At 48.2% G+C, this 70,847-nt stretch overlaps 1 protein-coding gene and 1 long non-coding RNA gene across 4 annotated transcripts; one reads left to right on the top strand and one right to left on the bottom strand.

The window, feature by feature from the left end:
• Positions 1-29,783: 29,783 nt before the first annotated feature.
• Positions 29,784-53,047, bottom strand: TFAP2A (transcription factor AP-2 alpha). Of its 3 annotated transcripts, none has more exons than XM_060614822.3 (7): positions 52,714-53,047; positions 43,051-43,485; positions 39,874-39,925; positions 37,559-37,790; positions 35,520-35,638; positions 33,405-33,546; positions 29,784-31,572 (listed from the first exon to the last, which is right to left on the bottom strand). In XM_060614822.3, exons 1-7 carry the CDS (start codon positions 52,744-52,746, stop codon positions 31,284-31,286), a joined length of 1,302 nt encoding a protein of 433 aa, XP_060470805.1. In that variant the 5' UTR covers positions 52,747-53,047; the 3' UTR covers positions 29,784-31,283. The 3 variants fall into 3 exon arrangements, with proteins under 3 accessions (XP_060470805.1, XP_060470804.1, XP_060470806.1); XM_060614821.3 differs by lacking the exon at positions 52,714-53,047 and adding an exon at positions 48,179-48,290; XM_060614823.3 differs by lacking the exon at positions 52,714-53,047 and adding an exon at positions 44,745-45,602.
• Positions 31,118-34,325, top strand: LOC132666755 (uncharacterized). The gene is made up of 3 exons (XR_009604820.3): positions 31,118-31,215; positions 33,270-33,386; positions 34,097-34,325. It is a non-coding gene; the product is annotated as an uncharacterized LOC132666755 (long non-coding RNA).
• Positions 53,048-70,847: the final 17,800 nt, after the last annotated feature.

Genomic DNA, 70,847 nt, shown 5'->3' with positions numbered 1-70,847 from the left:
GTTTTGCGAGCATAACACATTCCAAAAACATGCTTGTAATCCAAAGCACTTGTAGATCAAAGCAGATTTCCCCACAAGAAATGATGGAAACTCAGATGATTCATCCCACAACCCAAAAATATTCATATAAAAATGATTACAATACTGTAATATGATCAAAATAATAAAGGAAATACAAAATATAAAGAAACATAAACAAACTAACCCGTATTTACCTTTGAAAACCATCATGGCTGGTGTGAGGGAGATGAGAGAGAGGAGGGTTATTGCGTAGGACGACTTTCACTATCACTAACAGAATCACTGTTACCTATTGTCTCTATGGAATCTTTCTGCAGGGGGGCCATTGTATACGCTCGCACGGATGTTGACTACAGTACAGTATTAACAAATTCTTCTCATCTACTGTATTTAATGTCACTGGCAATAAGGCAGCAAAGGAAAGGGTCTCAATCTGCAGGCAGCCTGACCTAGAATGAAGCAAAGCGTTCCTAAGCTTCCTCTTGTCGGGAACAGCAAAGGACTGTCCAGAGGTGCTTTGAAGTGACAAAAATACACTAGTGGGCACCTTCCAACGTTCTGAAAAATCCCCCATTTCTGCCAAATACTGTGGCCTGAGACCAAGCGTCCGAGCATGGGAGACGATCACCCACAATCCCACAGCAAGAGAGAGAACCATTTGCTCAGTTGTGATCATGTGACGTTCAGTGTCATGTACCACATCGCTCGTTTGTCAAGTTAAAATTTATTAGAAACGTTCGCTCGTCTTGCGGGACCCTCGCAGAACAAGTTACTCACAATCCGGGGTTTTACTGTATTATATTTCTCAAAGATGCCAGTAGCTTTTCCCTCCTCTAAATAACCATCATTCTTTTGTAATGTTTGTTTATTTTTGAGAGAGAGAGAGAGAGAGAGAGCATGAGTGGGGGAAGGAGAGAGAGAGGGGGAGACAGAGAATCCCAAGCAGTCTCCGTGCCGTGCTGAGAACAGAGAGCCCAATGCGGGACTCGAACCCATGAGCCATGAGATCATGACCTGAGCTGAAGTCGGACACTTAACCGACTGAGCCACCCAGGTGCCACTAGATAGCTCTCATTCTTAAGGAGCTTGGCATCTATGAACTACTCAATGAACGGGTGTTGAATGCACAGACGAATGGTGTTGCCTGGACTATCATAGTTTTTTCCTTGAATGGATTTTTCCAAATAGGTGAATTAAGAGAACTCTTGGGGCGCCTGGGTGGCTCTGTTGATTAAGTGTCTGATTTTGGCTCAGGTCATGATCTCGCAGTTTGTGAGTTCAAGGCCCACATGGGGCTCTGTGTGGACAATGTGGAGCCTGCTTGGGATTCTCTCTCTCTCTCTCTCTCTCTCTCTCTCTCTCTCTCCCCTCCCCTGCTTGTGTTCACACACACTCTCTCTCTCTCTCAAAATAAACTAATTAATTAAAAAGAGAGAGAGAGAGAGAACTCCTATCCTAAAAGAGATCTAAGGGACCCTTGCTGTACAAGGATTTCTGAGGGTTTGAACTCCACTTACATTGATCTTTAACAGAAATTGTGCATTGAAACCCCAAAGATGCTTTGAAAACCTCTACGGGGACACAATGTGAATTTGGTACCTCCCCAGTCACTCCGCTGGTGATGTTCAAAGGGAACATTTTTATGACCTTATGAAGTGCTTGCTATATTACCAATTCGAGGCAATAAGGAAGTATAAAGGGCAGTCCAAATCTGAACAAAGAATAAATATGAAAATAGTCCCTGCAGTTGGCTAAGACGTCAGCGGAAGGTGGGTATAGCTGGGTTCCAGGAGATGGCCCAGTGTGGGACATCACAGATCGAGCATCACAGACCCAGCATAATGCAGATGTCAAGACTGCAAACCGACCCACCAACCGTCATCATCGGAAACTAACTGGCACTAATTTGCATAAAGTTTCTTATATAAGTTAATTGAAGTCAAAATAAACACAAACTCCCCTGAGCCTGTGGATTTTCATTATATGCATCCCCAGTCCCCTCTAGCCTCTCCCGAGCCTAACCTATTCAGAAAAAAATTTTTAACTTAAATTAAAGAAAAATAAAAAATAAAAAACCCTTGCCTTGGCCCAGCCTAAGCCAGTGGTTTTCAGTTTTTACCCCCCAGCATTGCTAACTGTCATCTCCTGGTCTCCATCTTGACACTAAAGCATAGAGCAGAGTATTAACCCTCGAACCAAAGATCTCCTTTACTTCTCATAACAATTGTCATTTTGCAATCTAGAGAGTAACTAGGCCAAGTCACCAGCTGGTAATAGGAATTCAAACCCAAGCATCTGATTCCAAAGTCAATGCTTTTCACTGACCCCCATTCTCCATTGTCCCCTTCCTCCTCAAATCAGAAAACTGGATGCCCACCAAAATGGAATGGCAGAGGTCTAGAAGTCTTGAAGCATTCCTCCTGCCATGAAGACCTCCAAGAGACAAGAGAGACAATGGCCAGCTCATCCACGCTGTCCCGAATTCACTGCCACCAATGCCAGATGTCTACTTGGAGCGTGGAAGATCAAGGCTCAGCCTCCCCTGATTTCCCTGCATCTACAGCTTCTGGTGTGAGGAGTCGTGTTCTAGACATTTCAGCCTTGACGGATATAACCTTTCCTACAACTTAGGAGCCCATAAGCGCAGACACTAGAGAGTCAGCCCTTTTTTTTTTTTTTTTTTTAAGTAGGCTTCATGCCCAATGTGGAGCCCAACGCAGGGCTTGAACTCCCGACTCTGAGATCGAGACCTGAGCTAAGATCAAGAGCCAGATGTTTAACTGACTGAGCCACCCAGGCGCCCCAAGAGTCAGCCCAATTCTTTTTTTTTTTTTTTTTTTTTTAGCTATGACTGTTTTTTTTTTTTTAATTTTTTTTTTTTTTAAACACTTATTTATTTTTGAGACAGAGAGAGACAGAGCATGAACAGGGGAGGGGCAGAGAGAGAGGGAGACACAGAATCTGAAACAGGCTCCAGGCTCTGAGCTGTCAGCACAGAGCCCGACGCGGGGCTCGAACCCACGGAACGCGAGATCATGACCTGAGCCGAAGTCGGCCGCTTAACCGACTGAGCCACCCAGGCGCCCCGAGTCAGCCCAATTCTGATGCTGAGATGGAAGGGGACCTTAACTAAGTCCACGCTTTCTTCTCCTTTACCCTGTCACAGTAACTATATTCATCAGTGTCTAGGCCATGGAACTTTCGATCGGAAAAGGACTGGAGAATACTTTTTATAAGAAAAAAAAAAGGCAAGGTGAAGGACAGTGATGTAATAGATTCCTACTAAAGGGGAGATAAAAATCTACAATATGTATGTGTATAAATTAACTAACAAAATGAGTGAGTATGGTAGAGAGACAGAGGCAAGATGGGCAGATGAGGGCGCCTGGGTGGTTCAGTTGGTTGGGCGACCGACTTCGGCTCCAGTCATGATCTCGCTGTTCCGAGTTCAAACCCTGCATTGGGCTCTGTGCTGACAGCTCAGAGCCTGGAGCCTGCTTTGGATTCTGTGTCTCCCTCTCCTTCTGCCCCTTCCCCATTCGCACTCTGTCTCTCTCTCTCTCTCTCTCTCTCTCTCAAAAATAAATAAATAAACGTTAAAAAAAAAAAAAAAAAAGATGGGCAGATGAGGGGTGGATTAACAGGGAGATTTTTTTCACCGTGTAAGTTTTTGTGTATTTTTTTTTTGGACCCATGTGAATGTACCATCTATTCAAAAATCAAACACATTGATTTTTAAATTAAAATAAAGTATTACCATCAAAAGTGTTAACATGATTTGCCTCTAGACAGAAAAACCAAAGGGATGGGGGGAAGATAGGATGTGAGTTTCCTAGCTCCATAACAAAGAATCACAAACTGGATGACTTACAACAATAGAAATTTATTCTCTTACAGTTCTGGAAGCTTCAAGCCCAAAACCAAGGTGTCAGCAGCGCCTCGCTTCCTCTAAAACTCCGGATAGACCCTTTCTTGCCTCTTCCTAACTTCTAGAGGTGGCTGGCAATCCTGAACGCTCCTTGGTTTACAGTTGCACTGTTCTAATCTCTGCCTCTGTCACCACATGACCTTCTCCCTCTGTGACTCTGTCCAAATTTCCCCCCTCTTGTAAGGACACCAATCCTATTGCATTAAGGACACACCCAACTCCAGTATGACCTCAACTTAACTAATCACATCTGCAATGATGTGATTTCCAACCAAAGTTACATGCTGGGGTTAGGACTCACACATATCTTGGGTGGGAGGGACACTACAGAACCCATAACAGATGGGTTGGGGAGAAGTTTTCATAGTGTCTCTTTTCACACTGTCTTATTTTTTCCTGTCAAGTGCAAAAGAGAAATGCATAACATTTGGAAATACAAAAGACCACCATCACAAACCAACCAGTGCCCTGTTGGAAAAGAGGACTCTCCATACAAAATGCATTCTGAAACCACACTGTATGTGAATTCTGCCTGTGCTTGTGTTTGCAGGGAATGGGGGGGGGGGGGGGAGGGGGTGTTAGGGTTCCCCCCACCGAGGATGCTAAAGGAAAAGTAAAGACTACAGGCTAAGGAAGTATATGCATATTTACATAAGCTGTCAGGAGCCCCGGTCTTTTCATGACCTTGGCACAGTCAAAATGGGACCCAACTGGTCCAGAGTCACTTTAGTAGAAGTGGCCCAAAGTAGCCTTCATTTTTGGTTTATGTTTCTCTCCTGTAAATACAGGAAGAAGCAAATATGGATCATCCAAGATCCTCCTTCCCCAGCACTTATTAATTACCCAATAAAATCGAATGGCTCTATCATTAATTCAGATGGCACCCATCCACCTAGAAAGCCATAGGAAATCACACCAGAAGGCCATGGGCCACGCAAGCAGCTGATATTTCAACCGTGATATCCTGGAGGAGTTCGTTTGTCAAAACGAAAAAGGAGTTAAATTGTTTGCTGGCCACAATTCAGAGTTGTGGGGCTTTCAGGGAGACGAGATAAGAATTCTCTGCTCACCGAGGACCCAACACGGAAACCTAGCACCGTCTTCACTTACAAAAGAAGTCAACATGGGGGAGGTGGGGTTCTTTTAAAAAGATCCTCTTTTAAATTGAAACCTCAGGGGCGCCTGGGTGGCTCAGTCGGTTAGGTGTCCGACTTCGGCTCAGGTCATGATCTCACAGTTTGTGGGTTCAAGCCCCGCGTCGGGCTCTGTGCTGACAGCTCAGAGCCTGGAGCCTGCTTCGGATTCTGTGTCTCCTTCTCTCTCTCTCTTCCTCCCCTGCTCATGCTCTGTCTCTCTCTCTCTCTCTCAAAATAAATAAAGATTAAAAATTTTTTAAAAATAAAATAAAATAAAATAAAATAAAATAAAATAAAATAAAATAAATTGAAACCTCAGCGGGTTGATGGGCGGTGGGTGTGAGGGGAGGGTGGGTGATGGGTATTGAGGAGGGCACCTTTTGGGATGAGCACTGGGTATTGTATGGAAATCAATTTGACAATAAACTTCATATATTGAAAAATAAATAAATTGAAACCTCAGAGCCCATTTTCACATGCAAAAAAAAATATCCAACTTAGTCATTTCTTTTCAGGAACACATCCTCTCTCCAACTACACCCATTTCCAAATCACATTTGATTATTGCCCTCTGTTTAACATTTTTCCCACTGAAAGATCTAAACCTTTATAATATGTATCTTATTAACCTAACATTTTGTTGTTGCTTTTGTTACCAATGCATCCAAGGCTCTTTGCCAATCACTGTAGAGAACAGGGACCTAAATAAATCATAGGCCTTGCCCCTGATATACTTGCCATCTGGTGAAGAAATAAACAGGTAACCAAACACAAAGTAGAATGTGAGTATCCCTCATGTTTTATTTAACAGGCCTTATTGTACCTGAAGCACACACCCAGTGTTACACTTATTAACTTTATTACAAAGATATAGGATGTTCAGTAAATAGTGATGGTAACCGTAGGTTCACAGCAAGTGGGTTTAAATAGAATTAAAACAGGGTTAAATAAAGTTACAAAAACTATGCTCTAAGGAGTCGGGAGAAGAGGCAATTGCTTCTGATTAGGGTAAGATGAATTTGTAATTTGGGATTTAAATTATATATATATATATATATATATATATATATATATATATATTTTTTTTTTTTTTTTTTTTTTTTTTTTTTTTTCCTGAGTGGGAGGAATGGCGTTCCAAGCTGAACAAAGGTCAGAAGGAGTCTTGTAAGTTCCTGGTATATTCCAGGCAAGGCAAAAGTTGTGAGCAACCAACGCATCAGGGTATTTGGAAGCACATCACCAGCAGCAGTCTGCAAAAGCAGTTTGGGGTTGGGTCAAGGAGGACCTGCCAGGCGAAGAGTTTTAGAAGTTAATCTTTACGAAAGGGAAACTGTCACCGTTTTGTTGGAGAGGAGATTGATATAATGAGACCTACGTTCAGGAATATAACTCCAGGCTACATACAATGCTCAGCGTGGATCCAATGTGGCAGATGAACTGGAGTGGAGAAGAGCTGTGTCTGAAGATCTCACAGGGGAAGCGGAAGTGCTGGCTCATTGCAGCCTAATTATAAAGCCACTTACAGCTTCCAAACACTCTGCAGGTTTACGGTATCCATTATTCTATCGAATTCCTATAAAACAGATAGCAGCATGCCCATTTTACAGATGAGGATATGAAAGCTCACCCATGTTAACTGGTTTGCCCACAGCTAAAAACCAGCACCTCCTCTGCTTCTGAATCCACTCCTCTCTCCACCAAACCACAGCCAACTCCAAATATGTCCCTCTTTAGGTGACAATGAGAGTCACTGACTCAAACATACCTCGCGTTGTGGATAAAAAGATGGAAACATCTGGGCTTCTGGGAAACAGTTTGCTTTAAACAAAAATGCCTCTTTGGTCATCCTTGCGTGTGAAACGCACACGCGCGCGCACACACACACACACACACACACACCCAAAAAACTTTCATACCAAGATTTAAAGTGAAGCAAATGTTAGCAGTCAACTTTTAAACTTTGGAAAATGGTGTCATGAAAGGAGTAACAGCCACAATAACAAGGCTCCAATAAAACAGTCAATACTAATATGGTGTGAATGAGAAGAATTGTGTGTTACGTTCCCTAGGAATGCGGGTCAACCTTCTCATGACTCCCCTTCAGCCTTGTCTGAAGCGTTCACAAACGGCTTTTGTGTCCCTGTCTGTGTGACTATGGTATGTGACTGCACAAGCGGCTACTTCACACAAGAAGGGCTTATATGTAAAGGTTTATATCTACAGTAGCCCCTTCTGACCCAGAGGGATTGAAATGCTATTCAAGAAGCACTGTGGTGGTCCCACCCCCCTCCCCACTGGGCCCTGTTTCGGGAAGCCACGGCTCCAGCTGGCTGGCTCTGTCTTTTGTTGGCAATGAGTCCTAAGCCAGGTTTTCTGCTCACACTCCCTAATGCATTCGACTCCTCACGCCTACCCAAGACATCTTTGTGGGTGGTAGGGCTTTTTACTGTTTAAACTTTGGTGGAAGGGGGAAGAGGGAGTTCTGCTATTCTTTTTCAACAAAGTCATTTCAGGTAAAGCAATATTGGTGACCGTTTTCATTCTTCAATCCCCCCGAGGCCACCTTTTTTCTTCTCCTTTGCTCAAGTTGCTCAGTAAGTATCATCGTTGCTTTCTTGGTTGGTAGAATCCAACACCTGGTACATTTTCCAACTTGCCTTATGTTCTCCTGCTTCAATGTCTTTATATAGTTAAAAAAAAAGTCCTTCAAAGCTGGTTCCAAAAATCTCAGATATTGGGCTCAGCAATTTCTTAAGTTACGCTTTGGGCAAGATATAGAAGTGGTAATTACAGTTAGCCCAAAGGATAAAAACTGCAAACGAAAAGAAGAAAATACTTACAACCTTGCGATGGGATTTTATTGCTTTCTCTGTGTATTAAAATTTGATATCTTAACCTCTGCATGAGTGGAAGGAAACATATTTGCAAATTCAACCACTATCTGTTCGCAATTAATAATATGGAATATCATCTATCCCAAACCTCTCCTTTCGACGTGTGTCAACATTTGATCTAGGAGTTTTGTTTTGCAGCAGAGAGAGTGAGGTCAAAAGTTGGTTTTCCATGCTTCTCCAGAGGTAACTAATGTCTGAGGGAACTAGAGGAATGGTTGAGAATTCACTTTCCTATTTTATGAGACTGGAGGAGGGGGTTGCTCTATATCAGGCCACGAATCAGGAGAATTTTAATACAGTACAATAAGGATAAATTTTGGACACGTCAGCCAAATCCACTGTGGCTTTTAAAAAAATTTTTTTTTAATGTTTATTTATTTTTGAGACAGGGAGAGACAGAGCATGAAAGGGGGAGGGTCAGAGAGAGGGAGACACAGAATTGAAACAGGCTCCGGGCTCTGAGCTGTCAGCACAGGGGCCCGATGCGGGGCTCGAACTCACGAACCGCGAGATCGTGACCTGAGCCGAAGTCGGCGCTCAACCGACTGAGCCACCCAGGCGCCCCTCCACTGTGGCTTTTAAACTAACTAGAGGACATTGGGCACCTGGGTGGCTCAGTCGGTTAAGTATCCAACTTCAGTCTGGGTCACTATCTCATGGTTTGTGGGTTCAAACCCCACCTTGGGCTCTGTGCTAACAGCTTAGAGCCTGGAACCTTCTTCAGATTCTGTGTCTCCTTCTCTCTGACCCTCCCCCACTTGCACCCTGTCTCTCTCTCTCAAAAATAAATAAACATTAAACTAACCGGAAGACAGCCACAAAAACCAACTTGGTAGTCTTAGACAGCCTGAGTTACTGAGGCAAATTCATCTACCTAGTCCCCATGGTTACAGCCTTTATTATTATTATTACTATCTCATCCTCTAAGGAGAAAAAATAAATTTAACTTAAAGTCTATCTGACAAGAAAAATTAAATAGAAAGGAATAAGATTTTGTCACATCGGGTGGAGCTTGGAGGGCCACAAGCCACTATAATCTCTAAGATTTTTTGCCCCCAAAGATCCAATTTTTGCCCCTTTAAGGGCAATATCACCCCAACTGAGAATGCATGTTTTTACCTAATTCCATATATCATAATGATTTATCAGTCCACCCCCACTCTATGCATAAATCCCTGTTACAACTCACTTCAGTGTCTGTAATTATATTTTTATTCTTCTGCCTCCCCACCAGCCCGGAAGCTTCTCAGTGGAATTTGTTCCTAGCAAACAGCTCAAAAATGTTGAATAAGTCAACGAACAGATGAAAACATGAGATATAAAGGCTGAATACTACAAAAAGTAAGGGGCCGGTATGCCCTTAATCGTTCTGCCTCTTTCTTCCTTGACCAGCCGACCCAAGCTTCAAACATTAAAGACCATCTCCGGGTATTGCCCCAGCCCAGGGACTAGCCTGAAAAAGCGCTAAAGGTTTTCCAAACAGCCGTGAGGTCTTGCCCACGTTTTGGAGGATGACAGGTGCTGTAGCAGGCGGTGACAGAGACCTGATGCTTGTTTGATGTCTTTGTGACCATTTCTCTACCAGACGCAATAAGGCGTGGGAAGTAGTAATTATGTTGTCTCGAAGCAGCATGGCAAATTTACTCACCAAAATGAACACCTCACCTTTCTCACTGTTGCGCTTGGCCTAGCTGCTAAGAGTGATGGCCAACAGTAGGGCTAATGGCCTGGGCAAAGCGGAACAGAGCACCCTGCAATTACGAGGGAGGAGATTCCTAAGGATACTATGCTGGGTGGCCAGGGGGCCTCAGACACCCACACCCCCCAGACCCCGAGGTGCCACAGGATGTAGGGAGATTTGTCAAGAAGAGCCAAATCCCTGCCAGTGGTGTTTCTCCCATTCAACCAGCACCGTCTGTCTACCTCCTTTCCCACTGACCCATCGCCACCCACATCTCCAATTTGCTCAACCAAAGTTCAATCAATTTCACTAATGGCTGTTGCAGAATAGGTTACCGGAGGTACTAGCTATTATGGATAAGAAACAGCACATAATAATAATAATAACAACAACAACAACTATAGCAGCAACAAAAGTACCAAGGCACCTGCCTGGCTAAGTCAGTAGAGCATGAGACTCTTGATCTCTGGGTTGTATGTTCGATCCTCATGTTGGGTGCAGAGGTTACTTTAAAATTGAATCTTTAGGGGCGCCTGGGTGGCTCGGTCGGTTAAGCATCCGACTTCGGCTCAGGTCAGTGAGTTCAAGCCCCACGTCAGGCTCTGTGGTGACAGCTCAGAGCGTGGAGCCTGTTTCGGATTCTGTATCTCCCTCTGTCTCTCTGACCCTCCCGCATTCATGCTCTGTCTCTCTCTGTCTCAAAAATAAATAAACGTTAAAAAAAATTAAAAAAAAAAAGAAAGCGTGATCTTTAAAAAAATAAAATTAAAATAAATAAAATCTTTAAAATTAAATTAAATTTGATTTGATTTGATTAATTAAAATAATAAAGTACCACATATTCATGTAGCATTTTACGTTTACAGAGCAATTTCATAAGGATCAAATTTTATCTTTTTTTAATGTTTATTTATTTGTGAGAGAGAGAGAGAGATGGAATCCAAAGCAGGCTCCAGGCTCCGAGCTGTCAGCACAGAGTCTGATGCGAGGCTGGAACTCACGAACCATGAGATCACGACCTGAGCTGAAGTCGGACGCTCAACCGACGGAGCCCCCAGGTGCCCCGGATCGAATTTTATCTTCACCACACTGTGTACACAACATAGACTAGACCGACATTCACTGCCTTTTATGGACAAGAAAGCTGATGGCAAATGACTGAAAGTCCTGTGGGGGTGCACTCTCCATTCTAGTGTTCTGGATGGATTCCAGACTGCGAATCAGCAGTTACTCACTGGTGGCCTAAGACAGGTCACTTAGGCTCTTTCAGCTTCATTCCCTCACTTTATTTTATTTTATTTTATTTTATGTACTGTTTATTTATACTTGAGAGAGACAGAGTGCATGCACAGGCCCGCAGGGAGGGGCAGTGAGACAGGGGGACAGAGAATCTGAAGCAGGCTCTTCGCCGAGAGCAGGGAGCCTGAAGGGGGGCTCAGACTCACAAACCGGGAGATCGCAACCTGAGCTGAAGTCAGATGCTTAGCCAACTGAGCCACCCAGGCTCCCTGGTTCCCTCATTTAAAAAATAAAGATACCGGAGTGCCTGGGTGGCCCCATCGGTTGAGCATCTGACTCTTGATTTCCGCTCAGGTGATGATCCCAGGGTCGTGGGATAGAGCTTTGAGTCAGGCTCTGTGCTGAGTATAGAGCCTACTTAAGATTCTCTCTCTCTCCCTCTGCCCCTCCCCACCGCTCGCTCGCTCGCTCTCTCAAATAAAAAAAATAGGGGTGCCTGGGTGGCTCAGTCAGATCAGCATCTGACTCTGGCTCAGGTCATGATCTCGGGGTTCCTGAGTTCAATCCTTGCGTCGGGCTCTGTGCTGACAACTCAGAGCCTGGCACCTGCTTCGGATTCTGTGTCTCCCTCTCTCTCTGCCCCTCCCCTGCTCACGCTCTGCTTCTCTCTCTCTCAAAAATAAATAAACATTAAAAAAATAATAATAAAATAAAATAATACCAACAATAGCATCTATCTAAAAAAGTTGTTGAGAGTTTGAATGAGGTAAAACCTATAAGGCACTGAGCGACTGGCAAAAGATACAAGTTAAAAAAAATGATAGTTATTAGTATTAGTATTCATATTTGGAAGACATGAAATATTAAGCAATGTATGCAAAGCTAAAACGACTTGATTTCAGCAGCTCTCAAAGGAAACAGGAAAATATTCAAATTGTCCTAGATATTTACAAAAAATAAACCTGTTTTTCTCCTTCAGAAGAAATAAAGCCTTAAGACAAAATGACCCCATTAAAGAAATATAAAACATCTTCCTTCAAAACATATTCTTTAAAATGTGATACACACACACATACACACACACGCACACACACACGAGTATTAGTCAGCCTTAAAAAACAAGGAAATCTTGCCATTTGTGACAGTATGCGTGAACCTGGAGGACATTATGCTAAGTGACATAAGCCAGACACAGAAAGACAAATATTGCATGAGTTCACTTATATGTGGAATCTAAAATAGTTGAACTCACAGAAGCAGAGAATACAATGGTTGTTGCCAGGGGCTGGGGGTAGAGGGAAACGATGAGATGTTAGTTACAGGGTACAAAGTTTCAGTGACAAAAGATGAACGAGCCTAATGTACAGCATGGTGATCACAGTTAATAATACTTTTTATATACTTGAAATTTGCTAAGAGATCTTGAATATTGTCACACACACAAAAAGTGAGGTCATGGGTATGTTAGTTTGAGTGTGGTGGTCATTTCACAATTTGTATGTATATCAAAATACCAAGTTGTATTCTTATTTGTCAATTCTTTTTTTTTTTTTTTTTTAATTCGAGAGAGAGATAGAGAGGGAGTGGGGGAGGGGCAGAGGGAGAAAGTCAGGGAGGGTAGAGACAATCTTAAGCAGGCTCCACCATCAGCTCAGAGCTGGCAAGAGGCTCGATCCCACAACCCTGGGACCATGACCTGAGCCAAAATCAAGAGTCAGCCGCTCAACCAACTAAGCCCCCAGGCATCCCCGTATTTGTCAATTCTTTATCGATAAAGCTGGAAGAAAACAAATACATATGCTTTCTATAATGACTTTCACCCGCAGACCTCAAATGTCTTCTCCTGAACTCCAGGTAGTAAAGAGGGATCTGGAAGGTGGGAATTAAAGCATTTTCCCAAAGTTAGATAAGGAGCCATTTGCCTAGCCTTGTAAAGCAATACATCTACCAAAACAGCCAAATCAAAGTGTAAACTTCATGAGGGAAGGGATTTTTGCCTGTTTTATTGGCTGCAGTATCCCCAGTGGCAAGAACTATCCCTGTATATAGTAAGTCATTAAAAAGAAACATTTGTTGAATATTGCAAACATTGACTGCTCGAGCACCTTGGTCCATCTTCAGATATTATCAAGTGGATCATCCATTGACTTACTTAACTTTCTGTTACGGGTCCATTTAATCATTTCCTTATTCGGCACACACCTATTCACCACCTTCTGTGTGCCGAATGCGGCGCTGGATGCTGAGGATAGAAATACCAGAATAAGATCTCCCCCTCTGGGAGCTTACAGTCCCATCGCAGAGAGGAAGGAAGGAGCAATGGCGTCCTGCAGGTTGTAGAAGACAATGAACTTGCCACCTGTCCTCCTCTCCCAGGCGTTTCCTTTGAGCTCCTCTTGTGCCTGAATGCTGAGTACGTTCGTGTCAATAACAGGCATTCTGTTGCCAAAGAAAAGAAACAGAAGGGCATTTCGTGTTTCTGCTCACTCCCATCCAGCAGCTCCCACACCCCTACATTTTTGGTTGTGGCGCTGCAGCGGTTACATGGTAGCTGATCCTGTCCCGTGAGACGCCAGCGTCCGACCCAGGTCGGATGCAATGGTGCATCGCCGGACTAGGGCTCCAACCACATTAGCCATAGGCCGCATTGTTGCTGCCGCTGCTGTTATTTTAATTATGATTGTACGTTAACTACCACCTTCCTTCCTCTGCCTTCCTTCAGCGGCAATGATGTATGTTACTTTTTGGTAACTGGATTTCATTAACATTTATGAACTCTCATAAAGTAGTAGAAAAAGCAATTTGTGTGGAAGAATTTTCCACCTCATTAAACAGTGTTCTTTTGGGGGTCAAGCTGATATTTTTTTTGTTGTTGGATTTTTTTTTTTTATAGGTCCTTTGTCCTTCCCTGAGCCCTGGGGGATGAAAGGAAAGCCGTCCACAGTCGGCGGGGCTCATGAGCCCTATAGAGGGCGCTAGACCGAGCGCGGGCTTCCCGCTCGCTTCCGCCTGGCGTTACCCACCGGCTTTTCAGACTCCACCGGTCCCATGTACCCGCTCTGGGTCCCTACGCCCTTCTGCCTCCTGGGCCACGTCTGACTCCTTTCCCGCCTGCGGATGAGGTCGCCTGGCTGAGGGCGGGGTGGGGTGGAGGGTGGCAGGGGGTGGTCTGCCGGCCTGAATGCAACTCATACCTGGGGCCTGAAAGGGTGCCCCCGGGCTTTGTCCCCGGCCGACTGTGCAAGGCATTCCCACGCCTAGCGAGGACTGTCCCCAGATCGGCTCTCGCCCTAGGACACCACCCTCGGCAAAGGCGCACTGGCGCCCCCCACCCAAGCCCCCTTGCCTGGGAGGCAGGCTCCAGCCCCGGAAGAAAGGCCCGGGGGGGAAGTGGGAGGAGAGATCCGAATAGAGTCTTTTAAAAGCCCTTCCCCACATTTCAAGCTTAGCTGCATCGTCCAGCCACGGCCTCCTAGCCCGAAAAGACTGTGTTTCTTTTCACACCCGGAATGCGAGCGGAGCCGGCCTCGGTGGGCAGCGGGCGGCCGGGAGTCCGTCCGGCTGCGGGCGACGCCTGCACTCGCCAGCCCCCTGCCCCCAGCCCCCCAATCCCGCATCCACCCTCCGGGCCTGGGCCCCGGGACCCACCAGAGGACATGCCGGAGCCACCGAAGAAGGCATGGGAGAGCGATGCCGGAAAGAAGAACCTCCCCCTCCCCGACGGCTGATCCAAGGGAACTGGGGGGTATGGCAGCGATTGCTGATGGGCTTTGGTGAGGGACACACTCTGTCCCAGCAACCTGCCTCTGGGTGCCGGGGAAGAGGTGAAAAGGGCACGGTGGCCCTAACACTTGGGGGAATAAAGCGGAAACCCGAAGACGCCGAGGCCTGAGGGCTCTGTAAAGTAACCAAGGAGCCAGGTGACAGGTGCTGGGGGGAACTAACATGTAAGAACGACCTTTCTCTCTTCTAAGCGTAAAAATGTAAAACAGTGGTTCAAACTCCGCAATCTGTGTGCCCACCTAGGTTAAAAAACAAAAAACAAGACTCAGCTCTCCAAGCAACCGCTGATTTGGTGCTTGTGACATGGTTTTCTGCCAGACGGCTCCCAAACCAGATCTTATGACCTCTAAGACCTTTCAGCAGGTGACTGGGGCAGAGGCTGGAGCGCGTCTGCTGTTCAGCCTCCGGACAGATTCTCCGCATCAGCCGGTGTGGACGCGGGTCCCGGGGCTTTTCCGATTTGCTGAGTCAGCCGCCGGCGCCGCGGGCTTTGCTGTTTCAAACCCAGGCGACTGTGCTTCGCTGACTGATGTGTCGACTTGGTAGTGTAATTATTGTTTTGTTTTCTAATATGTAATTACTCTTTGTCGTCGCTATTATGAATCCGCCGAGCCTGACTTGAACAGCAAAATGGATTCAAGTTTGGGGTTAGGACTCGATGCGTGGGAAATACTGACTGCTCCCCACGCTGAGGGCCCTGGGCCCACGCATCTCTCTCTCGCCGCCCCCACCAGCCCAGCAAGAAAAGAGCGCGCCTGGGGTTCCCTGGCTGACAAGAGGCCGTTAAACCCGAGCCCCACACCGCTGTGGATCCACTCTCTGAGAGCAGGAATCGCTGAGGCTCTTTTCTCTCGTATGCATATTTATAAAGAGGGACGACGATGGAGGGAGGGAGGGAGAAAAGGAAGATTCAGAAACAGAGAGACGGGCTAGAGAGTTGAGGACAGGGTAAAAGAGAGACATTGATTTGGAGAGAGTTCAGAGACAAAGAACGAAGAGAGAAGGAGGGGAGCTTGCTTATTTTCAGGTGTTCCCGTCCTACATTTAAAATGAGATATTGGAAAGTTCCCACCATTTCCCATTTGTTTTACCACGCCCTGCATTATTAAACACCCCCCCACCCCCGCACGCGCGCGCGCACACACACACACACACACACACACACACACACACACAAAGTGGCTGCTGGGTTCCAACACTACTCCCGCAACCGTGCCTCCGGCTCTGAGCCAGGCCTGCCTGGTCGGGTCTCCCCACCCGACGGGGAGACTTTCAGGAGGCCCTGAAAGTGCCAGAACAAAGAACCGACGCCGCAAACGCCTCCAGTACCGAAGGAGCCCCGTGGGCCCCGGCCTCAGAGTCGGACCTCTAGGCTGAGCCGGGTTGAAAAGGCCCCCAAGCACTTGGCGGGCGGAAGTTCACGGCTGGGCTGGGCACCGCGGGACCGCCCCACCGCGGCGCCGCCCGGGCCCTGCCCGCCGCCCTCTGCGGCCTGCAGGGCTCGCAGAGCCGAGCGGGCAGCTTTGCAGAGCCGCCCGCAGGCCCGGGAAGTGAGGTCCCCGGCCCAGGAAAGCGATCCATTTTCTCTAACCATTTGCCCGAGAGCTGTCAGGTTAGCACTGCCTCCTCGGCCACCCAGAGAAGAATGTGTTAAAAATTGCACGGGAGGCCTTCCCCAGACCCAAATATACCACACCAGGGCACTTGCGGCCCCAACCGCCGGTCCCTAACCTCGGCCACCTTCTCCCGTTGAAATATGCACATCGCTCTTCAATAATTTAGACACCTGGGAGACTGGACAAGTATAATTTTTTTCCCAAACACACGAGCATCCGGGTTGCCATCAATCATGCTTTTGTTTTATGTGAGATGGGCTTTGTGTGTTTAGCTGCCCGGCTTCATCCTATTTGCATGCGGCTATTTAATGGGCATTTATTTTAGCTTTGAAGATCTGCTTAAAAATCTAAACCCAGAGAAGAGGTGGGGGTGGGGCGCCCCCTTCCCCCCCCCCACCCCCCCGCTTGTGGTTCGGGTGAATTTGCCTCTGGGGCCCCTTCCTTTCTGGAGACGGGTCCTGCGGGTCTCGATTACAGATGAATTTTGATTCCGAGGTGGGACACGTAATGAAACGGAAAAGATACGTTCTTTTCCCCTATATGTCCGTGTTTCTTTCTAGCAAACAATGCTCCAGTCAGTATTTGTGTATGAGACAAGTAATTGTGCTCCAAATGCTTAAATAAATCATTGATGGGTGAAATTACACATGCTCACTTAAAGTGTAATGTGATTAAGAGATTATGAGATTGAAGCTAATATCTTGTCTCCCAGCTCCTGGCCCCCACTCTTGACACCAGAAATTTATCAACTACAACTGTCCTGAAATTTACAGATACAATAGGTTTCTATTGACAGCGGATCAAAAACAACCTCTAAAGATAAATAAATAAGTAAAAATATGTATGCGCGTATCTGTATCATACAGGTCGTGGTTTTATTGTGAAAGGACATTAGAAGGGAAGAGGAAAAGACAAGCGATGAGAGCGAGAGGGTGTTCGCCTGTTTTATCTCTCATTTTTAAAAAGTAAATGGCCGTGGGGGGGGGGGAGGGGAGGGGAGGGAGGGGGACCGTGGCGGGCTCTACGTCTGCGAGCTGATTACTCCCCGTCTGAAAGCGGCTCCATTTCCCGCACGGTGGGTAAGTCCTTTATCGGGGGAAGCCCCGGCCTCGCCCGCAGCCATCCTTCGCCTCGAGGCGCGCGCTGGGCCGGGGCGCGGGAGCCGCTCGGCGACTCCGTAATGACCCGGGTTCGCCGCAGCTGCGCCCTGACCCTTTGTGATGGCGCAGATAGCGCTCGGATGAAATTATGTCCTTCTCCGGGTGTGAAATTACCATGTTTATTAATTGAGCCAGACATTAGCTTTACCTTTTCTTTTTAAGCCGTGAAAATTTGTGATTCAGGGCAAATGATTCTCTGGCAGACGCTGCGCTCCGCACCCTACCCCTCCCGGCCCGCGCCTCCCCTCCCCTCCCCGCCCCTCCCGGCGCGCCCCTTCCCCCCTCGTCCCGGGCAGCTCTGGACAGCTTGCTGGCTTTCCAAGCTGGAGAGCCCGGGGAGAAAAAGCAAGCGGGCCTGAGTGTGAGAGCGCGCGTGTGCGTCAGTGCGCACGCGGGTTTTTTTTTCCTCCTCGGGAAGTGTTCTCAAACAATAATAATAACCCCCCGACTCGGAGGTACAGCATTTCCCCCAGAATTCTTGATCAGTGAAACCCAAATCGTTTTCGAGACAAAGAAGCATCGATCAGCGACAAAGACAGATTTAACGTATTAAATCTTTATTAAAGTGAAGTCATTCTTATTGAAATGATGTATTGGGTGTTCAAAAAGATTGGATTTTTTTTTTTTTTTTTTTTTTTTTTTTTTTTTTTTTTGCATTGCTAAAGATGGAGTTGGTGGCGGAGGGCAAGCGTTGTGTCTTTTGCCCTTATTGTTCTGGGCTGGGGTAGGGTTACCGGGGCTCTGCCCCAGGTCCTGCGCCCCGGAGAACACTGCCTTGGACTTGATCCCTTTCCTTGTGCCTGCCCCTACTTTGATTTCCCGCAGAACAAGTGCCCCCAGTCCTCTCAAACTTCCTGCGTTTGTCGCCACATTTAGGGGAAACTGAGGTAGGGCAAGCATGGATGGTTGTCTGAAGTTCGAGAAGTTAGCGACTCCGGCGGGGGTGTGGGGGGGGGGGTGGGGCTAGACTTTCTCCTCTAGGGTGTTCCTAGGTTTGGGGGAACAAGCCCAAGATCTCCTGAGAGCCGCAAGAAGGTCCCTGCGCCCCAAGTCCGAAGGGTAAGGAGAGCATGTGTTCTCGGACCAGAGCGTTCTCGGACGGTCTCCACATCCTTCCTTCCTCTAGGCCAGGACTGGAGGCAGGAGCTGACCTCTTTCCCCTCTTGAGATAGACCTTCAATTCAACTGGCCCTCCGGACCTCTTGCCCAGCCAAAGGCAGGGAAACCAGGACCAGAAGGAGTTCAGAGAGGGGCCCTCTCACCCCCGCCCCCCCAAGGGACAGCTGCCCCACATTTTCGGTCTTGCCTGTTAAAGGGCTCAAATTCTTAGCTCCCTAGAAGTGGAAGAGGCGGGGTATCTAAAACCGTAGGCTGCTTCTCAGAAGGGCAGCCACAATTTTAACAAGATGTATTTGTGTCTCCACCTCAGACACACAGACATCCACCCACTGCAAACGAACTGTTGGAATCAATTTCCTTGGAATACTCCACTTTTTTTTTTTTTCTATCATATTTCAGCAATGGCATGAATGCTATAGTCAGTTGATTCAATTTAGTATTTGCATAAGGAGGAGAAGAAGGTGCCTTTGCAGACTCAATGAATAGGTCTCTTGTTTGTTGTATGTGTTGTCAGATTGGACTTTTAAATACAGGTAGGGGAGGAGGGCAGTGGGAGGCCACATCCAGGACTGTGTTGCTGCCCATGAGTCAGAAGCAGAGAAGTCACGGCTGGGATGGTAACAGACTATTGTTCCTTGCCTCTCCATACGTCCTCACTCCTCCGGTGCGTCCACCCATTGGAATCCTCTACTTTCGGGTATTTGCGAATTGGAGCTTTCGTGGCCCGTTCCAGGCAGTCCTGCTTTCAAAGACGTATCACTTTGACAAACTGAAATAATTCAGTAGCAAAGAGAGATGGCAAGAAGAGAGTTTTATATACTCTGCACAGAGGAAAGGAGCAAACAGATTTTCAGGACAGTCTTCAGAAATAGAGCCAGTTTTAATAGGATCCCAACCCGTGCACTAATTAAATATTTCACAGCTTCCAAATTTAATGTGTTAACATTGGGATTTTTTCCCCCACCAAGTCATACAAATTGGCCTTCTGTAACACCATCCCCCACCCCAAGGATCCCCTCCCATACCCACCCACACACATACACACTGCCTGCCACAAAAGTCCTACCCACCCGTTTTCTGAATGGCATTACAAAGAATTTTGTTAAAGAAAAGTCAGACTAATTGCTGCCAGAAGACCCGTCTCTTAGAGAAGTCTGGTTTTCATAAGCCAGATTCTGTAAGGGTTGTGGTTAAATCTAAGCCTAGTAGAAGGTTCTTAAGGTTTTCTCAGCAAAAGAGGGAAATACAAAGAAACACTAAGTTCAGCCAAAATGCCCAGTGGGGAGAGAGGATGAAGAAGATGGGGTGGGAGGGAAATTCAAGAGGATTCCCTGAACTTTTGTTTCTTTCTAGATTCCTCTCCTTGGAAGAGCTTTCTCCAAACTAATACCCATTGAGTCAGTTTTCCCAAGGAGCTCTAGCATTGCATGGTCCCCGACCAGTGACTTGATTCTCTTGATGTGGCTGGGAGTTATACTAGAGAGGACAGCAAGGGACTTTCCAGGCCCAAGATTCTCTGAAGCACCCCCCTGCTCTCTCAGCTCCAGGCTTGCTCTGGGGAGCCAAAGGTTCCTTCGGCAACATGCAGGTAAGCCATGTTGCTGTAGGGGCCGGGCCAGTGCAGACATCGTGCCAGCCCTCCCCCTGGCTTCCCAGCAAGCTGCTGCTCAACCTTGTAGCAGAGTTAGACGGGGGTGCAGGCGGGGGTTGGGGAGAATATCTCTTTGAGTGTTTGACAAAGAAAAACCATAGAGACTCGTAAATACTGAGAACAAACGGAGGGTTGATGGGGGTGGGAGGAAGGGGAAAGTGGGTGATGGGCGTTGAGGAGGGCACCTGTTGGGATGAGCACGGGGTGTTGTATGGAAACCAATGTGACAGTAAATTTCATGTAAAGAAAAAGAAGAAGAAAAACTTCTCTAAGACTGGTCTATCAACAGGCTGATTGAATTTTAGACTTTCCTCCTCCAAACTTTCCTCTATTCTGTTGTTCCTGAAGCTTTTATAGGCACAGTCCCAGGGATGGTTAGAAGGCCCCTGGAGTTCACCATCAGAATGGCCTTCCCCACTGCCACCTCGTTTTAGCCAACCCTGGAAGCTGGAGCCACCACTTCATGTCTCATGATGCAAGAGAGGAAACCCACTCAATTCCCAGCCTCCAATCTGCATGGGGGATTCCCAAGACCCTTTTGGCTTGCAGAAATATCCTCCAAGGTAGAACTCATCACTCCCATGTTCCCGGATAGTCCAGAAAACAGTTCCCTTCCTTGAACTTGGGTCCTTCTATTCAACTGGCTATTGAGAGTGTGCGTGTGACAAATCGAATATGCAACAATAATGCTTGCTGAGCACCATGAGAGGGTTCTCCCAGTCCTTGACATCCTGGTCTGTAGTATTTAACTTCTTTCTCCTCCCCAAGATTCCTTCTGAATTCCCTTCCCATCCTCCAATCTTGCTGCAGGGGTGACAAGAGGGTCCGAGAAGGTCTTGATGTTACTGTCTTCCTTTGTTGTATAATTACAAAAAGATCATAATAGAAGCAAATGAATAAGAACTTAAAAATGCCTTATTGTCTCTCTCTCTCTACCCCCCCACCCCGCCCCCCAATCCTCATGGTTTAGGTTCTGAAGGATTCTAACCATACTTTAGTGTTTGATATAACCATACAGAGTAATTTCTTGCACTCAAGATACAAAGTTACTTAGCTAAAAGATGTATTTCGCTTTCCACTTTCCAGGATGAGTAGAGCAGCCTTCTCCCCCAAATCCTATCACTTCCCTTCCCAACAGCCTGAACTTTTTAGGGGAGTTAAGGCAGGAACATTTCCAGTCACCTATTAAAACTGTGGTCACGTAGGTCTGACAACGTAAACACCTGGACCTTGACATCAACAGCAAGTCCGGCTCATCCAGGAGACCTCAAGGATTTCATTTGACTCCAGATGTGGATCAAGGCTAGTGGGACCAGCGTGGACGCGTCCCTATGAGTGGGAAGAACACATCTCTTTTCGAGCACTTCATAGCCTGGGCTTGTGCAGAGGAAAGGGAAAGACCAGAAAGCCCCATGGTGTATCATGCCCTGAAGCCCACTGCATTTGAAGACCATAAAATATGCAGCAAGTCCATTTGTGTTGCCTTTCTCCTCCTTGATCATCATGAAATAAATTGTTACAAAAGGAAAATACCTAAGTCCCGGAAATCCGTCCCAATGTAGGGTGATGTGAGATTTGAAGAAAACTGTTCAATTACTCTGACGTTCTCATTTTAGAAACAAGCCACAAAGCTGTGTTCCTATAATAGAACTACAGTGTCTACTGTTGGTGTATATTTGCATAATAATTGCTACACAAAATCAAACCTCAAGCTTCGTCTTTTGCATTTGGCTTCATTCCCCCCCCCCCCCACAACAGCATCAAAAATATTTTGTATCTCTGCTTCTAAGGTCTTCTCTAGAGTTCATCTTTCCACTCTGTCATTCTCTCTTTTTCTCCTAATCAATGAAAGCTTTTTCTCCTGAAGCTAGAAATCCAGTCAAACTATTAAATCCGGAGCGTGTAGGACTTCCGTATTTACCAAGAGGGTATTATCATAAGGCAGAGATCTTCAGATTCAACTTTAGCTGTGCCTGTCACCCGCAACAAAAGAGATATGGGATATGTACAAGAGAATCAGCATCAGGGATCTTTTTTGTCGGAGTTTTTTGATAAAGGGACTACCCGTAATGCCCTTCAGACAGGGTCCTTCCCTGTTATCTGCCCATTTTTGCTGTCTTTTTCTCCCACTACACTGCCCCAGCACTCCACAGAGCCAATTTCTGTAATTCCAAAGGAAGAAAAAAAAAAAAAAAACTGAGATGAAACATGTTTTCTCTTTGAGGGTGACCTCTGACCCTTTCCTTTCCAATACACCTGACACCAGGGTTTTAGAATAAAACCCGTTTAGGTCTGGGATGCTGACGTTGCTTTCTCTCCGTCTGTCCGTCTCTCTCTCTCTCTCTTCGCCTCTCCCTCTCCTCTCTGTCTTCTCTGAGGCCGAACTCAATGAAAAGTTGTTGCAATAATCGCAGCTCCCTGCTCCGCCAGGGCCCAGGGAGAAGGGCGGAACACGCAGGGTGTTTTGTTAAATGCTCCAGTCGTTCGCAGGGGCTGGGACTTGATAAAAGGAGACAGTTTTCTGAAAAGATTTGATTGAAATGGCGTGTGCCAGGGCTGATGGGAGCCAGCGAGGGACAAAGCGCCGCGAATCCATGGACACTCGAGCAATTATGCCTCCACGCTGAAGGTGGATTAGCGCGCTGGAAAGAAGCATATGTTTGGCCCGGGGCGACACTTCCCCCCGGCTGAGCTTAGAGAATGGGAGCGCGGAGAGCTGCTGGACCCGGAATATCAACTATCTGCGAAGCCCCCCTCCCCAGCCCAGCCCAGCCAGTCTCCCCGCCCCCGCCCAGAAAAGTCAGAGCGCATTTTTACAAAGAGGGGAGGAGGAGGAGGAGGAGGAGGAGGAGGAGGAGGAGGAGGAGGGAGGGGGGAAGGGATGCCCAGAAGTGCAAATGGGCCTGGGATTGGCGAGAAGCGCCACCCAAGGCTTTCATCTCGGGTCATCCTAATGGGAGATCCATGCTTGGGCGTTGAGATTCAGAGGGGGTCGGCTAAACGCTCCCCCAGTAGCCTTTCCTTCCCACTGCCTAAGTAGTTCGGCCCAGGATGTTCGCCTAAACGGGTATTGGAAGGTCAACCAAAATTGTTGCAATAAAACAAGATCTTCATGCCTTTTTAAAGATTCAAGTGGTAATGGACAGTGTCGCGGGAGGCGCTGAGCGGGCGACGCGGGTTCCTGGCCTCTGGGTGGGTCTAGGTGAAGGAAAGGCCCCGGGAGGGCGGTCAGAGTGAGGTTTTGGGCGAGATGCGTGGCGAGTGAAAACAGCTCGGGGAGGCCTGGACGGAAAGAAAGGGTGGGGGTGCCGGGGTCGAGTCCCACGCCGCTCGAGTTGCTTAGAGACCCGGGCCAGGATTGCTAAAACTGCGCGCCGCCTCGGGAGTCGTGGAGCCAGAAAGTTTCCCAGATCCTGCCTCCAACCATTAATTAAAGCACCGCTCCTGCGGAAAAGGCCCTTAAAACTCTGACCTGAGCCTCCCGGCTCTTGCTCACTGCACCGGCGAGCGCGCGAAGGGAGGCGGGGGGCGCACGCAAGTCCCAAACCTCTCTCTCAGGGTTCGACTGCAGCTTAATTGGGTCTCACCCGGTCGCGAGCGCCGGTGGCCGCCGCCCAGGCCGCCCGCGCCCCTTGCCGGGGCTGCCGTCTCGGCCCCCTACGGTCCCCACCCCCCTAACAGTCCCCACCCCCGCCTCCATCCAACCCCGAGCTGGGCTCGAACCGTCAGTCCTCTTTTCCACCGTCACCGCCCCCGCCTCCCACCTCCAAGGCCAGACCTTCAAAATCAAGTTGCGCGTTGCTTCTGATCCAAAGAGGCGCGCGACGGGATTTGGGGGGCGAATGTAGCTAGGACTGCGCGGGGGCCGGCGGGCGGGGGCGGGGGCGGGGGTGGATCCGGCGGCGGGGCGCACGGAGGGGGTGCGGACCGTGCCGCCTCCTCCAGCGCGGGGGTCCTGGCGCCCGGAGCTGAGATCAGGCATTGGGGACCGCCTCCTTGCTGTGGACAAAGGCGCAGCCCAGACTTGGGGGCTCCAAAAAAGACAGGGGGGATCCTGAAATAGGATTTGGTAGCTGACAAAGCAGACGGAAATTTGATCCTAGCATTAACTCAGCGCCTTAGGAAAAAAAAAAAAAATCTTTTAAGCTATATTAGCTAAATTTAGTTTGACCAAACCGTTCAAATAAAAATATAAGTAAATCTGTATACATAGATGTGTATATTTCCCCAGGGTAGGTTGGATTCTAAAAGGGTGATGAGCGAGAACAATTCAAAAGAGAGCTCAGGGATATGTGTGCCCTGACAGAAATAGGGGTCCTGGCTTCTTTACTTGCAAAAGTTTAGAGTTGGGGGTGGACAGCCGAACAGCAGGGCATGGTCATACAGAGGCTGGACCACCAGACTCCACTTCAGTTTGAAGTTTCGGGTTTAGGATTGTTGCTGGAATTTCGTGATTTCCATAGAAAAATCATGTGCAGAGAAGGCATAGCCTGGAATTGGGCCACTTAAAAGAAGAAGAAAAAAAGAAAGAAGGAAAATGCCCATCCTGCTGTTGAAAATATTCCCATCTCCAAATGGAAGTTAATATGGAAAGTCAAGCTAATTCCACAAAGTTTCCCCAAAGATGGTCAGACTCCTCATTAAAAACAGAGAGACAGAGAGAAAAAGGAAGGAAGGAGGGAGGAAAAGGGGGGAGAAGGAGGGAGGGAGAGAGAGAGAGAAGGAAAGAAGAAGGAAGTTAAGGAGGAAGGAAGGAAGGTGGGAAGGAAAGAAGGAAGTTAGTAAGGAAAGAAGGAGGAAGGAAGGAAGGAAGGAAGGAAGGAAGGAAGGAAGTTAGGAAGGAAGGAAGTTAGGAAGGAAGAAGGAAGAAAGGAAGGGAATCTCTGTTATAAATACCTTAAGTATCTACTATGGAAAGTTCATCTCCTCTGCATTTCCTTCTCCTCCAACATAGATTTCTCTAGCAATATCCTAAGTGTTGCTTTTTTTTCTTGAGAAATAAATCTCCCTGTGAAAGCAAAGTTGGCTTTGTGCTGTCCTTTTCAGACGCCAAAGATGACAAAGATACACAGTTTTACATGGGAGTAACAGTTAAAGTTTAGTCATAGGGCCCTCAGGTTCAGCCTAAAATCTCCTTCACTCTCTCCTTTCCTGTTTCAATCATGACCCTAAAGAGCAGAATGTTATTTTTCAAACACAGGAACCTCCTGTGTACATGAATTGCATAGGTTTCCATCCCAATATTCTCTTTCTACTCTCATGGCCACCCTGCTGCCCTCAATGGGAAACAGTTACTTCTTGGAGGAAGACTTAACTTGTGTTGTCAATTTGATTGAGAATGTTTCTCATCTATGTCCATGTGGGCAAAGATGAGTTTGGGCTACTGGTTTCGTAGAAAGAAATCAATGTCACGTTCAATCATACAACTGCTCTCTGTTTATAAATACTCCACCTCGGACTAATTCATCCCTGCCTTCAGAAACACAGTTGAGTAAACTCTGATCATTAATGGGGTTTTCGGTTCTAACTCGGGGTTAACTTGGCAAATAAAACTTCTAAGAGGAACCCATAACAAGGTCAAACTTTGTCAGTTTCTCTCCCGTGGTGTGTTCCAAGGAGGACAGTATCCTTAAGAGTAGTGTAACACTTGGAAACTGACATGCCATACCTGTGCAGCAATCAAGTTTAATATAAGAAAGGAATTGTTCATTGAAATTCGCAAGGAAAAATATCCCTGAGCACCCCAAGAGGTGATGCAGAGGTGTGAGAACTGTTATTACCTGGCGTGTTGTGTGGTTTCATTCTTCTGGGGTGGATCCTGGGGTGATGTGAGGAGTTGGCTTGGGTTTGTCTGTGATATGTGGGGTATTTTCTTCTTATCTCCTTGCATTTTAGGTATTTCTCTTTACCACATAGCACTAAGCGATGGGGAAACGTGGCTGTGTTTCTTCAAATGCCCAACTTGGATAATCAAGCAAATTAAAGAACAAATTTCACTACTCTTGCCTCAGGATCATTGCCATCGCTGCACCTGTAACTCAAAGAATGAAAACCCTGGTTATTTATGTTGTACTTTCTGCCTCTTGGATCTCTAGCGACTTGACCCGATTTTTATAGCCCTTTTACCCAAGCAATGAGGATTCTTCCCCGCACTTCACCTCCCCCCACGCCCAACCAACCCCATAACTGAGTGGCTTAGGAGGAGATCTGTAACTGGGATGAAGCAGCTGTTGGCTTCATGCCGCCCTCTAACTTGATTATTCTTTGGACACGTTAGGCAAGCATTAGTGATTGATAATGACGCTAATTAACCCCTTTCCTTTCCAAACAGTAAACGGCTGCCAGCAGGATGCTACAAACAATAAATATAAAACACTGCATACATCAATATCTGTTTAAAGCACAACTTCATTTGGGCACATTTAACCATACTGCTTTCAGTTAACAATTTCACTATTTACTCAAGCACTTCTCCAAAAGCCGGAGGAGGGAGGAGGCAGAGGAAGAGAGAGGGTTAAGAAAAGGAGCCTGCAGCTTTAAGACCACAAAAACAAAAACAAAACAAAACAAAACAAAAAACCCAACAACAACAAAACGCTTGTCATACCTGTCAGCTGCAGCAAAGTTAAGCTCTAATGAAAACCATGCGTAATTTTTTTTTTTTAATTTCAGGTCAATACTTTTTTAAAACTTAATTAATCCAGCTCTGTTCTTAACCTATTTAAACTTAACCCAAGGTTGATGACCACATGTGATTTTTTTCTTTGTGGGGGGGAAGCAGCTCTCTTACCTGACATGGAATTATTATGAATTTACTTTTGACTGAGCAAGAAATCGGGAGACTGTTTCATAAAGGCTGGTGAAATTCAGATTTTTAGAGGATTTGAGGAAACCAGGGCAAATTTGATCTGATTGCGCAGTCTTACGTAACCTGAGTTGTAAAGAAATGTACATTAAATTTGGAATTTTGATAAATGAATATTCCTAGCAAGTGAATAAAATGTATTCAATTAACTAAAACCCTGTGCACTTCTGAACTGAAGTGGAATCGACTGTAATTGATTTATTTGAAACCAGAGGTTAAGGACTGAATTAGCTAAGTACAACTGGGTATTTCAAGCCACTGACTTCTCAAATGTCAAATCCCTTCTATTTTAAATATTATTTCAGCTGCGGGGCATTGCAGTCCTGATGGTAGTTCCATCAAGAACTCAAATTATATTAATATTCGATTTTGGGGAGGAATGGATTGGATTGTGATTTTTAAAGGGTGTTGGAGAACAGAAGGGGTAATAAAGGAGCATTGTGTTTTCATAAAAATTGGGCGTGGTGATTAGCATAGCCTAGCAAGCATCCTTATAACTCAAGTATGTATCCTAATTTGAGTTAATCTACAGAGAATCATGGTTGTTAGTATATAAACATGTGACCTGTCAAGCAATCACCATGTGCTTTAAAAAATACACATTGGTCACAACAGATAAAGTCAAAATCCATATAATCTTCAGTTAGACCCATAGAAATTATTTTTAATAATAACTGCTCTAATCCTCCCACCCCTTAGAAATAGATATAACTTCTTTTAAATATTAAAAAAAAAGAAAAAGGAAAAGAAAGTCACAATATCCTGATCCTCAAAATGCCTAACTACGGAATAAAAATACCTAATTCTGTGCATTTGGAAACCATTGTTTATTATGACCTTGTAATGTTCTAACCCACTATTTCCTTTCTATCTTTCTCAGGATGCAAGGATTATATTGGGTTCAGGTTTTCCAACATAACAAGCATCTGTAAATCCAGATATGAATGAATGGTATTTAATAAGATTGTTTTCGTTTTAAAATGAGTATTTATGTGTCGTTGGAGAAAGCAGCAATGTATGGCTGTTTATGAATGCTATTGTGCCTGAGGTTAGGATCCCCCACACAATCTGAGATGCAGCCAAGAAAAACAGCCCTGATAGACAATGCTTCACTTCACCTGCTACGATGCTGTGTGCGTTTCATTTCTGTCAAGAGTATGTACAGTTAGGGTTCATTCGCCTCATTATTTTGTTACATCTACGTTACAGTTAACCAGTCTCTCTAGGAAATAATAAATAACCGCTTTAAAAAACAATTGCTGCGTTGCGTTCGGAGAATACACTTTCCATTTGAAATTAAAAAAAAAAAACCACCATTGTTATGAATTCTCTGGCTTTGGAAAATAGAATTTAGACTCCACCAACTCTCGTTCGTCTGTCGAGATTGATTTTACACAGCCTTCCATAAGGAGATTAGAAAGCAAAAGGCTGCAAAATGGACACTGTCTAATGCTTTGCTTCCTTAGTCCTTCGGAATGTCAAACCGGATGAACAATTGTTAAATCTCCTCCAGTATGTATAGCTAGACACATTTCCTATGACCTTTCCTATAAACCTTCCAGTTAACTACCTCCATTTTCTTCTTAAAAACCATTAAAAAATCCCCTTCACTTCCAAAGCAAAGACTTTCCAAATCAGACTTTCCAAAAGCTCTGAATTCACCATTTTTAGGTACAGGAAGTCCTTCCTGCTTTAAGAGCTAAGCATATAGTCCTGTTACTGTAGAAGACAGATAGGATAGTCTGTAGGGGCAGGATTCACAGCCCTCCCCCACCCTCTCCACCCCACCTCAGGGCACAGTTTCTATTTCCGAAAGGTCCTAGGAGGAGCCCCGAGGTGATAGAAAAGGGTGGGTCGGCATTTAGGGGGCAGGCAGAAAAGACCCTGGGAATGAACCTCATTGCCACTCACCTCTGCTACCTCAGGAGATCCTAAGAACAGCAGAGTAGTGAACTCAGCCCTAAATAAAATACTAAAATAAATGGGAGGCAGTGTACCCTCTCTCTCCCTGCTCCACGTGAGTTTAACCATTCCTTTTCCCTTCCCAGAAAACCAGAGCTGGGTCTTGCTCATTGACGTGTCTTAGCCACTGAGAAGCTTGAGCCAGCAAGTGAAGGTTTACGTGGTATTTCCTTTGTGCTAATGAACTAACAATTCAAATTTCAGTTATCCTCTGAGACAGGTTCCAGAGCAGTTATGGGGGGGGTGGGGTGTGTGTGTCTTCTGTTCTGTTCTCTTCTCCATCTTCCCGGTCATCCTTAACAGTTTGGTTCTGAAGGTTTTATATTGCGGTTTCCAAAACACAAACGAAAACCTAAAGGGTCACCATAAATAAAATAAAACTTTATTTTTAATAATAAAATTAATGTTTCTAGTCAGGAAAAGAGAGTATGTCATTCCTTTAGCAGTACAAACAATCTTTTATCCAAAAGAATACATTGGGTTTTATTGTGTCATTTGTCTGAATACAGACTCGGTGGAATATCTAAATGATACCCTGCTCTGAACTCCAAGTTGAAAGTAAGTTTTTATTATACTTGAGGGAAACAATGGGTTCAGCTGCTTATTGCACGGAACAATTGCCAAGGGAGAGTTAAACTCAATTACTGTAACCATACTGAATAAAAAATACTGCCAAGAACAAAAATACGCCTGGGTAAAGACAGCCCCTGAATAAAAAAAAATCGACATAAAGCGTATCAAATATTTATTTATCTGGGCAACAAAGGACTATGATACATTGACAGGCATGAAAACTACTGCCAGCACAAGTCAATACAATACAACTACAACTGCTTCCAAAATGGCCAGTGAAAATACAGAATACCAGGTGGTCCCAAATGTTTGAAGTTCTTTCAACAAAAAGAGAGAGAGAAAGAGAGAGGGAGGTGGGGGGGGGGGGGAAATCCCTTACCCTTGGTTTAAAGACAATACTCATTTATTGCTGGAATGATCCTTTCAAGGGAGGATAGTGGAATAAGATAAACTTTTTTTTTTTTTCTCCCCACAATACATAGAAGGGTCATCAAACCGCTCAAGTTTAAAACTCTTTCCAGGGTCCGATATCACATTTTTTTCTTTCAGTTCAATGGAAAGCTAAATGTAATACTAATTATATATAAAATTTTAGTTGGCTTTTTTTTTTTTTCCTTCGTTCAGCTGTCTCCTTGTCGTCTTTAACATGCTACAACAGGGCTAAATTCATGAATCCCAGAGGAGGAAAAAAAAAAAAATCCCCCAAACCTTGAATTTCTAAATAAGTACCATGAACCACATGAAGAACTAATAGGGAAGATTCAAAACCCACTAAACAAGAGGTAAACGAGATCACCAGATAAATTAAAAAAAAAAAAAAAAAAAAAGAGGCTTAAAACAGACTCACCATATTTACAATTCCCATTAAATTACACATAAATAAATATATACAGAGACGTGAACACTGATTCCCTTATATAACTGTGAATCGTGTTGCCAGAGAAAGTTCAAGTTGGTCGCTTTACCTTGAAGAGGAAAAACTTCTACAACTGAAGACATGACATGGAAATTCCTGTGTTTGTGTTCAAGTTTATTCACAATACTGATAAAAATGTCATTATCCTTTTGGCTTTTTTTTTTTTTTTTTTTTTTTTTTTAGTATGGCTACAATCTGAACCGAAGTATGTAAGGGAAGGTGGTGACTCAGTCCCATGAAGCTCGTATCTTTTTTTTTTTTTTCATTTTTATGTTCTTTTTTTTAGAAAAAAAAAAAAAATTTTTTTTTTTTTTTTTTTTTTTGTGGTGGTTGTCACTGTTGGGTTCCTGTTGGTTTTTCTGTTTTGTGTTTTTGTTTTTTAAAAAAGGTTCACACACTTGGACAGAACTTTTCTTTGCTGGCTTCGAGGCCTGTTCTGTTCTCTTAGGCTCCACAGGAGGGCAAAGGGCGGGGGAGTTGGTGCTGGTGGGGGGGGGGGGGAGGGAAGTCGAGGCAGGGGGGGCGGAGTCAGCAGGGGCGGTCCCGCTGCCGGAAGAGACAGGGCCCCTCTCTCGGACTCTGGAGGGCTGTGGGTGGCGGGCGGCGGCAGCAGCAACAGCAGTAGCAGCAGTGGGGTTCGCTGATTCCGAAGCTGTCACCTGCCTGCGGTGGTAGGTGGGGGGAGACGACCGAGTGGGTGGGCTCGCTGGGCGGGGAGGCGCAGGGCGGGAGGACAGCCTCACTTTCTGTGTTTCTCCTCTTTGTCACTGCTTTTGGCGCTGTTGTCCGTGTGGCTGTTGGGGTTGTTGCTGAGGTACATTTTGTCCATGGCCTTGAGGGCCTCGGTGAGATAGTTCTGCAGGGCCGTGACCGCGGCGCACACCGCTGGGCTGCCGAAGCCGTGGGAGATGAGGTTGAAGTGGGTCAAACAGCTCTGGATGCCGGGCTCCAGGATGGGGTTGGGCCGTGAGTTCCCCAGGGGAGATCGGTCCTGAGCCAGCAGGTCAGTGAACTCTTTGCATATCTGTCTGCAGCACAAGTGAAGCAGAGAAAGAGAGAGAGACAGAGACAGACAGAGAGAGTGATGGGGGAGGGAGGAAGAGAGAGAGAGAGAGAGAGAGAGATGAGGCTCCCCTGTGGGCAGTACCAGCAGCAAAGAGAAAACCCTTCTCCCTGCAGTCACCCCCAGGGGATTCCGGGGAACCCCGACCTGACCCACGGCCCCAGAGACAGACTTGGGGAAAGACCCAGTCACCTCTCAGTGTCCACTGAAACATGGCTCCTTCCGTCAATGCATGCCTTTCCTGCCTTCACAAATGTCTCTCTCGCTCTCTCTCTCTCTCCTCTCGCTCTCACCCCTCAGCTACCCTTAACTGCTAACCGCCTCTTTTCTCACTCATACCAAATGCCCCAGACACAGAAACACATTTCACACGTTAGAAGAGAAACAAAAGAGAATAAGACGGGCAGGAGTCAGAAACACAGGCATCTCGCCAATGGCCAATAGCACACAGCCATCAGTTGTCCGGTTCAAAATACTAGACAGACCCTCTTCCTGCTCTTGAGGTCTAGAGAGACCTCAGTTGGTGGGATGGTCTCCACTCATTCACCTGCAAATCAGGTTGGATGCAGACAGGAAGGCAAAACTTTTCTTGGGATTATTTTGCCTTAAAAAAAAAAAGGTCACAGAAAACCTGTTACCTGGGGACAACTCAGACTGATTTTTGAGAAGAAATCGACCCTTCAATTTCAATTTCTCCTTCCACCTCTTTTCCCACCCCCCAACCCTCAGCCCCCGAAAAATCTCTAAGGAAACTGAATACGGGTGGGCTTAGGAAGCTAAGGGAAGAGAAAAAGTTGGCATTTCAAAAAGGGTCTGGAAAAGTCAGAAATACAGGCAGATGAGGCCTGTATGCTGGAAGCTGTCTCTGAATCCGGGAAGGCAGGACTTGCTGGGGCCTCCCTGAGGCAGTAGCAGCCTGGAGGGGGTGGGGGTGGGGGAGGAGGGAGAATGGGGAGCACTGCTAGGCTGCCTTCTCCAAGTCCAGCTGATGCCCTCAGGTCAGAAACTATCCCGCCTGAGGCCCCAGCCTCTGCCCTCTGGTTCCATGCCCTCCTGTGACACAGACTTTGATAATTAAGGGCTTCCGAACAGGCCTTTTAATTTCCAGAAAACATATCAAAACAGTAATTTTCTTTTCACACACCACCTGGAGGGGCCTATTCAGCCCAAGCACTGATGGGAATATAACTTGGGCCATTTTGAAACCTATTTGACATCTCGCCTGTAGGCTAAGACTTGTGGGTGTGTGTGTGTGTGTGTGTGTGCGCGCGTCACTTTTGAGGAGGGAGGAGAAAGAAAGGCAAGAAATGGGATAAGGGATTAAGGTTGAAACTAGGACTCCTGGCTTGCACATTTTACAGACCATTGCTTAATCCTTGCCCTCAGAGACCATACTGATAGGAGACAAAAACTGATACAGGCAAGCCTGGTCCCCATTTAAGGACTTGATGCTGGGCTTTCTGAAAAGACAGTCACCAATTCACACTGAGCTTCTATCAAATCCCTACATTACCCACCCTCCCCCCCCCCCCCCACACACACTCATTTTTTAAAAAATGAGGTGGAGCAGAAGAGAGGATTAAGATGGAAACACACGACAATCCCGCCTACACTTCCCCTTTAAAACGGTATGGTTTAATAAGAGTGTGTTGTTAATTTCAGTTATTTACAACACCAAAGCTGATTAACACAAAAGAAGGCGGAGAAAAGCCGGAGAGACCAGAAACAATTTCGATTTTTCTTTCTCTGGACAACAGACACAGAGAGACCCCGGAAGAGGTAAGGTAAATGCCTTACTTTGTAGCCAGGAGCATGTTTTTTCTTGTCACTTGCTCATTGGGATCGGAATGTTGTCGGTTGAGAAATTCAGCTACTGCTTTGGCAGGAAATTCGGTTTCGCACACGTACCCAAAGTCCCTGGCTAGGTGGACGGCTTCTCCTGGCAAGAGGGGAGAGAGGAGAGGCAGTGTGACAAAAGGTTGAAAAGAGCCGAGATCAAAATTTCCTCCCAGCTCTCTTATTTTCTTAATCCAGATGTTGAAGAAAACACAAACTACTTGTTTTCTCATTTCAGGAATTTTATTTCCTTCTCTGTAGTATCTGGCAGATGAATTTATCAGAAAAAAAAAAAAAAAAATGGCCACTTGGCCTAGAAGGCCAAGAGGGATTGAAAATGTAAGTCCCCTCCCCCACCCGCCAGTCCCCTCCCCCACCCTGATGACATTTTCCCAACTTCTCTTTTTAAATGTTTCTTGTACTCCAACCTCACACCTATCAACACATTCATAAATGATATTCATAATTACTCGCTGAGCTTTTCTTCGAGGGAACAACTAAAGGTTTACATTTTAACTTGATCGCATATAATTATCTGTTCATCCAAACCGATTAACCAAGAGGATTTGAGGGTCACTCCACTGAGTCTGTCTGTGTTGTTGATTTTCGAATCTTTGGTTTTAATTTCCTGAACCAGTTGGTTTTTACTGCAGGGCTTCCTGCCATTAGCTCCAGCTCCGGAAGAACGCATGCGCCAATTAGAGCATCAAAGCCCTCTCTGCAGAGCTCGTTTCCATAAAATGGAGCGGATCGCAAACAATAACAGTTCTCCAGAAACTGCCTCCCTGCTACAGGACTCAACCCCCAAGCCCATACACTCGTTCACACTGCTCACACTATACCCGAATCCACTACTGCCACTGCTATCATTTCCTTTGCATGTAATTCTTGGGGGGGGGGGGGGGGGCGGAGGGGTATGGATAGTGGGTTCTCTTATGTACTGATGTTATTTTTAACGTAATGCTACTGTAGTTGAGTTTCTGGCACTGAACACTCGCTTATTATTTAACAATTATGGTATCGTCCTCAACGCCATTAACAAATGCTTCATAGGATTCTTTCTCAAATTTACAGTTTTAAACTTTTTTTTTAGTTATTTATAAGCTGGAGCTCAAATCCAATTGTAATGTATCTCCTCAAGTGCAAGATGTAAATAAGACAAAATGCCTTCTTGAAATAGAAATGGCAGTTTTGAAATCTACCTGGTAATGTGTCTTTTTTTTTTTCCTATGGGCATAAAACATCTTCAACCTAACGCATAGGAAAACACAAGAAAGCTTATACATTCATTCCCAGCACATCTAAACTTAAGCTAATTCAGTATCAGAAAAAGTTAACAGGAATCTAGAGGAAGCAGGAATGTAAGTGGGTTCTGGTGACAGGGTATCTATAGCATGGAGTGAGAACAGGAGTAGCTTTTGTTTTGAAGGGTTTGGAAGTGTGTGTGTGTGTGTGTGTGTGTGTGTGTGTGTGTGTGTGTGGTGTGTTAAAAACTGCCATGAGAAACTTTCTGCAATGCTTCCATTTCTTTTTTCTTTCCTAGCCAAACAATTCAAAATCTAAAATTGCTCACTTTTCTTCCCCTCCACTAGAGAAGCACAATTAAATAAGAGATAAGGGAGCATATGTTTGGAAAACAAAAACCTGAAAGGGCATATAACCCTGAGCTTTCAGGACGGTCTTAAATCAGGATGCAGGTCAAAGATTCCCAAATTAATTCAGGAAGTAATGGTCACGCATTTCTCAAATGCAGATGTCAGAATAGCTTAAGTGATTTACTGCTGAGCTCTCTGAAGGAGACAGGAACTTGAGATATATGCAGTTCTTAAATTTTCACATTGTTTAGGTCCATATTGAGCTACGGAGGTGGAATTTTGTGGCAGGGGGAAAGAAAAACGGAGGACAGGAGTATATGCAAATAGTTTTTCGACATGCAAGGATTCCGCTCACTTCCATTACAGCCTCTGGAAAAAACGAAACTGCCCAGTTGACACAAAACACAACCAAATGGCCACTAAGTATTATCCATTTTCCCACAAGACAGTTCCCTTCTTGTTAGCAAGTGGACTCGCTTACCCTCCACTAGTGATGTGAGCAGAGTGACATTGGCAGCTTTACGTCTCCCTGCTGGCAGATTTAATCCTATTTTGTCCAGTTTTTCTCTTAAAGATCTTCCTCCATTTTTAGACTTCGCCCTGTTTCACAAATATATGCAAGAAAGGGATTGAGAAAACACTGGGTTGCTCTACATCACATTATTTTCATTTTGAAAACTTCCTAAAATGTGCTTTTCACAGTCAAGAATCGTGGCCCCGAGATCCTTAAGGGAGGGAAATCTAGGAAGGAATGGTACAGAAAGATCATAGAAGACAAATGCTTGACTGTGAAGCACCCCCGCGTGCAGTTGATTGCAGCAACCGTGGCAGGTTAGAAGGGTTTGATTTCCCAAATCTCTAAAGAAGAACCACAAACAAACAAACACAACTCTCATCTCTAGGGTTTGAGGTATTCTTGAGTTCAACTGATTGCTGTATATTTTCCCTGTTGTTACAATCACACAAATCCCAGTGGGGTCTTTAAATTGTCTTTGCAAGGACTGCTGTTAGGTTGTTCAGAGTAACCAAAGTTATCATCACTCTCACGTTTCTTGCTCTGGCTTTAGCCCCGGTGGGAAATTCATTTCACCAACTGTTTACATGCCATGTCACCAGCCTAACTGGAAATGTCAAAAGCGGAGATCAGCCTTTAAAAATTTCACTGATTTCAGCGACAATGGGGGTGGTTCTAAATAGATGTCTAAATAGACTCCCATAATCAGAAAGTGGTTAAGATAAATTGTTTAAATAAAACAGCAAATTAATTAATTTCAGATTTTATTCCCTACTCAAGTGCTCTTTAATTGTGTGGATTAGATTATACTCCCCTAGGTAAACAGTCTCCAATATTGGGGATGGGGGAAGGGGAGGAAAAAGCAGAGGGCGGATTCAGATCTCTGTCAGTGAAAGATTACAAAGGGAAGCAAAATGACTGAAGGAGAAAGAAAAGATTAGAAAAACTGATGTTAAAACCTTCCAAAAACGGCTTTGTAAGGTTTTGCATGGGATATACCCATCAGAGTGGGCCTGTGGGTCCATAGATACACAAATGAATAAATGGCATAAACAGTGAAGTTCTTGGTCTACTTTCTTATTAAAAAAAAAAAAAAAAAAAAAAAGGAAAAGATCATGTGGGAAACTTCCACCCAACACCCACCACTCACAAAGTTGGGTGGAACCCTAGGAGGACGCAGCTCAAGGGAGGGAGAAATCTGCCCTAAGGGAAGGTGCTTCACCTTGCAGACCCTTATAAAATCTTATCTACGAAACGAATCATTCCGGCCTCACAGGGGTGAGATGTGTATCCCTAGCCACGTATGTAACACGCACTCGTGGGCAACGACTACTCAGAATGATGCACGTAACCGTATTTTGCACACTGCCGGGAGCACATCGCCGCCGCAGTACACGGGAACCACTAATGCGTGTGCCTTAGGCACGGGGAGTCGCCGTCTGGCCAGAGGTGACAGTGACAGAGGGGGGGACGGAGAGGGCAGGAAGGGCGGCGGACTCAAGAGAAAGCCACCGTCTTCCACTTAAAAACCCTATCTATTCAAAGGGCGGTGGATTTCCGTCGGAGACCCTACACGGAGGTAAGGCAAAGTAAGGCGCCTGAGAGGAAGTTTTCCAGGGTTTGCAAGGTGTTCGCGAGAGTAAAAAGGTGGCTGCACGGCGCCCCGCCGCTGCAGCAGCCGGGACTGAACGCGCGGTGCAAAGAGCTGCGCGTGCGCGCGGGGAGTTGGGTTGGGGGCGGAGGGCGCGGGGAGCGCGCTGCGGCGGCGGACCCGGGCGCGCGCCAGAACGCCGAGCGCGCGGGAAGCCTGGGAAGGGCGCAAGCGCGCGCCGCCTCGTCCCGCCCCCAGCTCCCACCCACCGGGTTTGGCGCTCTTCTCCCCGCCCCTTTCTTTTCCCGCGAAGGGAGGGCCGTGGCGCGAGGCCCGTTTGCGTCGTCGCCCCCGCGCAGGCGCAGTGTTTCCCGCGGCCGCGAGGCGGGGCGGGCTGGGCGGAGCCGGGCCTCACCTCCGCAGCACTCCGCCCAGCAGCGAAGCGTTGAGACACTCGGGCGGTGAGAGGCGCCGCTGTACTTCCGCCACCGTGACCTTGTACTTCGAGGTGGAGCTGAGGAGCGAGAGGCGACCCGGAACTGAACAGAAGACTTCGTTGGGGTTCACGACGCCGCCGAAGAGGTTGTCCTTGTTTATGGGGATGGCGGAGACGGCGTTGCTGTTGGATTTGGACAGGGACACGGGGCCTGCGGAGATAGACGGGGAAGCTGCGTGTGGGCGTCGAGGGTCACTCCCAAGTCCTTCCCGACCCCGGCGCTCGCCCGGCCTTGCGCTGCAAACCACCCCCCCCCCCCCCCGTTTCCTGCCAGCCCAGAAAATCCCCTCTTCTCGCCTATTCCCTGGTGTTCGCCAGTCCTGGGGATCGAGCCTCTGGCCCTCGGCGCACCTCACCCGGCGGCCGGCAGGCACCTCCACCTCGCGCCACCAGCCAGGCCCGAGCTTCCGGCTGAACCCTTTCCTGTTAGCCGCAAGGGTGCTGTCTACAAATGGTAGTGACATTGTGACCCCCTGGGCTCTCATCCGAGGACAGTGGCCCCAGCTGAGGTGCTGGAGCATAGGGTCAGGGTGCAGGGGAGGGGATTACGTTTGCACACCCGAGAGCAAGCTGTGTGTACTTTGGAGTTTTTGTGGGGTGGGAGGGGGGGGGCCTTAGTGTTGGGAAGAGATTGCTTCAGAGACCTATAATTAAAATCAGCAGAGTTTAGGTGGCTGAAGCGGCCTGTAAGTGAGCATTGCAGTTAAGGCACCAAGCTGGGAGGCGGTCGATTCGCTTGTCACACACCACACGTGCCCCACCCATCCTTTTGAGGAATAAGCCCTTTCCTAGGTTTAGTTGTGAAAAAGACCCGAGTTGTGGAAATCCATCCCAAAGCCCCATTTTGAACTGGGAGAAAAAAAAGGATAAATAGGCCTACCATAGGATGTATGCCCTGTTGTCCAGCAAATCGTTAATACCCTTGTCTGCTTAAGAGTACTCATTGGGAAGGGGAGAGGATATACTCTTGCTGTTTCAAATCATAAGCTCTTCATGGTCGGCCCCACCATAGTTAGAGAAAAAAGCCAAGGCCAGCAGAAAGTGTACTACCATGTTACATTTCTCAACACCAATAGAGTTCAGATGCATTCACAACCATTTAAGTACAGTATGCATTTGTATTTTAAAATTCCACAAGGAGACATATATAATAACATGCACACATTCTATTCACAGTACTCCTCCCTCTTTAATGGGGATATTCTAGACGTATGGGGAGGTAGGGGGCTCTAGGTTTTGGATAGATCACTTGTGACATTAATAGCTCTGGGGAGGCTAATAGAGACAATAGGAGTTAAACGAACTCTTGAGAGATTACTAATAAAAGAGCCAATTATCATGTCGACTTGGAAAGAGCATCTCTTAAGATTTATCCCTTGCACATCTAATTTGACGTGACAAAGACTTCACAGATGCAAAAAATGAAACTTTAAACTGGCTAACAATATACTGATTGGGGTTAGAAATGAGAACAGTTTTATATAGCATCGTCCTCTGGTGGTGCCTAGAATCCTGAAATGTAACATTGCCACCATAACAACAACAAAAAAAGCTGCTGTGAATAGCATTTAATCCAGTAAACTTTATTTCTACTCACTAAACACAATACAAATTACAAATCCATCCAAGTCACTTGACACTTTTTAAGAACAATTTCTGCTCTGAACAATTATGCTAATAATCCCGACATTTTCAAGATGCTAATTTTAACCAAAAGCCAAATTTTTGTTAACCTAATTCACAAAGTTTAAAACCCCTTAAACAGCTAATGAGAAATTAAATTGAAGAACATGAAAGTTTCTTCTTCCTCTGCTAAGGAGTGTTACCAAAGACACAACTGCCCTTCTGTTAACGTTGAATTATTTGCACCGTTTTAGCATTATACCCCTTCTTAACACTCATAGCCACGCACACAACAGATGAACTAAACTATTAAACCACTTGAAAACTGAAATGCCACTTCCAAATCAGTTCAACTCTTACACATTTCATGTGTTTGTCCATGTATCATTAAACTAAATGAAATGGTCAAATCATGAACAAGGCTAGCCTGTTGCCATTACTAACACACTGAGAGCCGATCACTTAAGCATTGCTGTTCCAAGCCCATCTATTTGCTAATTCTGAGCCTTTAGGAAATCCTATTTGAAAAAAATAAATACAGCTCTGCAAGTTCTTTTAAATAGCACTATGCCTGTAAGGACATGCCTGGAATGTAGAAGGAAATGGCTTACCTTTCTTAATTACAGTTTGATCTGGGATGTTAATACCCGGGTCTTCTACATGCTGCAACAAAAGGATACACATGGATGTAAGTGTATAATCAAAACAAAAGGAAATGAATATTCCATGCAACATGGGGGGAGGGGAAGGGTTAGAATCAAAATTTCCCCCTCCCAAATAGTGACATTTATATATAAACATCTCATCTTGGCTTATTGGACTTTGAGGCTTTGCAACTCAAGAGGTTTCACTGCACACCCACGGCCCATTTCTCCTCCCCCAGCAAATAATCCATGTTTGAAGGAGGTGGGGGTGGGGAATAAAACTTTCTTTGGAAATGAAACCAAGTTTTGGAGCACCTAATCTTTCTCACAAAGTCAGTTCAACCTTTAAAAATACACCTGGCTTTATTTTGGCGCCTCAGCGGCTTCGGACCTTAGCGATTCGAGTGTTCGGGCAGCAAAAGCCAGAGAAACACAATAGAAATGACAGAGGCGGGAGTAACAAGGGAGCATTTTAAACGTTTTAGGTAGTGTGATAAAAAGCAAATGCATATACACACCTTCACTTATGGAACACTAAAAATAATTTTTTTAAAGAAGACTACTGCCTAAACCGGGTATCAGAAAGGAATATGAAAATGGTTTTAAAAAAAAAATACAAAAAACAAAACCTTTGCGGTTTTTTCCCCCCTGTTGTCCAGCAGCAGATTTGTTGGGGTTTTTTCTTATTTTTTCTTCTCCCTCTCTCTCTCTCTTTTTTTTTTTTTTTACAGATGGATGGGTATACGTGTGTGCTAGAGTCAAAACGTGATTAGAAAGTAAAATGAAATCATGTTTTCTAATGCAGAAACTGACAGGCAATATAATGTCTGGCTGTGTTTACAAATTAGCACCAGGGCTGCTGAGATACAAGATTTCGCAATCGTTACCAAACACAGGCATTACCATTTAAAAAACTATTACTTCCTTCTCTAGTCTTTGTCCAACAATAATACTGATTCGAACATTTTCCATTCTGTCTTGGATTTATGCTCCTGTTAATTGTGCCTGATCGCAATGATTCCGGGTGGATGGTACTAAGTTGCTTTATTACAGGTTTTATTATACTCAATGCTCTCATTTGTAACTTGCCTAAAGTGCTTCTGGATTTAAGTATAATTAAATTGAGAAATGTTCAGAAATGACTACTGCTGCAGTTCTTGTGTTTTAACTATATGGGGAAATATGATCCCTTTATGCATGCACCCTCAACCCATAAAGTAAATGTAGTGTGGCATAATACTTTTATTTGTGTTATTTCTAGACCTTGTCCATACAGGGAAGACTGTTAAGTTTAAAACCCCACTGAGATATTAATGATTAAATAATTTTCACCATCAATTTGATTTTCTTAAATATTTAGCAGTCATTCTTATTAAAGGTTAACTGTTGCAGCAATGGGAAAATTGAAAACAACCCTTTTCCTGACCCAAATTCCTTTGAAAGAATTTTTTTCTTAATAGGTGGGGGAGGGTGGGGGGAAGAGCTGCAACTGAGTTTCCTTGCTTTTATATGATCTTTTGGTTAATTTCTCCTACTGACTAATTTCACCACAAAGAGTGACTATACAGGTGCTAAGAATTCACACCAGCCACTTTGGAATTTCTGCAAAGGAGAGCAATCCTAATTCACAGTAATTCCAAAAGGTTGCAATGCATTTTGCAATTCAAATATTTCCACAGAGCAGGCTAGGAAAAGGATTCAGAGGCTCTTTGGGAAGGGGAACTAAAATGATCACAACTTCCAGGTTGGTTTTTTAATTGCGCTTTTCTCAACTATTGCTTCTCTCATTTTACTTCCCAAGAAATGTACCGTTTAGTATCAGTCTCCAAAAACATTTATGAGCACAGACAAACACACACCATGCTTACTAAATCCCACAATGGATCAAGTGCCTACTTTCTTGCTTTCCATGCAAGGCTGCTCAACATAACCAACAAATTTCAGTGATTAACTGGGCCAAGTGAGAGCTGTAATAAATTTTCTATTTTCCTATGTAACTTAAATAATGTTTTAAATTCACCAAGCAAGCAGGTAAGTTCATCTGACCATTTTCTTTGCAATCTAATGCAGTAATCATTAAACTGTCAACGGACATATTGCTGCAATATTTGATGCACTAATTTGAAATAGCATTTTAGTAAAAATCACATCCAGATACATTTCCTCTCCAAAGAAAAGTAGCATTAACAGAGCCTTTACAGCTTTAATAAAATTATTGGCTCATTCTAATTCCATTTCAGGAAAGTTGTGAGGAAACCATAAATACGTAGAATTGAAACAGAGATGCTGGTTTAAATTTAATTTCAGAAAGTACTTTCAAATTATCAATAGGTTTACATTGTAAATAGTAAATGTGCTAATACCATGCTTATTCAGAAATCATTTTAAACTGCATTTATTGATAACTGAATCAGAACTCAAATAATGTATTGCCCAATAGTCTCAAAACATTTAATTTAATATGGGGTGTAGCAGGTTCTGATAGGCGTTGGGAACCCAGCTAATGATTTATGAGGTCAGCACTTAGCACCCCTAGGAGGAGAAGGAGGCTGCATTTTAATGTCCCCTGCTCCGATTTGCTACTTACTATTCTTTAATCAGGGTAGGGTACACACATAACTTTTAGTTATCACCAGTGCTTATAAAACCCGGCAAAAATGATTTTCTTAGGGTGTCGTTTACACTTTATGTTAAACTGCCGGGGCATTTAATGAGCTCTTCTGGTCGGATTTAACGTCTTTTTCAGGACAGACAGAAATCCCTACGCCAGACGCAGCGGTGGAATTAGATCCTATCCCAATCGAAACAGTTTACTGTCGTGGAGAGGGGCAGATATTGTTAATGGTGACATTCGTCTGATTTATTTCTGTGTTGGTGGAAATGGTAACGCAGGCATTGTTTGCAGGAGCTCCAGGAACCTTTGTTCTAGGCTATAGAACTCTCAACTACTTTTTTTTTTTTTTTAATTCGGTCGTTGCCGTGGGTTCTCAAAGCGTCCGCCCCCCAAAAATAGTATGAAATTTTGGAAAAGTAAACGCCATCGCGGGAACCTCAGGCCCACCCGCCGCACGTCCCGATTATCTTCTCTGGGGGTGGGTGAGCAGGGGCTGCGTCCCCTCTCGCGCCCCCCGCGCGGCCTCTTACCGGGACGTCCTCGATGGCGTGAGGTAAGGAGTGGATCGGGAGGTCTCCGAGTCCTGAGCTAAGCCCGTGTGGGCCGTGCAGGAGGTCTTCGTGCCGCCGGTAGTCCCTGCGAGGATCCAGGCCCGAAAGCTGGTGGGGCAGCCCCCGGTGCGTGTGCAGGAGCCCAGACTCCTGGCTCTGCCTCTGGCCGGGCCAGCCCGGGTGCTGCGGCTGCGGCTGGGCGTGCAGGGGGTTCAGGCTGTAGGGGTCGTTGACGTGGGAGTAAGGATCTTGCGACTGGGGGTAGATAGGCTGGTAGGGCGGGGGGAAGTAGGGGGGCTGGAAGTCGGCATTGGGGGTGTGGGACAGCGGCGGGGCGCTCGTGTAGGGAGATTGACCTACAGTGCCCAGCTGGGGCAACCGTGCCGTCCCGTTGCTGGTGCCGTCGTGACGGTCCTACAAGAGGGAGAGAGGGGAAGGGGAAAGAACGAGAAATCAGGCGTCGAGTTACAGCTGTCCACTCTAAATCCACTCCGCAAGACTGCGTGGGGAACCGCTCACTCCCATCGGCAGGCCGCCGAGAGAAATGGGCTCCAACTTGTTCATTTCGGAAAATACCCCAGAAGTGAGGCGGGCTCTTTCCAAAACGCAGGGAATTAGATGGTGCAAATGTGGGGGCATAAGAGGCTCTGCTTAGGCGTTTCTTTGAAAGTGGGGGGGGGGGGGGGGGAGACAGAAAAAGGCCTCCCAGAATACACTCCGTTTAGCTGCAGCGTGAAACCTCCCTTAAGCAAAATTAAAATTCCTGCTAAATATTAAACAGCAGAAGCGGCCTTTCCTTTTTCCCCCGGATTTGAACCTGCCTGCCACTGCGTTATTGTTTACACCCTGTTCATTTATTTGGAGGGAAAAAAAAATCACACACGTTCAAAGACCATTACCATTTCATGACTATTTAAATGGAAACATCTCATAGAGGGGCTGCAACGAAAGCACACGTTTAAATTACCAGCTTAAAGAAGGTTTTAACTGCAGGATGGGGGTCTGTCTTTTCCGCTTCCTCAGTTGGGAGCCTTTTTCTCGACAGGGTCGATTTTAGGATACGGATGGGGGAAACGGGGACGTCAAGTCAAGGTTTAAAATAGAAAGATTCAGCCTTGTTGGGTTTAAAAGAGAGAGGTGTACCCCGGGGCGGAGGCTCCCGCCCCTTGCACCCCAGCCCCAAAGGGCACAAGACACGCCTGACTTTATGTCCCTGTATTGTAATTCGCTTGCAAAACAGGCGAACAGAGTTGATTCCAGGGAGTGCGAACCCTCGGAGATTGAGCCCGGGCTCCGAGGGTAGGGGGCACACCGGGCCGCGTTCTTCCTGCAGATGGATTAAGCACCAAAGGTTGAGAACACCTCGGGAACAAGTGAATACGCGAGGAAATAACGATGAACGTGTTGAGGAACACGCCTGGGGAAGTAGCGGCGAGGTAGGACTGCGCGCCGGGAGAGGTCGAGCAGGGGGGAGGGGGTAATGCATTCGATTTAAGAATGAAAAAAGCGAGAGAAAGGAGGAAAGAGAGAAATGCAAATGGAAAGGTGGGGGGGGGGGGTGCCCTGAAGGAAACCTGGGCGCGAAACCCGAGGTTGCGGGCAGCCCCGCCGCACCCGGTTTCCAGAACAGAATTCCTAAGGAAAACAGGGATGGGGGTGGGGATGGGACTCACCATAGCTGAAAAACTGTGAACTAACATCTGCGAAGAGTCTGGGGTAACGAGTCAGGGTGGAAAAAAACAAGCAAGCCTGGAGAGCCCGGCTGCCCCGCCGCCCGAGCGCGCCCCACACAAAAGGCGCCGAGAGCCCCGCGCCACCCAGGACTCCGGTCACGGCGCAGACGCTCCCGCGAGCGCTGGAGCCCCGCTCTGGTCCATCCGAACTTGAACCACCGATTGGAGCGGCGCCTTCAGCTGGTCGAGCCCACGGTCTCTATCCTGCCGTGAGCGGTTAGGATTCAAAGTTCCTTAAAAAATGAAAAAAAAAAAAAAAAAAAAAAAAAACCCAAAAGAGGAAAAAGAAAAAAAAAAAAAGTGTGTGTGTGTCTGTGTGTATGTGCGTGTTCCTTAATCCGTGTCTCCCCTCTTTTCTTAGCGGCGGCTTCGCTTGAGCTTCTAATAACCGCGCTGGGCAGCGTTCCTGGAGCCTCCTAATAGCAGATATTCATGACTATTAATATTACACGAATACTTAATAAGGGAAGAATGCCTGGAAATCGAGCGTGAAGCGGAGAGGCAACTCGCGCCGGAGCCGGCTCTCAATGCAGTCCATTGACGGGAGCCTCAGTGTAGCAAATCGGAGGTGGGGAGAGGGAGCGCGAGAGACAAAAAGCGGGCGAGAGAGGGAGCGGGCGAGCGCGCGGGGGGCCGCGGCGCGGCGTCTGGCGAATCACAGGGAAGGGGCAACATTTTAAAAGGTTGCAGGGCATGCAAAAGTGAAAGAGAAAGAGGGAGAGAGGGAAACCGAGGGAGAGAGCGCAGAGAGGGAGAATGTGTCTGCGTGCGTGTGTGAGAAAGAAAGTGTGGGTGAGAGAGGGGAGCCCGGAGTGGGGAGAGGGGAGGGAGGAAAGGAGGGAGAGCCCGGGAGGAGGAAGGGAGGGAAAGAGGGAGGGAGGGAAGGAGGGGGAGGGGGCCGAGCCGGAGCGCACAGAGGGGGAGGCCGCGGGGGAGGGGGAGGGAGCGAGGGGGGGGGATAGGAAGCGAGCGAGGACAATCAGACCTAAAAGGCTGGGGCAGACCTCGGGATACCGTGGGGGCCGCGCGTCGCGGGCCGGAGCTGCCGGGGACCGCGTCCGGGCATTCATCGGGCTCTCGGCACGGGAGGTGCTGCCCGGCCCTCTCCGGCCGCGGGCTCCTCCGCTCCGCAGACGGGCCTGGGACTCGGGGTTCGGCCGCCCGCCGCCGCGCCGCTGCTCCATGGCCCGGCGCCCCGCCCGGGACCGGCCCGCCCGCTCCACCACCGGCCCTCGCCTCGGCCGCCGCTCGAGCTCCCCTCGGACGGCCCGGGCCGCTCCGCTCTGCGGCAGCTGCCGCCCCGCCCTCGGCTCTCCGGGGCAGGGGCTCGGGGCGGGGGAGCCGGGACGCGGCCCGGGGCGCGCAGAGACGCTAGGCGGCCCAGCCCGGGCGCCGCTGGCACCGGCTCCCGGCTCCCGGCGCAAACCCGTCCGACTGGCTGGGCCACTCCCGCCCGACGCCCCCCCCCCACCCCCGCCCGGATGACACGGCTCGCTCTCTCCCAGCGCGGCCCGGCTGCCGCCGCTGCCAGTCCGCCCGCTGGGTTGTCAGAACAAGCGGCACCTCGCCTCCTGCGTGTCCCTGCAGAGCCCCGACATAATTAGACAGCCCCGAGCCGGCTCGGAAACCCGAAATCCCTGCTCCGGCGCTCGCCCACCGCAAAGTTGTTGAAACAGCCCTCTCTCTTTTTGGCCTCGCTTACACACATTCACACGCGCCCCCACAGGATCCCTCTCAGAGGGAGCAAGTTCTTCGCCTCCCACCTGAGTGTCGCAGGCGGCCAGCGCCGCGCAGAGGTTCGGACCCCGCCCGCCTAGGGCTCGGCCTCCGCGAGGGTGAAATGCCCGAGCCTCGGGCTCGCAGCCCTGGCGGGGACAATTCGCTCTCGACTGAGGGGCTCAGTTGCACTCGGACCAGTTCGCAGAGCCACCCCCACCCCCCACCCCAGGCCTGAAAACAAAGCGGCTGGTCTGCCCTGGGGTCGCTGAGCCCGGCACCGCGCACGGCAGGAGCCCCCAGAGAAGCGCCGGTCCCCGTGGGATGTCACCTCGTGCCCCGTGGGGTGAAGGGAGGGCCCGGGAAAGGAGAAAGATTTAAAATAGCCGACGGAAAGGAGAGGGGGAAGGGAACGGGTGACACATCGTTCACATCAACCCGGGTGCTGATTTCAAGTGAAGACAAGACCCACGCTGCTGCGCCCGCACAGACCTCTGCGCCAGACATTTCCAGCTCCAAATGTCAAAGAGAAAGAAAAGAGCAGAAAAGAGAATACAAAACAACACAGCAAAGGCAGGGACTACCACCTATTTAGGTAATCATCGGCCGCGGCCCTCCTCCCCCTCCCGTGACCCCTCCGCGTATTTCAGCGGGGGTTGCGAAGGAGTTCACGGCCGCCGCAGCCAGGCGGGTTCCCAGCGCCTCCCGCGGGCGGAGCGGCGGTGCTGGGGCTTCCCCGGCTGCCGCAAGAAGCCGAGCTCTGGAGACCCTGGCTTGTAAAACGGGCTCCAATGAGGCGCGCTCTATCGGCCCCGCGGGCTCCCCGCACCAGAGGCCCCGTGCAGCCCCGCCAGGATTCCCACGGTCACGCAGCCGAGCGCCGGGCGGCTGCAGGGGCCGCAGCTGGAGGACCCCGCGGCCGGCCGGCTCCGCACCGCGCAGCCTCCCCACCGCCACCCCAGGGATGCTTTCCGAGTGTCCCACAGAGGGAGAAGCTGCTTACAACTTCTTCAGTAACAGAGATACCTGGAGCGAGCCCCGAAGCGATGTGGGAGAGGAGTGCTTCCAAACTGAACCCCATAACCGGGAGGTGCAACCCAGCTCAGGGAGAAGTGTGCGGGCCCCTTCTCCAAACAGAAAGGAGCCTTTTTAGAAAGGGGGGAGGGAGGGGGAAGATAGGGAGGAAGTAAAAAAATGAATCAATAAAAGAAGGAATGTTAAAGATCGGAGAGGAAGTTAAAGAGGAAAAAGGGTTTTCTCTTTCCTTTCTCTTCCTGGTGACTCGAGCCCCCAGGATCTCGCTGGAGACACACGCCGGGTGCACAGACGCGTGCCTAATTGCCAGCAACTGCTTCAAAAACCCAAGCTCGTGTCTCCGCTCCACTCTTAGGCAGACCCAAAACTGGTCAGAAAAAAAAAGGGGGGGGGGGGGTAAAGTGGGACACGAGCTTCGAAGGAGGGAAATGAAAGAAGGCAGCGTCCACATCCTTCCTCTCCAGCTTCTCCCTCGCGTTCTTCGGGCGAATCGGAGAGGCGGGCGCCGCGCTGGGGAAAGTTTGTCCCACCCGCATTTCGCAGCTGGCTGCGAGGAGAGGAGGAGGAGCGGGAAGGTAGCGCTCCGAGCCTGCGGCCGCAAGGATACCCGGCGCCGCGCTTACCTCGCAGTCCTCGTACTTGATATTATCCGTCAGTTTCCAAAGCATTTTCATGGATCGGCGTGAACGGATTTGCCCCCTTCTCCGCCTCGCACCCAAGTGGAGCTACTCTCTGGGTAAGCGCAAAGTGCCGGCTGCCGGCGGTGAGCGCAGGAGGAGGAGGAGGAGGGCGAGGAGGAGGAGGAGGAGGAGGAGGGCGAGGAGGAGGAGGAGGGCGAGGAGGAGGAGGAGGGCAAAAAGGAGGAGGAGGAGGAGGGCGAGGAGGAGGAGGGTGAGGAGGAGGAGGCGAGAAGGGAAAGAGCTCCCGTGTGCGCTCGGAGATCTCCCTCTAATGGTAGAAACTTTTCCCTTTTCCAGCTCTTTACCAACAGCCTAATCGCCTCATTAGCATATCAACAATAGTCCAATTGCTCGCCAGCACCGCAATCTGCGGCCGGCCGCTCCGACCCAGGTATAAAGGCCTCTCCAAGCCGCGAACTTGCTCCTAGAGCGCACGCCTGCCTGTGAGCGGACGGAATCTCCCCGGAGACCAGCCGCGCGCCCCTGCCCCAGTCACCCCCCAGCCCCCGCCGCTGCCCCATTCCACCCCACTCCCCTTCCTCTCCGTCTCCTCCTCCAGGGAGATGCCCTCCGCAACAACAACAACAAAAAACCTGCACTGTGCAGGGTCCGAGCGGCTGCGCCTGGGGCCCAGCTTTCAGCACCTCTCCCTCACCCCTACCACCGCTAACCGCGAGGTCCTTTCGGCCCCGTCCAATTTTATTAGAAATTATTATCCCTTTCGCAATTAAATATAATCACCAAACCAAGACCGGCAAAGTCACTCCAGGATTTTTGCCCAACAAGAGATCGCCTCCGCTCGCGGCAGCCTCCACCTCGGGCCCCAGCGCTTTGGGAGTTTTATTGGCTTTGCGCTCCCCCCCCCCCCCCCAAGTTGAAGATTTTGCCAAACGGCTCCAGTGGCTCGGCTGGGGTTTGCGATCCTTTAATTGCCGCGTGTAAAATAAAAATTGTACCCTGAAGAGGTTAGTTGACAGCTCCAGGGGTTAAATGATTTTCCTCTCGTTTGTATGAAGCTAGAGCTGAGTGATAATTCAACGTGGTGTTTGGGCTAAGGGTTTCCTAGGTGCGATATGGACAAAATACAGAACTCCTATGGAGTCTCACAGTCGCTTCTGGAGTTGAGCCGATATACCGACATGTGTGCGCCGTGTCATTCATGCATCAAAATAAATCGCTGGGAACCAACTCTTCGCTGTGCTAATCTGCTCCAGTTTTCCCAAGATCCCCCTTTTTAATTAAAGCAGGGAGAGTTCCTTCATGATTTGGTGATGTTACTAAAGCGGGCGCGCTCGCGGCGCAGTGCCCGGCTGACGCGGAACCCGGAGGCCCCGGGGCCACCCCCGAGTCCAGGTTGGCCAGTCTGGGCTCTCCCGCTCCACACAGGGACCTGCTCGCCCCACCGGGGCTTATTATTATTATTATTATTATTATTATTATTATTATTTCTCTCTGCTGTTTTAGTAAATTATTTTAAGGGAGAAACTAACAAGAAAGACCTCATGTAATCCTTCGAAATACAGAGTAATTAATTTCTCTGGCTGAGCTCCTCATCTGTCCTCCATGAAAAAGTTTTTGTGTGTCTTTCTCGCTCTTGAATACTACAAACTCACTAAACAGTAGTAGGTCTGCCTCAGAATTGCTCTAGTAATGACTTCTGGTTCCATCTAGGCCTGTTTCTTGCAAACTTCCAGGCCTCCCGGGTTTCCACGGGGTGTCCTTACAGAAGGGCGGAGGCTGTTAACAATTCGAGCGTTTTTTAACAGGTGGAAGGAAGACGAGAAGAGGGAAAACCCCCTTCCCCCCAAATCTGTAAAAGGGCAATTCTCCTTCTGGGTGACCCCCGCAAATTCCTCAAGCTAGGCAGAGTAGGCCAGAGGCTCCTCCCAAAACTTGGGAAGAAGACTTGAGCTTGAAGGGGGATTTAGAGCTCGGGACATTTCCCGGGGCGCTCCCCACGCTCCTTTCTGCCACCTGAACACTAGCACGGGTCTGTGGCTGTACACAGTCCGCTCCACCGGGGGAAAGGGTGACGGTCCGGGGCTGGCACCACGCACCCTAAGGGGTTGCCCCGGGGCCCTCCGCGCAACGCGGGGCCTAGAAGTCCCTAGAAGTCGGGCGATGGGCCGCCGCGAGCATTTCCACCTTCCCAACGGCAGCCGCAGCCACCGAGCGTGATCTGTAGGCCAAATCCTAGGCCTGGGAGCATGGGATTTTTACACCCTCAGCCGTCGCCACAGTGTGCTTAAGGGAACTTCAAGTTTCACTTTTTCAGTTTGTTGGCTGGGGAAGGCATTCAAGGCCCTTTATCTTCTCCACTGCCTCCCACCCCCACCCCACCCCACCCCGGCTGACCCGTGCCCCGCAGATCTCTGGCTCCGCACCCGCAGGGGCTGCTACACTGTTGTTGTATTCCCGCCGAGGGTGCCTTTGAGGTGCAGATTGGGGCCTGAGGGCTCAGCGCCACCGCCCGAGTTACGGGGGTTGAAGAAAGGCCCAGGCCCGCGCCCCAGGAGCCCCTGGAGCCAGCCGAGCCGCGTTTGTGTGAACGTCATTACCACGACAAGTCGCTTCATTGCATGTCAATGCTTCGTCCCCAGCAGCGCCCCGGGATAGTAGCGCCAGGCCTGGGGATAGAGGTCGGGGGTCCAGGCCTGGAGTGGGGGCGTGGAGAGGGCGTTGGAGGGAAAAATGAGTACCAGTGTGAGACGGAGACGCCCGAGGAACAAAGAGACAGCAAGGGGCCTGAATGGCTATTTTCTCTGGTTGTCACCACCCAGTGGGACCCAAGAGCCCAACAGGCCAAGCCTGAAGGATCCAACCCCTCCAGGCCCCAAATCCATGGGCCCCACCCTAGAGGCAGGCTTCCCACCTCTTGCCAAACCGTGAGCCCGCAGGAGCTAGGCCCAGGGTTCACTCTCTTCTCCTTGAGGCCAGGATCTCACCGCTTCGGAACCTGAGGCCCTTTGGAAGCTCGGACCTCCACCGAGGCTGTGCTACTCAGACCCGAGGCGTTCTGCTGTGAAGTCCACTCGGCTTGCTTGCGGAGAAACCTGCAAAGCCCTCAGCCAAAGACTTCCCGGAGTCTACACCCTCCAGAAAAGAGAACGTAGGGTCCTGAGGCCCATGGGGGCAAGGGAGAAAAAGGTGTGGATTTCTAACGTTTGTGTTTGGTGTGGGTATTTGCACCCTCAAACCCCAAAGGCAGTCTAACGTTGGGGCTGAAATTGCATTTCAGTGAGGTTTAACTTGGTGGGAGAGGCAGAAAAAAGCTCAGTGTTAATAAAAATTATAAATACAAGGAAAGAAATAAAAATTGCAAGACGAATTCCTTTCCCCAACTCCAGGGAATGTAGTAAAGATGGGACTTCTCTGACCTTTACTTCTCATGGCACAAATCTGAAACAAGAAAAGGAACTCGCCCCAGAAAGAGCAGGACCTCGACTTTTCTTTGGAAGTTCAGGGCGTTCTGTTCAAATTGCCCTACAGGCTTCTAGGCACCCAGAATCTTGCCCTAACCAGGCTTCTCTGGCCCCGGGTTGGGGGTTGGCGGGGAGAGGGCCCCGCAGCTCCCATTATGAAATTGGCCACAGAGGAGAGAGGCTGCTACCCTCACCAACCTGGCCAGAGCTGCCCGGGTTTCCGTAGGGGAAATGTCTGGAAGTTAGAAGCCGAGAGAGCTACAAGAATGCTCCTGTGGCCTAGGTCGGGTCCGGAGCTCAGGGATCCCAAGGTCCAGGGCCCAATTGGCCTTGTAATAGGGGCGGCCTAGTAGGGCCGAGTTTGGCAGGCGTTCGTTTGGAAGAATTTTGGACCTGCCTTATCCCCCACCATCCACTCCTCCTCCAGTCACCCCAATCCGTAGCCCAAGCGGCGCAAACGGGCTTCACGACTCCGACTGAGAGGCTAAACTTTGTGCAAACTCTTAAGTATTTCCCCAAAGAACATTCTCGCCGGCGCGACCCGTCCATCCGGACCCCTCTGCATTCTCCACCCCTCACTAGGTCCCCCAAACTTGGGAGACAGGAAGACAGGTGCACCAGAACCCCACCACATGCGTAGCCCTGGGGTCTAGGGCAAGAACGGAGGGCGGACCGAGCCGGGAACCTTCCTTACCACGCACTGCAACCCCCGCCCGGCGCCCTTCCCCCTCCCGAATTAGTCATCCACCCTTGTTTCTGCTGTGTGTGTGTGTGGGGGGGGGGGCATGAAAAGCTCTAGCGCAAACCACAAGTGACCCCCCGGGGCCACCTGTGGAGCGTGCGCCGGACTTTCCCCAGCTCCGGGCCGCCGGCAGCGCGTGTTTTTTTCTGCCCTCTTTCTCTCCTGGGAACACTCCTGGGCGCTGCCAGGCGCGCCTCACTTACGACTCTCCCTGCCCTGGGCCAAGGCTCTTCCTCTCCGCCTCCCCCCCTGCCGGCCCCCTCCCCCGCTCCACCCCCGCCCACTTCAACCCCAGCCAAGGCAAACCCCCGTACCTGCCAGTCCCCCATTTTGGCAAGTATGGACATCGCGGCTCGGCGCTCCTGGCGACGGGTCCCCGCCGGGCATGGGCTGGAGGGCTCGGCCGGGCCCGCTCCCTGGAATCGCTTAGGCAAATCCTCCTTTTTTACCTGCTCACCAACATCTCACCTGGTCATAAAGAGCTGGGTTGCTACCTGCCGACGCATGCGCGCTAGCCCAGGAATTCACTCCGCCAGCTCTAGTCCCAGCGCCTCGCAGAGCTGACCTGGGAAGTGATGGATTTATAGCCGCGGCAATCTCGCCATCAGCTCCTGCTTTTCCCAACAGCCCCAACCCGCTTTCCCGGTCAGTCCCTGACCGGGGAACCGAGGCAGACTGCCTGCTGGGGTGTGCAGGGCGCGATGCGAGCGTGAGTGGGTGTGTTTTCACACTCAAGCAATGGGGGCATCTACGCGCTCTTCCGTCGACTCTCCTCCCCCCTCGGAACTTTGGGGCTAGGAGAGTCTCCACCCCGAGGGGGGAAGGATCCGGGAAGGGGGGGGGGGTGGGGGTGGGGTGGAAGAAGAGAGCAAGGCCCGGAGATTGGGCCCGACCGGATAGGTCCCGCGCACCTGGCTGCATGCTGTAGGGCCAGACCCCGGTCCGGGCCTCCTCACCGGCCCACGAGGTTCAGGACACCCCCGGCCCTCGCGGATCCGAATCTGCGAGCCCCAGGGCTGCTTCAAGCGTCCGATCCCAGATCAAAGTGTTTCTCAGTAGGTGAAAACGTTCGCGATTGTTTCATTTCTGGCTTCTAGGTTTAGTCTCCTCCCACCGCAGACACACGCACACACACACTTGCACACTCATACACTTACACTTCTATTTAAGGTGAGCCCCTCCCCCACTCCTCTATGGCTTCCCAGCTCTTTATCTTTTCCACTAATAACTTTCTAAAGGGAGAATGGGGGCGTTGGTGGTTCTGGGATGGGCAGCTGAGGTTTGGGCTTGGGGTTTGCTTTCCCATGACAGATAAAATCACTCAAGTGATTTCACCGCTGCTTCTAATTAGAAGGGAGATTTAAAAGAAGCCACAGGATTTGGGGCTCCCGAGGAGCTCACCACTTCGTCAGGAACCACACCTGGTCGGGAGGGAGGCCCGGGTGAGGAGCTTAGCCTCGGGCCGCGCACTCCTCCGCGACCGTGCCGGCCCCACTCCGGCAGCCGCGAGGTCTGAGGTCTGAGGATCCAGGGCTGGGGCCTGGAACTCCCGGGACAGGCTCGGTTATCCCCTCCTGCTGTCGTCGCGGGGACTAAGATGAACAAAGAAAGAACCGGCTTCACATCGTCTAGGACACGTCAGGCCAAAGTGTGTAAAGGGTCAGCTCCGCGCTGGGGAGTGAAGACTTGTCCCGGTACCAAGCCTCCCTCCATCCCTGGCGGACGGCCTCAGTGGCCCTGCACCCTCCCAGACTGGGCGGTAGTGGTGTGGTTGGTGTCTCTCAAGGAGTCCCCGTGTCGCCTAGGCATTTGGGGCGTCCCTGGACTGCGGGACTCCCATCCCGGTGCCGACTGTGGATTTAAAACTTTCTCGGACCCGCCTTAGAACCTTGCTCAACACGTTTGTGGGTGCTTTTTTGTTTTTCCTTGCGAGAATTTCAAAGAATTTAAATTACGGCGTGTTTTTTTTTTTTAACTCCTAGTGTTTCCACTTCACTTTCCCGGCTTTTTCCACACTGTCGAAATGGGTTGGTGAAAACCGAATTCTTTCAAGTCCAAGAGAGAAGGGGAAGACGCGCCTGTAGCTCTTCGAGATTCCGGCGGGGGGCGCTGTAGTCTCTTAGAAATGAGCACGGTTTCTGGCCCCTGCAGCCTCGCTACTCGCGCGCCTCCGTGGAACTAGAGCTGGAGGGACGTGGGACCCGGCTGGCTGGGCCAGGCCGAGCTGGGACGGGAGGACGTGTGCTAGGGCTGGGGTGGGGCGCCTCTAGTCTCTAACTTTGGTACCTTTGGCGGAGGGGAGGGGACGTGGCAGGGCTTGTGCGGGAAAGAGAAGGCAACAGTGTCTGTGCACTTGAGCGCGAAGGCAAGCCGCCGCTCTGGGTTGGACGGGAGCGGACAGAAAGATTTGGAAGCGAAGCGGCCCAGGCCTTGGGCATGAAGGTGTCTGTTCAGATGACCGGGGCTGTGGCTGGGATCGGGGTGGGGGGAGAGGGGAGAGAAGGGGCAATCCGGAAGCGGCCGCGAGCTAGAAGTTAGCTTTGGAGTGCGACCACTTGGGGTCCGAACTCAGCTCGGTCATTTACAGTCAACAGGCTGAGTGCTCTAAGGCAAGTTGCTGAGTTTGTCTGAACCTCAGTTTTACTCATTTGTAGAATGGGTAATTTGTTGTGAGAATTCACTAGAGGAGCGTGTGCGCCAAGCGCTCAGCACAGCGCTAGCCCAAGATGCGCTCTCAGGGCAGGCTGCCGAGCCTCGTCAAGGACGGTCTACTCCGCCCCACCCCCCACCCTGATAGTACCCGAGCCTGGTTCCTTCTAGGTGGGGTCAACTCCTTTGTTCCTTCCTTAGGCGCCCCGCAGTCAGACCTCGTGGTCAACTGCACCTCCTGGGACTCCCTCCGCGGAATCTTCCTCTTCCCCAGGAGTGGGCCCTCCCCGTGGCTTCCGATTCTCCCCTCAGGGCCTTTCCCCACCTCGACCTCCTCCCTAGCCCCGCATCATCCTGACTTTGCCACCTGCAGGAGGGAGCCATGGGGTGGGGGGTGGGGCGCGGGCAGGGGCGACACCTCCCAACTTCACCCCAAACTTAGGCTCCAGTCAGCCCCCCTAGTGACCCAGCTGCACCCAGTGCCAGGGCTGTCCCAAGGCCACTGACTGCTCTTGGCGACCCACCTCAGCACCTTAGCAGCCTGCAGCCTCCAGAACTGTGGCCTCCGGCCTCCAGCGAACCAGAGAAAAGTGGGCTTTTTTTTTTTTTTTTTTTTTTTTTTTACTGGGTCGAGGGAAGGGAGATCAGCAGGAATTATCCTCCCCTCTCCCTGCTCAGCTGCCACCACCGAAAAGCAGGTTCCACAGCTGACAGGTCCTGGGATTCTTAACCCAATGGCAAACTTTTCAGTGCGCGGCTCAGTGAGGCGTTGGGAGCTGCGGGAAGGGGCTGGAAGATTTGGTGTCAGATTGCGCCAACCTCCTAGCTTCAGGTAATGCTGAGCTCAGGCTCTCTGAGGCCCCTGGTGTCCGGGGATATCCGGGTGGAATCTATTCCTACCCTGTAAGTTGCCACCCAACTTCATGAGTTCCCAAGTTGCAGCGGGAAGGATCTTTCCCTTAGGGTCAAGCTTTGCTTGAACTGCATTCCTCCCCACCCCAAAACTTTGAGGATGCTTACTCGCCTTTTTTTCCACTCACCATCAAGTGCCACCCCCTCCCCCCGCAGTGTTCCCCTCCCCGCACTGAGGCTTCTTAAGGCACTTAGAAACTGAAACTTAAATCTGAGCAATGGGTTGACTCAGAATTTCAACCTTGTGGTTTCTCAGCTTGCTTCTCCCTTAGAGGGGTCGGGGATTATTGGGGACAGATTGAGTGACCGCTCATTGTGCCTGGTGCCTCTTCCTCTGCAGAGGCTCTTCTTTCTGGCCCTTGGGCCTGACAGAGCCTGTCAACTCTGGGCCATTCTTGGGCCCCTCTCTGCAGTAAACTGGCCCCCAGGATCGGAGCAGGGACGGGAGAAGGTTTGACTACTCAGAGGAGGAAGCGAGGGGAGTTGAGCAGTGACGTGGTGCGCCAGGACCCTCCAGGGATTCCTCCAACACCCCAAAGCCCTTTTGACTCTCCCACTGGATTAGGGCAAAGGAATAGGGTTACCAGTCACTACAGAAGAAAGAAGCCTAACCTCTTACCAAAGGCGCCCAAGGAGAGTGCAGAAGAGAGGAACTGTGACCCTGAGGTGTGCTCACCTAAGCGCCTCCAAGGCTTGCACTAGGAACTGGGAGTTCTTGGAGCAGTGGGTACAGAAGGCCCCAAGGGGGCAGTAAGACAGGTGGCCCAGAGGCCAAAACCCTAGACATGCCCTGGAGGCCATAGGCCCGTGACCCTTCCACGCGTGGCCCCGGTTCCTCCAGGCCCCAGGCGACAGGTGCAGTGGCAGCCTCCGCCGCCCGCTGTGCCAGGGCGGCCGCCGCTCAGCGGTGCGGAACCACTATCGGAACGAGTTTGCGCTTCTGTTTACAAAGCAATCCTGCCATCAAAAGAGGAACAAAATCACCACTTATCACACCCTGTCATAAAGTAATCTGCCCTGGAGGGAAACCCTAGCGAAGAACCGCGAGGTGTGGTGTGTGTGTGTGTGTGTGTGTGTGTGTGTACGCGCGCGCGCGCTCGCGTAGGTATGTGCGCTTGGGGGTGGGGGGAGCAGGGAGAGCAAAGGGAAGGGGGAACTCTCCCAACTCTTCCAGAGTAAATCGCTAGGACAGGCAGGGTCTCTCCAGGCCGAGAGAGACAGACGGTAGCCCCAGCCCTGGCCCCCGAGTGTGACAGGGGAGCCCTGCCCAGGACTGGGTTCCACAGAGCATCAAATCTCTCTTTGCTCTTTGGAATCCACTCATTTGCAGTCTCCGACCGGATGCCTTCTTTTCTGGGGTCTCCAACGATGCCGTACCCCCAACCCCCACAGATGGGCAGAAAGGGAAAACAGTGAGTTCTTGGAAACTAGGAGGTCCATCTTGATTTCCCTCCCTGTTGGGGCACGGAAGGGCCCACAAGATAGTCTTCAGTAATTCCTAACCAGTGGGGGAGGGTTTTGCTCCCTCTAATCCCCATGGTGTCCCCCCCACAATTTGTCGCTGAAGAGGGTGTCCTTAAGGATGCTCTGGCAATATTGACCAAATGGTCTGGAAAGTGGCCAGGGTTGGGAGGGAGGGGGGCGGGGGGGGGGAAGTGTTGGGAAGTTATAAGCAATCCCTGTGGGCATCCAGTCCTTTTGGATTATCTCCGTTCCTGGCTTGTCTAGAGGGAGATGGGAAACCCTTCAGGCAACCAAACCCATCTGTGTCCAGCGGAGTACCTCTGGGGGCTTCCTCTGGGGTGGAGGTGTCCCTGCCTCTTGTGTCACCCTCGGAAGGGCAAAAAGAGCAACCTTTCCCACGGTCACCCCACCCTCCCCATTTCCCTTCCGACGCGAAGACTTTTCCAGTCTTCTATCAGTAATTCACGACTTATTAATACAATGCAGAGTTTGGGCTTGTGCGAAGGTGATCCTCAAGCCCAATACCACTCCTCCCACTCCCACTCTCCTAGTCAAGGGAGTGATTTCCCCTGCAACCCACATTAATGTAGCAGGGCACCATTTGGTGAATTTGTGTCCACAGGCACTTGGATTTGGGACTCTTAGTGTCCACGATGTTAGTCTGAAAAGGTAGTGATCACTAACCCTGAGAGATCACTTTGGCTCCTAATGGGATATCCCTGAGCCCCGGCAGGCAGAATGATCAATGTTAAAGTATCCTATGCATTTTTAAGGCCTTGGGGGAATTGTTCCATCCTTTATAATTCCTGTATGGTTGATGAAAACAGTCCACATGGGAAGGGGAGGGACTTTTCTTTCCCAGGACTGGGAAGTTAGATCCAATGCTGGCAGAATCTCCAAGAGCAGGGTAAGAAAAGGTCCTTGTCCTCTCCGCCCCGCACCCCCCAAAACAAGCTGTCTTGGGGCAATAAATGACTTAGGGGAGCGGTATTCAAACTTCGCTCTATATTGGAATCACCTAAAGAGACTGAAAATCCTGATGCACCCTGATCAATGGAGTTAGAATTTGGGGGGGGGGGGGGTTAGGTCCCAAGCAGAAATATTTTTTAAAATATCCCAAGCGATTGCACTGTTCAGCCAAATTTGAGAACCAATGGCTTAGGGCAGTGTGGTCTAGAGAACAGCAAGATCAACACCATCTGGGAACTTATTAGTAGAAATGCGAATTCTTAGGCACCCCTTTTGTTGTGCGAAAAATTCTGAGGGCCCTGAAATCGGTATTGTAACCAGCCCTCCCAGGGGATGCTAGTGCACGTTCAAAGTCCCTTTGGGAACCACTGACTGGGGAATTGTGTGCCTGTATTTGAGGCAGAGTTTGGAGGCTGACTTTCCAGTCCGCAATTATTCATCTTTGTCTTTATGAAAAACTGAGAGCCCCAGCGTTTACCTGTCTGTCCATCCTTCGGGAACACAGGGCGTATCTCGGTCTTAGGTATGGAGAGGTGTAAATCTCTCAAGCAACTTGCCTTGCGTTTAGAATTATTAACCAACTTAAGAACAAGTTCAACGTCAGTGCTACAAGAGCCTACAAACTCAGCGTTTCCCCGCCTCTGTCGGTGGCGTCGGCCAGGATACAGTTTAAAACCACACCTGGGTTTCTGGGTTTTACTTGGGGCCAGATACAACTTTTACCCAACCTCTGAGCTCTGGGATTCTTTTTCCTTCCGAGCCTAACCTCCTCTACACTTTCTCTCCCCGCTCCCCAACCCCCAACTCCTTGAACCCTACTAGGCAGCTTTGTCCCACTCGCTCAGACCATGTGTCTGGGACCCGTCCTGGGAATTTAAGGTCCGACCACAGCTCTCCCTCCATTCGCCAACTTCTTCCAGCACCGGGGAAGTGAAATCTCCCTCCGATCCATCTTGCTCCCAGACCCATCTGGTTAAGTTTGCTGATACGGTGCGCACCCAGCCGCCGCGCCCTCTCGGACACCCCGACGCGGTCCCTAGGGCAAGCTTGCCCCAGCTGTAACCAAAAGGCGCTAGGTTGGCTGGGTGGAGCTGCTCGGCGCCTCTCCCGGCTGCAGGCGGCCTGCGCGGCCGGGTCCCGGTTGCAGCCGGCACCGCCCCGAGCGCGCCCTGCCTTCGGGGCTTCCCAGGCAGCTGCCCCTCCGGCCACGCAATCTAGAGCAGGGTGCGCGCCCGGGTGCCCGGCGGCGCCCCACGGCTGGGGCCTGGTCACCTTTCGGGCTACAAAGGTCTTTCCTTGGAAAGGGCGGTCTCTGGGCAGACAGGTGGGCGTCGCTCGCAGGCGGCGCGGAGGGGCGCGCGGGGGAGCCCCCGGCGAGCAGCGCTCCCAGGCTCCCGCCGCCGCCACTTTGTGCCGCCGACCGGATCAGCTCCGGGGTAACGAGGCCGCGGGGGACGGTGGGGTGGGGTGGGTGGCGGGGCCGAGGCCGGACCTTGCGGCCGCAGCGGGAGGCGAGGGCGCCACGCCCGGAGTTGGGCGCCCCCGCCGGGCGGATTGAACCCGCTGCGCTCGGGCCTCCGCCGGAGGTGGGGAGGTGGGGAGGGGTGGAGGGGGTGGAGGGGGGTGGGGGGGGCGCCCTGGCGCCAAAGCCCGGCGGGCCGGGGGGCGGGGAGCCGCCGGGGCTCCCTCCCATTCAGAACTCAGAGGCTGCTGGAGCCAGAGAGTCTCCAAAATTGCTGCAAGTCTCCCGAAAGTCTGGGAAGGACGCCTCAAAACTTTTCTGCCACGCAGAGCGGGGGCTGTCGGGGGGCGCGGTCCCGGTGCCCTTCGTGCGAGCCCTTGAACGTTCGCCCGGTTCCGCTGCTGCCGGGAGGGGCCCGCGGTCGTGGCCGGACTCCGACGCGGCTCCGTTTCCTTTCAGTTTGTCCTAGTTGCCTGATCGCGCTGAGATTTTCTCAAGGATTTGTCACGTTAATTTAGAAATAGGAGGTAAGGCCTTTTTAGAAGGTGGCGATCACTAGCTGCTCTTTACACGCATCTGCGGCGGATGTGCCCAGCAGGGGTTGATTCCTTAATGCCCCTTAGCCATTTAGCACCCCCCCCCCAGAACCCCTCCAGCAACCCTGTTTGTTCTCCATAGTTAAGAGCCTGTTAGGTTTTGTCCCCCTCCCTGTTTTTATATTGTTTTTGCTTCCCTTCCCTTATGTGCCTCTGTTTTGTCTCTTAAAGTCCTCATATGAGTGAAGTCATATGATATTTGTCTGTCTCTGACTAATTTCGTTCAGCATAATACCCTCGAGTTCCATCCACATTGTTGCAAATGGCAAGATTTCATTCTTTTTGATCGCTGAGTAATACTCCTGTGTGTGTGTGTGTGTGTGTGTGTGTATGTATGTATACACACACACACACATCCCACCCCACATCTTCTTTATCCCTTCTGCCATCGGTGAACATTTGGGCTCTTTCCATACTTTGGCTATTGTCGATAGCGCTGCTATAAACATGGGGGTGCATGTGTCCCTTCAAAACAGCACACCTGTATCCCATGGATAAATGTCTAGTAGTGCAATGGCTAGGTCCTAGGGTAGTTCTATTTTTAGTTTTTTGAGCAACCTCCATACTGTTTTCCAGAGTGGCTGCACCAGCTTGCACTGCCACCAGCAATGCAAAAGAGATCCTCTTTCTCCGCATCCTCGCCAACATCTGTTGTTGCCTGAGTTGTTAATGTTAGCCATTCTGACAGGTGTGAGGTGGTATCTCACTGTGGCTTTGATTTGTATTTCCCTGATGATGAGTGATGTGGAGCATTTTTTCATGTGTCAGTTGGCCATCTGGATGTCTTTGGAGAAGTGTCTATTCATGTCTTTTGCCCATTTCTTCACTGGATTATTTGTTTTTTGGGTGTTGAGTTTATAAGTTCTGTATAGATTTTGGATACTAACCCTTTATCTCATATGTCGTTTGCAAATATCTTCTCCCATTCCGTTGTTTGCCTTTTAGTTTTGCTGATTGTTTCCTTCGCTGTGCAGAAGCTTTTTATTTTGATGAGGTCCCAATAATTCATTTTTGCTTTTGTTTCTCTTGCCTCTGGAGACCTGTTGCATAAGAAGTTGCTGTGGCTGAGGTCAAAGAGGTTGCTGCCTGCTTTCTCCTCGAGGATTTTGATGGCTTCCTGTCTTACGCTTAGGTCTTTCATCCATTTTGAGTTTATTTTTGTGTATGGTGTAAGAAAGTGGTCCAGGTTCATTCTTCTGCATGTCGCTGTCCAGTTTTCCCAGCACCACTTGCTGAAGAGACTGTATTTATCCCATTGGATGTTCTTTCCTGCTTTGTCAAGGATTAGTTGGCCATACGTTTGTGGGTCCATTTCTGGGTTCTCTATTCTGTTCCATTGATCTGCGTGTCTGTTTTTGGGCCAGGGCCACAGACCTTAAAAGAGCACACTTTAAAGTTGCCATTAAAACCTGTCAAGAGTTCCATGTTTTCGTCTCTTGTAATTTCCTAATGATGGAGACTTCCTGCTTTTCACGTGCTGCTGGAAGGCTTGCTCCACAGGGAAGGTGCTTTGCTGGGTGTGTTTTGAAGCTGTGCAAGACTGTTTGTCAGGGATCTCAGAATAACAGGCCAGCTACCTCTGGATTTCCAATGACAGATTCCAAAATCAAAAATGCATGTATCTTGCTTCTCGACTCTAGAAAAAAAATAATTTTTTGAAGACTTCATCATCATCATTATCATCATCATCATCATCATTTTCACAATAAAATGATACTGAACAGGTCTCTAGAAACTTGGGCGGAGGCATTGCTCCACTGGCATTGTGTTTTTCTGTACGTCTTTCTACGTGGCAAGTTGCACTGGAGATTTAAGTTGACGATTTAACAAGGCCAGATCAAGTACATGAGGCTTTGAAAAAAATGGGCATAGCATACATCTCTTCATCTGTTTCCAAACTCAAAATGTATTTTCCCCCTTAAATCTTACAATGTAAATTACACAGCCTTTCTAATTGGATAATTTCAGCCCTTGTGTTGTGGATATGAGAATTAAACAATTTCCCTTTGAAGTGTGGTGCTGAGAAAAAGGAAGAGGAAGTTTTTTCTTGGGAAGTGAGTGCAAACACACACCAGAACCTGACAATTTCATACGCACAGGTCCCCTTCTGACTTGACTCTCCTCTTTGACAGTTACTGTTTAAAATGCCAAAGTTATGGGATACTAACTTAACTGGGGTCTGCAGCTTAAATAGTTTATTCCTCATTTTGGAAAAATTCATTTTCATTTGCTTCAGGAACGTTTAAAGGCAAGATCACTAAGATGCTTTTTAAAAAAAATGTTTATTTTTGAGAGTGAGAGAGAGAGAGAGAGAGCAGGGAGGGGCAGAGAGAGAGAGGAAGAGAGAATCCCAAGCAAACTAGGTGCTGTCAGCAGAGAGCCTACGTGTGGCTCGATCCCACAAACCGTGAGATCATTACCTGAACTGAATTCAAGAGTCTGACACTTAACCGATGGAGCCACCCAGGCGCCCCAAGACACTTTTTCTGAACAGAGACTCAGACAATAGCAGTTGGCTGATTTAAATCTCCAGTTATCTTAAAACTTTTAATACAGAGCCAGTTTGCATATTCTTATTGCATTCAAATATTTACACGACAACCCCCCGGGATATTGACAGGATTTTTAACATCTTTTTTTTTTTTCTTTTAATGCTCGAAAGAGAAGCTAACAAAGCAAAACTTCACAGAGTTTTAGAACCTACGACGATGCTCTGATCATGATGCCCTTCACCACAGGTGTGTGTCTCCTGAGCCCAGGACCGGCAGTACGTGTTCTGAGCCCAACACCATTCAGCTTGTTGGTAGCCAGGGGAGTCTGGACGAGGTGTCCCGGCTGATGGCCTTTCCCCTCACCACACCTGTTCCCTGACACTGTATCCTAGATTGTGTTCCGGATGAAAGGCCTGATTAATTACAGACCTTTTTGACGAAATGTTTGTTAACCTAGGTATCCAACCTGCTTTGCAGAGGTTGGGATTAAAGATGCCCTGTTGTTAATTGCAGACAGGGAATGGCCAGTGTGGATAGAAGTGACCTCTCGAAAACCTTGATGCTGGATGGTGCTAGAGAGATGGCTCTTGGTTCTAATGTGGATGCTTCATTCGCGACTGCTTCCTACGAATGAGCTCAGCCTCCACTGGAGGCTACAAGAAAGCCAGAAACTATGGGTGGCTCGGTCAGTTAAACGTCCGACTTCGGCTCAGGTCATGATCTCACAGTCCATGAGTTCGAGCCCTGCATCAGGCTCTGTGCTGACAGCTCAGAGCCTGGAGCCCGTTTCGGATTCTGTGTCTCCCTCTCTCTCTGCCCCTCCCCTGTTCATGCTCTGTCTCTCTCTGTCTCAAAAATAAATAAACGTTAAAAAAAAAATTAAAAAAAAAAAAGAAGGCCAGAAACAAAATTTCTAGTCTGACTAAGCCTGCAGCTACCTGTCTCATTCATGTGTCTTGAACATTGTCTAGACGCCTGCTTGATATTTTACAGCACACGATTCCAGTATTAGAACCCCACTTTATGTAACCAGGGATGGCAGGAAGGCAGGACTAATCCCTGGAATCACTATTTGGGAATTATTAGAGAGTGATAAGAAACGAGTGGAAGTAAGAAAGAAAACGTTAAATGGGTGGGGAAGTGAAAACTAGAAGTAAGTACCAACAGAGGGTGTTTGATTCATCAGTAATCATAACGATGAAAATGGGTTATGATAACAGCTGAAGGAAATCTTCACCAGTAAGTTCAACTGATAAGTTCATGTGACATGAAATTTCATTAACTTCTGTGAGGAAGGTGTGGCTCAATATTACCAAACATTCTGGAGAAGACACGTTCTATTTATAAGGAATGTGTTTGATAATCTCAGCAGTGGCATATTTGGAAGCCAAAATGAGTCACGGTGACTACCACTGTCTCTGAAATCTCCGGTCCCGTGTTGAAGCACACGGATTGAGAAGCAATCTCAATGCCATCAAATAAACAAACCAACCCCCTCCCAGGAAAATCTCTTTTTTAAACACTTTGCAAATCTAGAAGGTAGATCTGGAAGTTTTTCCTAAACATTTACTGCCCCCGTGTGTTTCTTTAGAGAACTGAGTGTTAACGTGACATCGCATTTATTTAGCGCCTCCTGTACAGCATTCGGTTTAGATACACGGAACTACAATCAGAGAAACACCGAAACCATTGTAAGAAAGAGCGCCAAAGACAGGGCTGGAGAAAGGTGGAGAAAAGATCTTTCTTTGGCCTCAGGGTCCTGATGTAATCTCTAGTAATTACATAACCTGTCCATGCCTCTGCCTTTTAAAGTGTGTGGCCGGTTGATGGGATGGGACGGGATGGGAGCCTCGGTTTTCTCTGAGGTTCCATCTGGTCCTTTATTTGGTCATTCCCACTGAGGATAATAACCCAGAAGTAGGAAAACCTAGTCATTCCATTTCTGGCTCAGTAGTCAACTTGGAGGTGTGCCCAATCCTCATGAATGAATTTCCTGTTTCATCACTGGAATCCATTACCTTGGTCCTCTGTCATCTCGACAAACCTGCTTCTCTGTGTCTGAGTAGCTCTGAGCCTAAGGAGACAAGAAAGAATTCGTTTTCTTTAACGGCCAACAACTATGCAGTAGACCGCTTGTGACTTCAAAACTGAAAATCATCTTCAGTGTTTATAAGTATGCGCCAGTGACAGGTGCTTCTTCAGCGCCAACTAGTTCTTAAATCTGCGCAATGCCATGGTCAACTTAACAAAACTGTTCTCTCCCTACTTCCTTGATAGCAGAACCCTGATTGTTTTTAGTTACCAGGCATGGTTTCGAGAAAGGCTGGGTCCCTCCCTTACCCGAGGGGATGAATCTTGGTTCACCTAAGAATTAGACTAGGTCACTGATTTCACTGCTTTCTTTTTCATTCAGAAGTTTGGTTTTATTATTATTTTCATTATTATTGAGGTATAATTGACATACAACATTATATTAGTTTCAGGTGTACAACATAATGATTTGATATGTATATGTGTTATGAAGTGATGATCACAAGTATAAGTCTTGAGAGAGCGAGAGAGAGAGAGAGAGAGAGAGTGCGAGCAAGGGAGAAGGGCAGAGGGAGAGAGAGAGAATCCCAAGCAGGCTCCAAGCTCAGCGCAGGGCCTGATGTGGGGCTCAATCCCGCGATCTTGGAATCATGACCTGAACTGAAATCAAGAGTCCAATGCTCAACGGACTGAGCCACGAAGGCGACCCAGAAAGTTTTTTTTTCTTAGGGTGATAACTTTTAAGATCTACACTCTTAGCAATTTTCAAATATGCAATACAGTATGACCTAACTATAGTCACCATGTTGTACATTATATTACCATGACTTATGTCTTTTATAACTGGAATCGTATGCCTTTTGACCCCTTGATCCATTTCCTAACCCCCAACACCACCTCTGGTAACCACCAATCTGTTCTCAGTGTTTTGTCTGTTTGTTTTTCAGATTGCACATATAAGTGAGATTCTATGGTATTTGTCTTTCTCTGTCTGATTTACTTCACTTAGCATCATGTCCCCAAGCCTAATCCATGTTGTCATAAATTACAAGATTCCCTCTTTTTTATGGCTGAATAATATTCCTCTCTGTGTGTATACATATACACATACCACAATTTCTTTATCCATTCATCAATTGATAAACACCAGGCTGTTTTCATATCTTGGCTATTGTAAAAAAATGCTGTAATTAATATGGGGTGCATTAGTTTAGGAATGAACACATGATACTATTTTTAGCCTTATAAGGAGAAATGTGATTGGGGTGGAGCATCCAGGATAGTTTGCCTCACTCTTAGAAAGAAAGAGAAGATGAGGTTATGTCTTTATTATCTCTTGTAGTTTTTGGGTTTTACCCTCTGAAGACATAAGGAATGTGATGTCTGGAGCTGTTGCAGCCACCTTGTGACCATGAAGGAAGCTCCCATATGCAAGTTACAGCTGAGTGGAGTGACGGAAAGAATTCCAGTCTTTGATGATCTTGTTAAGCTGCTGAATTAACTGACCGTGTAGCTGTCCTACCTCAGGACTTAATATTAATATGAATGTAAGTAAAAGTCGTGTCATTTAGTTGGAGCTGTAATCTTCCTGATACACCAATAGTTCTAAAAACAAGTAGGCACACATATTTTGTTTTATTTTTTTAATTTTTTTTTTTTTTTTTTTGAGACAGAGAGAGACAGAACATGAGCAGGGGAGGGGCAGAGAGAGAGGGAGACACAGAATCTGAAGCAGGCTCCAGGCTCCGAGCTGTCAGCACAGGGCCAGACGCAGGGCTCGAACTCACCGCGAGATCGTGACCTGAGCTGAAGTCGGACGCCTAACCAACTGAGCCACCCAGGCGCCCCTAGGCACACATATTTTAAATATTTTAAATGGGGTTCCTTGAACCATGCACAATGGATCATCCTGGGATCCCAAGGAATCCTGCTAGTATTCTTTAGGGATGTTTTATAAATAGGATTCTATAATGGGCATGTATGTGTTTATATCGTAAAAAGTGTGAAGATATAATTTCAGAATGTTATTCCTTTCACCTGTCCAAACTAAAGCCGTGCATTCATTTGCAAATATAAAACAAAGACTGGGGCAGACTTAACCTACAAGTGGAAAATTTATTTGGCCTGGGTAAGATTGAGCCTAAAACTAAAGACATTTTTGTTACAATTCATACAAAATCCTTAAGCTGTCGTTATATGTACAATTGTAGTATTTTACTACTCTTGTCTTCCGAGTGATTATTAGTGCTATGAACTTTGTTATCACTTGCCTTGAATATGCAAATGATTAAAATGTTACCGTCATGTCAAGGTTTGCCGATTGTTTCTTAAGAATTGTTCAGCGTTAGTGGCCAAAGTGTTTGAAAGCTCTTGTACTCGAATCTGTTTTTCTCTGAAAGAATCTGGCACTCTTTTTTACTTTTGGCTGTTGTTTTCATTTTTTTGGTATCATTTTCATCATTAATACACATATCACCACTTGATGTACTATGAAACCTTTTAACTCTTTTTTGCGTGTTTTATTTGTACACATGAAACTTTTAACACAATAGCTAGGAGTCTAGTGCACAGGATGCTAAGCCATATTCAGATTTATGAACCTTGCTTTGAACATCATATTTTAATGCTAGAATATTCATGTTCTAGCATACTATGCCTGACAAAACAATGTGATAAGTGATTGCACTCTTGGTTGCTTGGAGGAACTCATTTCTGGTCTAGCATTCTTGTGTTTCCCAAGCATTACAGGCATATTAGTAAAGCATGTGTCTTGCTATGTGAATTATATGTGTGTGTTTCCTGACTTCAACATGTGCCTATATAGAAGAGAGGTATTACTTTTAGGCTGATCGCCATTTGTTGCAACGTGAAATTTAAAAATCCAAAGCCCCAAAGGCATTCAGTGTAACATTTCAGGTTAACTTAGGCGGATTTTCAAACATTCTCTCCATTACCAGATGGTTTAACATAGAACTGAATAGAAAACAGACTTATGGTGTAGGAAATATTCGTGTGTTCTCATCTTAATAATGATTCTGTTATTCAGCTTCTTCTTCTGTACCCAGAAACCAATGAGATTTACCGACGGTATTACCAATCATAACCAGAAGTGTCTTGTGAGAGCCACAGGTGTAACATGCGTCCTCAGAGCAAAGCGCAGAGGGACAGGCGTGAAGTAACCACCTTTAGAGCCCCAGTTCATTTTGGTGAAGGAGCCATGTGCGAGGTCTAATTGCACTTCACTCTTCATCACAAGGGTTTAGTCATTTCTCTTTCTTTCTTTCTTTCATTTATTTTTTAATTTTTTTTTTTTTTTTTTTTTTTTTAAATTTTTTAACGTTTATTTATTTTTGAGACAGAGACAGAGCATGAACGGGGGAGGGTCAGAGAGAGGGAGACACAGAATCTGAAACAGGCTCCAGGCTCTGAGCTGTCAGCACAGAGCCCGACGCGGGGCTCGAACTCACAGATCGTGAGATCATGACCTGAGCCGAAGTCGGCCGCTTAACCGACTGAGCCACCCAGGCGCCCCTATTTTTTAATTTTTTAAATGTTTATTTATTGTTGAGAGAGAGAGCATGAACAGGGAAGGGGAGGAGAGAGAGGGAGACACGGAATCTGAAGCAGGCTCCAGGCTCAGAGCTGGATGCGGGGCTCGAACTCACGAACGGTGAGATCGTGACCTGGGATGAAGTCGGAGGCTTAACCGACTGAGCCACCCAGCCACCCCAGGTTTTGTCATTTTTGCAATGCTTCCCGAATTCCGGTCCCCATTCCCACGCTGTGACTGTTGGTTTCCAAAGCTGTTTCAATAGAGTATACAGCCTTCTAAAGACCGCCGCTGTCGTAGGTGGGGCCGTGCTCAATTTGCAGTGGGGGTAGAAGGCAGATGGCTTTTCCGAGCAGCGTGGGATGAAGGAGAGAGGCTCAGACTGGCATTGAAAGAGTGGGATGCTAGGGTCAGCCTTGCCACAAGCCACCTGCTCCGTGTCCTCTCCTGACCTGAAAGCAAGAGTGTCTCTTCGGTGGTCTCTGAGGCCCCTTCCAGGTCTTTAAGCCCCTTGCGTCAGATTCATGTATCCGTCAGCTGAATTCCCAAACGGCAGCCTGGAGACCATGGTTCTGGAAGGGAGACATAGAACCAAGAAACCACTAACATCCTTTAATGCATTAAGTCACTTTCACGGGAAGCTTACGTCAATAGTTTGGGACACGTGACGGTCAATCTCATTTTAGATTCACCAGTTATTAGGCAAGCCATTTTCATCCCCTGGTATCTCACTCTGTACTCTAACTTACAAAATCCAGTTAAGTTCTCATGACACGGAGATAATATACAACTCCTTTTCATTATTAGCACCACTGAAGAGAGCTGTATAAACATGTGCCAATAATATTCAGGACGTAATAAAAATATGACATTTCCTCAAGGGAACTGATTCATGCAAGCCTATGAATGTATTATGTATAATAATCATCATAGGTAACTCTGCTGTTGTATTTTTTATAAAAAGCAGAAATAGTCGGGGCACACGGCTGGCTCAGCCGATAGAGATATGACTCTTGATCTCGGGGTCATGAGTCCGAGCCCCACACTGGGTGTAGAGATTGCTTATTCTAAAGTTTATTTGTTTATTTTGAGAGAGAAAGAATGCATGAGTGGGGGAGGGACAGAGAGAGAGAGAGAGAGAGAGAGAGAATGGGAGATTCCCAAGCAGGTTCCACACTGTCAGCCCTGAGCCCGATGCAGGGCTTGAACTCACAAATCGTGAGATCATGACCTGAGGCTGAAACCACAACTCGGACGCTTAACCGAGGGAACCACCCAGGCGTCCCTTAATTAAACTTAAAAAAAAAAAAAAAAAACTTTAATAAAAACATAAAAAGAGAATTAGTGTTACAAAGCTCTTTGTTGTCTACAGAATCCTTTGTGCATGTAAGAATGCTGCATTTGAATATTTAAAGGCACAGAGGTCAAATAAAGGATACATTTATTTCAGTTGTAGGTACGAGGGCCTGGAAGTCGCGGAGAAAGCCAATTCTTCCTCTTGCCTCTACACACAGCAATGGTGAATGTCATCAGCAAATTTAGAAACTATTGTATTTTCTAATGTCTTCAGAGATTTGATTGGTTTTCTCTCTTTCTTTCTTTTTTTTTTTTTTTAGTTTTTATTTATTTTTGAGACAGAGAGAGACAGAGCATGAGCAGGGGAGGGGCAGAGAGATAGGGAGACACAGAATCGGAAGCAGGCTCCAGGCTCTGAGCTGTCAGCACAGAGCCTGATGTGGGGCTCGAACCCACAGACCGTGAGATCATGACCTGAGCTGAAGTCAGAAGCTTCACCGACTAAGCCACCCAGGCGCCCCTCTTTTTCTTTTTTTAATTCTCTTTTTTTAAATTTACACCCAAATTAGTGAGCATATAGTTTTTCTTTAGAGCTTATTACAAGAGTTAAGAACTTTCAATATCTGGTCTTTTTTTTTTTTTTTTTTTTTTTTTAATTTGTTTATTATTGAGAGACAGAGAGAGACAGACCATGAACAGGGGAGGGGCCGAGAGACAGGGAGACACAGAATGTGAAGCAGGCTCCAGGCTCTGAGCTGTCAGCACAGAGCCTGACGCAGGGCTCAAACCCACAAACCACGAGATCATGACCTGAGCCAAAGTCGGACGCTCAACTGACTGAGCCACCCAGGTGCCCCCTGGTCTTTTTTTTTTTTTTTATTCCACATAATTCTTTATGTTAGTGGTTTACATCAATTTTTGCTTGTTTTCTCTGTGTAAGATGCGGACAGCTGTTGGGGGTTCTTTGTACGATAACGCTTCTAATGCTTAGTAATTATCTCTGGGTGAGGCAGCATGGTGTGGTTCT

The sequence above is a fragment of the Panthera onca genome, chromosome B2 (genome assembly GCF_046562875.1).
Source record: "Panthera onca isolate mPanOnc1 chromosome B2, mPanOnc1 haplotype 2, whole genome shotgun sequence".
Taxonomy (NCBI): domain Eukaryota; kingdom Metazoa; phylum Chordata; class Mammalia; order Carnivora; family Felidae; genus Panthera; species Panthera onca.
This window is presented reverse-complemented; position numbering and strand designations above follow the sequence as displayed.

Excerpts from the sequence above, each read along its gene's own strand:
- TFAP2A (XM_060614821.3), bottom strand. The coding sequence starts at position 48,229 with ATGAAAATGCTTTGGAAACTGACGGATAATATCAAGTACGAGGACTGC. Across the intron at positions 43,486-48,178 it reads TCAAGTACGAGGACTGCGAG|GACCGTCACGACGGCACCAG; the intron begins GTAAGCGCGGCG and ends TCCCTCTTGTAG. Across the intron at positions 37,791-39,873 it reads TCAAACTGTAATTAAGAAAG|GCCCCGTGTCCCTGTCCAAA; the intron begins GTAAGCCATTTC and ends CTATCTCCGCAG.